This window comes from Dreissena polymorpha, chromosome 1 (assembly GCF_020536995.1).
Source record: "Dreissena polymorpha isolate Duluth1 chromosome 1, UMN_Dpol_1.0, whole genome shotgun sequence".
In the NCBI taxonomy this organism is placed as follows: domain Eukaryota; kingdom Metazoa; phylum Mollusca; class Bivalvia; order Myida; family Dreissenidae; genus Dreissena; species Dreissena polymorpha.
In genome coordinates, this window is record NC_068355.1 from 23523896 (window position 1) to 23587504 (window position 63609).

Below are 63609 nucleotides of genomic sequence, written 5' to 3' on the forward strand. Positions count from 1 at the left end.
GATTTACTTTATGAACAGACTTTCTTGGAACTAGACTTTAAAAACAATGGAAATGTCGACTCGATTCTCCTATGCACAGGCTAATCTGGGACGACAATTAACGCACATGCTTTAAACCCCGTTTTCCCACAACGAGGCTCATTTTTTAAAACGTTATGAACGAAAGTTTACCAGTCTGTGTTTACCAGTCTGTGTTTACCAGTATGTGATTAGCGATAAATTTAAATCATCGTAAATAAAGGTAAGTAAAGTAAGATGAATCAAATAAAAACATATCTATCGATTTAACTAACCTTCGTCCGATCCTCTGCCCAGAAATCTCAACATATAATTACAATCTTATATTATTTCCTTGTTTATTACAATAATGAATTCAATGCTTTACGCATGTTTTTTTTTTGAAATACGGAAGGAAGCTTTCATTTTCGATTTTAATCTATATGATTTTCAGAAAATAGCCGCGCCACACAATTATGAGATTAGGATTTCCGGATAAAAAATAATAATAATATATGCGAAACTCCGCTCGATTGGTCACTACAGTTCAAGTGACTTACTTGAAGGAAATCCCGACGTGCATTCATTATATAAAGTACTAAGTACTTAACAATAGCGATGTAATGGGAAAACCGGTTAACCGGTACAGATGTGATTTTATTTAAATCTTTTGAAATCTACCAACCAGGTCAGATAAAACAAAACTTAACAATTGGAGCACAAAACAAAGAATCCAATACTTACTTGCAAAGCGCATATTCGAGCCTCGTTTTGAGAAAACAGGAAGTAATGCAAAATTCGAGCCTCGTTTTGAGAAAACAGGAAGTAGTGCATTTGCGTTCATTGTCTGACAAGAGTAGCCTGTGCAGGATTATAAGGGACGAGACTTTCCTCCTTAATCTTTATTTTCATTTAAAGAGACTTCTTTTCAATAAAAACATCTTGAAAAGCGGAGAGTGTCGTCCCTGATAAGCCTGTGCGGACTGCACAGGCTTATCTGGAATGACACTTTACGCGCATGCATTAAGCCCGGTTTTCCCAGAAAGAGTCTCATTCAATTCTCACAATATTGGTAACGCCCTGAAAAATACGATCTTTTTTTCGATATTTTAATTTTGATTGATTGATTTTAATCGGATTCCGTTTACATATTTTCAAGTGTATTTCGTTTAGAAACAGTGCATCCCAAAAGATTTTATTCGAAACTCGCGCGCTTGTTGGTTTTTCCGATTTCTGAGCCCGCGCGGGAGGTACAAACATTGTCACTAATACAGTAATGACCTGTAACGTCGATATCCCATTTGCTTCCCATTCAGTAGTTGATAATAAGTATTTGAACGACAGTAGTGTTTCTTTTAGGAAATGTCAAAATTCAACTCTTTTATTGTTGTTATTACTACTATTAATATTAATTATTACACATAACAAATCTAATATTGATATACATGTATGTCAGACGTTTAATACAGGATTAAATTGTAAATACACCGTTCAGATGTACAGCCGCCTATACGAATGGTTCCAGTAGCTAACATCCTTAAAAGACATGAAAAACAGACTTTGTCAGCTGTATGGTAATGAAGGAACCTATACAAACGGCTTAACATATGCAATATTTCTTCTGAAAAACATTATTCATGTTCTTTTTTTTCGGCATGCTTTATAGATATAGCAAATAAAAGTAAGGTATGGTAAAGCTCGTTAGTGATGTGCCTTCTAATCTTAAGGTCTTGTACTTTAGCAAATAATTTTCTTTACTTTTCAGATTAGATTAAAGAAAAGCATCACAATAGAGCTATATCAATAGCCATCTTAATAGCCAACTGGTATGGAACGATATATTAGTTCTAGTACTACGAATGGACTGAGGATAGTAAGGTTTGTGTTGTTTGGTACTTGTCTATATGATTTTAAATATATTTGAATAGTATATTATATATACGGTGGAGTCAATGTCTTTGTAGTTTCGTAGACAAACTTCCATTAAAACTGTATGCCCAGGCCTACGCCCAGAATATGCAATGACATAGTTACGTGACCGAAGCTGTTTACATGTACCTGCAGCATTATATCGTGTTACATAGTATTAAATTAAACACGATCGAGATTAGTTAATCTAAAGAAAAATGATTTAATCATGATATTGTTATCAACGATAACGAACCTTGAGCAGAAAAAGTGATGTTTAATATTCAGCGAAAAGAGAAATTATTGAATCACTCTCATTTAAAATATGCTTGTCGGCCTTTGTTTGTACCTACCGCGCGTGCTAAAATATCGGAAAAACCCAGACTGGAGCGTTCCAAATTACAACTATTAAGCTTCACGCGCTTATCTAGGCAAATTTGAACCAACGAATTCTCTTATTTGAGTCTATAATCATAGGCGGTTCATAAAATCGCCAAAGTAAAGTAAATTTATTTGATGTTTATTACTTAACTAGATCTAAATCACCAATTTAAACTTATTTTTCTTCTTTTTCGTACACAACATTTACCACTTATCACAGACACTAGCTAAATGTTTTAACTTTAGACTCATTGTCGCCCGGTTTATCCGCATTACATATAAACTTTGCACTTTTTTGGCATTATAAGAAGGTACTTTGAAGAAAGTTCATAAGGCATGAAATGCTCGAGAAGTGATTGTCAAAGCCTTCAAAATCACTACAATCATGGAGCTTCCGGGGGGGGGGGGGCGAATTCCGGGGGGCTTCGCCCCCTGGACCCCGTAGCAGGTTTTTGCCCTGAACCCACCAGGGGCCCCATCAAATTGTGCAATATCCCCCCCCCCCCTAAACAGAAATCCTGGAACCGCCTCTGATAATAAAGAATATTGTTTAAAAAGTTTTTGATTTAATACTGCTTGAAAGTTATGTCTACCATCGCAGTTAAAGCCTCAAATGACACTACTGAATTCTTTGTTTAGAACAAGGTGTAAATGACATCAACTCCATTTTTAGCCTGTATTTTTTTAAACTTTAAAGAAATATTTCTTAGGTCTCAGTGTATTGTTTATACTTAAGTTTGTGAACGAGTTTATGAATACCGGTCGGAGCGGAGCCGGATAACGCGCTACGCTCTTTTGTACAGAGACTGTTAAAGAACAGAACAGAACATAATTGTGTTACACATAAACTTATAGAGTAATAGATGTCTTCCAACTAAAGACTCTGAGATAAATGGATAGCGAGAATATTAGACACTCATAATTGTTCACCATAGATACAAAGTTCTGTATTTTCTGTCTATAAACGTTTATTACTAGATATGTAAATAGTTAAGTTAATGCTTTTTAAGTGAAACGGTTTCGTTATGTCTGATTATTTGGCATAACAATGATGTGTTCAGAACTAGTTTAGACAACTTCTGCAACCACAATAGACGTGGACATAACCCTAACGCATGTGTACTTGCACATAAATTAGGATAGGTATTATGCATTGGAAATATGTATTCTATAGTATAACGTTAAAAAATATATTGTGTTTTATGTTATTTGGATTCTTTTGGAGCGGATCATTTAGGCAGACTAAGTTAAGGTAGTGCACCTCTAATGGGCACATATCCAAATATAATCTAATTAATTATTTTCTTAATCAGCATCATTTCACTGAACTACATGCAAATTTGTAGGTAGGCTTTCCATGCTTTTTAAAAAAATATACCGATTTTTTCAAAACCACCCCCACGCTCGGCTTTTGTCCAGTTTATTTTCACCCCTGGGGTATATAAAAGTTCCATAATTCATTCAAATTTCCAAATATGGGCATGCAGTTGGTGTGTACAGATGCTGTAAAGGTGTTTAAAGTTTAAACAAGATGAAATAAGTATTCTTTTACAGACATTTATTTTTTACAAATTTTTATCTATGGAAGAGCACCATGAAATGTAAGTGATTTCAGCCAAGTAAAAATTGGGTCGGTTAAAAACAAAGTGTCATAAAATTCAAAATAGTATCATTTAAGTCATATTTTAAACTTAGTTTTTATAGAAACACTATATACAGCAAAAATACCAAGAACTAGACAGATTTACCGTTTACTTTTTGAAATAAAAATAAAAATGCAACATGCATGGTTCGTATTTTCAACAGTAAATCACCCAATTTCGCCATAACGTTGTTTTAATTTTAATAATTGAAAAATGTGCATAAAAATTGCAACATATTTAAAAATAAATATAGCTTATATGCCATATTAAATCAAATTACGTTAGAAAATAAATAAAACGCGTCGCAAAAAAGTATACGTCGTCGGCAGGATTCGAACCTGCGCGGGAATATCCCAAAAGATTTCTAGTCTATCGCCTTAACCACTAGGCTACGGCACCTAATAGTAGGCTCTTCAACCTTCGAAGAAATCGCGGGAAATCATTAGAGGTGCACTACCTTAAGAAGTTAATGAGGTCCTTCCGCGCCTGAAGCTGCATTAAGTGTGAGCACGGATTATGCTCCAGCACTTTCATTAAACCATTTATGCCTAGCGTCCTGAAAAAAGGACATTGCAAACAGCGTAGACCCAGATGAGACGCCGCATAATGCGGCTTCTCATCTGGGTCTGCGCTGTTTGATTAAATGAATTTCTTTAGGAAATATTCTAAATATAGAAATAAATATACTTGACACCCCTAATTTTGGAAATAAATTGATCCAATTTAGAAGGATGGGAGAGTCCACTGGGCATAAATGGGTTAACTTACTTGACTTTCGAAAGTTGGGACGACTTTACAGTGGTTTGGGTTGTTGGAACAAGCCCGAGTACCTGGAGGACCCAACTGTCCGGTATGGTGACCACCAACCACACTTACGTTCTTTGACCCGGATCGCCTAGGCGAGAAGCGCGTGTACCAACAACTGCGCTTACCTTAAAATATCAAAACAGTCTTAGTTTAGCTTAGCTCGATTGGTCATTGTCGGTTCGGGAACTAATTGCATGTACCCCGGGTACTGAAAAGTATACTTACATGTGCCCCGGGTAAATATACTAACACGTACCCGGGATTTCTAACGCTATATTTTTCGTTGTCGGCTATTTATTTAAAATTAATTAATTATGTTCATATTTATTCTGTTAAATATTATCGAAACTCCGGCTCAAACAAGCATGTTGCGGAAGCTTTTTTGAAATAGAATTTTGTTTCGTATTCCGTAGCGCATTTTAGGACATCGGATTTTGGGCGGGAATACGTCTCGGGTACAGTCTAAATTGGCCGGGTACGTCTAAGTATATTTTCCGTATCCGGGGTACATGTAAGTATACTTAAGAGTACCCGGGGTACATTTAAATTGTACCCGAGCCGACAAAAACCAATGGAGCCTTTGTTTATGTATATATAGTTTAATTCCATGTACTTACATTGATTTATCTATTTAATATAAAAAGACAAAATACGATAAAGTGTATTCACATTTTTGTATTAAGACTTTCATCTTGGTTCAGGCTGTATGCATTTTTTTGTATTAAGACTTTCTTCTTGGTTCTGTAAAGAACCCTGTACGCCATATATGTTGAAAGTGACTATATAGCTGTGATCATAATGCTGTCGTGTCAACATACGGGCAATGAGTCAGTTGTTTGTACTTTGATTGATGGAAGAGAGATAACCATATTGTCAGCTCCACTAGCCTCGGGGCGCGACTGATTTGTGAGAGATAATCAAGGCTATACTTACCTTACAACAAATACAAGGTTGTCTCCCTTGTAATTCCTACTCTCTGACGTTCGCCGCAAGGCGGCGCGTCGATTCAAAGCCTCGATTTCGCTCAGTCTCAGTTTGTGACTACAGCGTCTGCAACTTTGAGTGTGACACGCGTGTGAATTTTGGATTTAAATACAAGTAAAATATCGTTTCCAAAACCGGTCTAAATCGCGGAAAATAATGGAAGGGGCTACAGAAACTACACGTGAGTTACTTTTTAAATTGTTATGTGTTTTTTAGCTTAATAATCACGTATCTATTTGTATAAATATGTGAACGGACTATTTGAGGACACTTTCAGCGGCTCCAAAGTTTGGCTGCGCGCGTCTGCAGTCTGCTGCAACCAGCCACGAGCTGTGCAGAATGACTCTGCAGACTTCTGCAGACGGAGCCATTAAATAAAAAAATAAATATAGGTAAACTTGAAAATAACTCAGAAATTTGAATAACAAAAAAACATCCAGCTAACTAAAAACGCTCTATGGATCTTACGTTTCTGCGTTCACAATTCATTGTTAATGAAATTTAGACCCGCACATTGTTTCACTATTAATTTATTGAATAAACAAAATATCTTTAAAAGCGGTGTTCTGCGTATATCCATATTTTGAAAATAATAGTTTAACCCATTTATGACTAGTGGGCTCTCCCATTCTTCTAAATTTGATCAATTTATTTCAAAATTATGGATGTCTGGTATATTTATTACTACATTTAGAATATTTCTTACAGAAATTCCTTTAAGCAAACAGCAAAGACACTGATGAGACGCCGCATTATGCGGCGTCTCATCTGGGTCTACGCTGTTTGCCAAGGCCTTTTTTCTAGACGCTAGGCATAAATGAGTTAACATTAACTGGTTTGAATAGTTTAATTGAAAACTAAGGTTTAATAATTATTTTGTTTCTAAATTAAGTCGCTTGTCCACAGTACACAATGTTTTTTATGTAGTGTATGGAATATATAAGTATCCATTTTGTATTACTATTTTCAGTTTATAAATCAATTAATAGTGCATATCTCATTTCCTGTGCTTTTTATACATTTATATTGTTATATATGCTGGTATTTGCAAAATGTTACACGTTCCGGAACTATCCGTAACGTACGTACACGTTCATTCAAAATTCACGGTTTTGTACCAAGATAAAAAATGAGATTACATCAGATCACATAAAATGTGTCCTCACATGCATATCATGTAATTAACATTAGTATGTTCTCCACGATTGAAATATCTGGCATGCCGTTATTTTATTACGACGCAGTTTTCTTTCCACACATTACGATCACATATTTACATCTCGTGGCCTATGTCGGTATCATATGTCAGTAGCCTATGTCGGTAGTCAATGTCGGTAGTCAATGTCGGTAGCCTATGTCGGCAGTAAATTTCAGTAGCCTATGTCGGTAGCCTATGTCAGTAGACTATGTCTGTAGTAAATATAAGTAGCCTATGTTTGAAGCCTCTGTCAGTAGCATATGTCAGTAGCCTATGTCGGTAGACTATGTCTGTAGTAAATGTCAGTAGCCTATGTCGGTAGACTATGTCTGTAGTAAATGTCAGTAGCCTATGTCGGTAGCCTATTTCGGTAGCCTACGTCAGTAGCCTATGTCGGTAGCCTATGTCGGTAGACTTTGTCGGTAGCCTATGTCGATAGACTATATCAGTAGCCTATGTCGGTAGTAAATGCCAGTAGCCTATGTCAGTAGCCTATGTCGGTAGCCTATGTCATTAGCATATGTCGGTAGCCAATGTCGGTAGACTATGTCGATGTCGGTAGTAAATGTCAGTAGCCTATGTCGGTAGTAAATGTCAGTAGCCTATGTCGGTAGCCTATGTCGATAGCCTATGTCGGTAGCCTATGTCGGTAGCCTATGTCAGTAGACTATGTCGGCAGATTGTAAGTAGCCTATGTCGGTAGCCATTGTCGATAGTAAATGTCAGTAGCCTATGTAAGTAGCCTATGTCAGTAGCCTATGTCAGTAGCCTCTGTCAGTAGCCTATGTCAGTTGTTGGTAGCCATTGTCGGTAGCCTATGTCAATTGCATATGTCAGTAGTCAATGTCAGTAATTAATGTCGATAGTCGATGTCAAAAGCCAATGACGGTAGTGAATGTCGGTAGCCAATGGCATTAGCAATGGTCGCTATCCCATGTCGTTAGCCAATATCGTTAGCTAATGTCGGTAGCCAATGTCTTAGCCTATGTCGGTAGCCAATGTCGGTTGCCAATGTCGCTACCCAATATCGGTTGCTTCGTCTGTAGCCTTTGTCGATTGCCAATGTCGGCAGCTCGCGATAGCCAATGTCGGTAGCAAATGTCAGTAGCAATAATCCCTAGCCTATGTCGGCAGCCAATTTGGTAGCCTATTCATATTGTGACGTTATTGGGCTAATTTCCAGACAGACTTCCGCACACTAACCTTGGTATACTGTGATGATGAAATGTGTTGCGTTACAACAAAGTGCAATGATTGTGCTGGGACACTTGCTTATTCAAAACCAAAGTAGTTGAATGTTTATTATTTATATGTCAGTATATAAAACTATATACATTTTGTACTGACTGCGATACGATAGCTTTACGCTCAACATCCTTATAACATGGAATGCTGCTTCCCAAACAAATTTAACCCATTTATGCCTAGCGTCCTGAAAAAAGGACATTGCAAACAGCGTAGACCCAGATGAGACGCCGCATAATGCGGCGTCTCATCTGGGTCTGCGCTGTTTGCTTAAATGAATTTCTTTATGGAATATTCTAATAGAAATAAATATACTTGACACCCCTAATTTTGGAAATAAATTGATCCAATTTAGAAGGATGGGAGAGTCCACTGGGCATAAATGGGTTAATTTGACAAATGCAGTAGTAACGTTTTATTCATTCGGGTTAACTTTCGGGAATTTTATTCCAAAATTGTGTACGCTGTTCATATAGGTCAAGGTTAAAATATGGGTATGACAGCTACGCCAAATAAATAATATTTAATTTGATAAATCATTGGTGATCATATGAAAACAAATTACGTAAATCTCTACGCTGTTTTTCCCAGCTGCTGGGTAAGCCATGATTGATTAGAAATTAATTGTTTAACCCATTTATGCCTAGCGTCTAGAAAAAGGCCTTGGCAAACAGCGTAGTCCCAGATTAGACGCCGCATGATGCGGCGTCTCATCAGGGTCTGCGCTGTCTGCGTAAAGGAATTTCTATAAGAAATATTTTAAATGTAGAAATAAGTATACTAGACATCCCTAATTTTGGAAATAAAGTGATCCAATTTAGAAGGATGGGAGAGTCCTCAAGGCATAAATGGGTTAATACACTGATAAACGGTCGTTTTCAGTATAATATTCAGGAGAACTCATTTCAAATTTCCGATGAGTCACGTAACAGACATGCTTCAAACACATGTGGTTTGTTTTCCCCAATGGTTTGATATTTATGCTTATACAACAAATGTTCATGCTTTTGAACCTAGACCTTCGTCTGTTTCTGATCTTCTCTTCATTCGCTCTTAATGTTTATTTAGTATTCTCTTCTAGCCGGCGGGGAATAGGGAAAGGCAAGGGAGCTGTGTTTGTTTAACGTCCAGTCCAATATCACCTGGCTAATCATTTTGACATCGCGTTCAGACAGCAGCATCTTTATTTCACTTGATGTATCATGTCATGGCTGGAGGTAATGACTAGTGAGCTGGTTGTCATTTATTTAAGACACTGAAAAAACGTCATCCTCTTTAGCTCATCGTCATCAACATGTATTAGTGCCACTATCATCATCAGCAGCAGCATCATCATCAGCATCATCATTATCATTATCAAAATTAACAACAACATCATCATCATCAAAAGCCGAAAAAGCATCAGCAACATTTTAATCGGCATCATTATCATACTTAATAATTTCCAGTATTATTATAATATTATTATTCATCATCATTATTATTATCATCCTCACCACAACGAACAAAAACATCACCACCTACATCCAAAAACCACTTACACTACCATCAACAACAATAACAAAATCAACAACACCACAACTTAAATCACGTACATCTCTTACATGACTTCCACCACCAACACTACCACCGCCACCAACACTACCGAGACCATTAACAACAACAAAATCACCACCACCGCCACCATTACCTTAATCCCCGCCAGTAACATCACCACCAACAACTACAACACCATCACCTCCACCACCACCATCATCACCAACGTCATCATCTCCAACGCCATCATCACCAACGCCATTATCACCAACGCCATCATCACCATCACTACCATCACAACCACCAACACTACCACCACCATCGCCACCACCCACATATCTGCCATGATCACCACCTTCATCTCCACCACCACCATCATCACCACTATCAACGCCGCCACCACTACAACCACAATCAACAACAATACAATCACAACACCGCCACCATCACCGTTATATCCGCCTGATACACCACCACCAACAACTAAAAGCAGTTAAGCACCATCATCATCATCACCACCATCATCAACACCACCACCACCAAAACCAACACCACCACAACCAGCAGCATCACAACCATCACCAGCACCTCGATCTGCACCACCACCACCATCATCACCACACCCATCATCACCACCACCATCACCACCACCTCCATCACCAACACCACCATCACCACCAACATCACCACCACCACCACCACCACCATTATCACCACCAACACCACCCTCCCCCACCACCAACAACACCACCACCATCATCATCACCACCATCACCAGCTGATGTCTCTGAACTGAATCATAAATGCAATTGTGCAACATATACAGTATCTCTGACACCACTTGATCACCATACGCAATTACCAACTTTATATACATGTAGTACAATACAAAAGTCCAAAACGTAGATTTACAAAATATACGACAATGATTTCATTATATTGCAAATTGCTGAGCAACTATGGTTACAAAATAGGCATTAGGTATACTACAAAAGTATAACATGCGCCGAGGTCGTCTTAATGCATTTAAAGTGTGATTCAAAAACAGCCGGACTTTAAATATACAAGGACATTTAACAATAATTTTTGTTAAATCAAGTACTAAACAGGAGTAAACGCACGTGATTTGAAAACAAAGATCACCTGTTTTGACGGTAATTGTTTTGGTTGTATATGGAGGCATATAAAGTGCTCAACAGTTCAAATTCCTGTGAGTACAATACACCCATTTACGACGAAAATTCGTGCGAAATTCATAATTTTTATGACTGTAACCTCGTATACATGAAACCTTAAACCGGTCAACGTTTTCATCAATACTTGTGTCGAATACTACACCATGAAAGGCGTAATATTTCTATTGTTACATTTATATTGCTATCTGACATGACAGGTGACATGTCCCTTTCTGCCCCCTCCCATCAATTCTCCAGTCCATTTAACGTCCATTCGAGAACATTAACCTGTCCCAAGGTACATTGTATAATTGATTGCGCGAGGTTGCGGTAAAGTGGGCGTGAAACAAAGCGCGGCCGTTGAGCAAGGGGCATATGACACAGTGTACTTTGAATACCAGTGTACCTATCGCATACCTTGAATACAAATACAAGCGTTATAGTTGATGAAACGTCTTAATATAGAGTTGGTTACGTGGAACCGCACCTGCAACAAAAAATCTTAGTGCGAATATATATGAGCCTTGCTCTGTGAAAATGGGGTTTAATGCATGTGCGTTTAGTGACGTACCAGATTAGCCTGTGCAGTACGCACAGGCTAATCAGGGACGACACTTTTCGCTGTTATGATTTCTCTTTAAAGGCAGACTCTTGTTAGCAAAACGTTTATGCGTAAAGTGTCGTACCAGATTAGCCTGTGCAGTCCGCATTAAACCCCTTTTTCACAGAGCACGGTCCATATGTTAGCCTCGCTCTGGGAAAATGCTTGAGCATTAAGTGTCGTCTGAGAATAGCCTATGCACAGGGACGATACTTTCCGCTTCTAGATCATGTTTCATTTAAAGGAAGGATCTTCTTATGAAAATGCGTCAAGGCGTATGGTTCGGTCACAGAGCGAGGCGCGTATGGTTCGGTCACAGAGCGAGGCGCGTATGGTTCGGTCACAGAGCGAGGCGCGTATGGTTCGGTCACAGAGCGAGGCGCGTATGGTTCGGTCACAGAGCGAGGCGCGTATGGTTCGGTCACAGAGCGAGGCGCGTATGGTTCGGTCACAGAGCGAGGCGCGTATGGTTCGGTCACAGAGCGAGGCGCGTATGGTTCGGTCACAGAGCGAGGCGCGTATGGTTCGGTCACTGAGCGAGGCGCGTATGGTTCGGTCACAGAGCGAGGCGCGTATGGTTCGGTCACAGAGCGAGGCGCGTATGGTTCGGTCACAGAGCGAGGCGCGTATGGTTCGGTCACAGAGCGAGGCGCGTATGGTTCGGTCACAGAGCGAGGCGCGTATACACAATCGCCGATGTGTTCGTCATATCTTCTTATCAAAATGCGTTAAGGCGTATGGTTCGGTCACAGAGCGAGGCGCGTATACACAATCGCCGATGTTCGTCATTAACTGCAAGTACCAACTTCAGCCTGTGACACATCAGATTACTAATGTAACGGTCATGTGAAACTTACAAAGCAACTGTTAACAATGTCGCACAAAACAAGATTGTTAAGTGGCGGACCGCGTTTTCTGTTATGTTCCGAATGAGCGCAACTGCCCCAACGAGCGCGTAGACGTAACCATCCCACTAACAGCATTATTGAGATCTTATCTTTGTATCTATTCATTATGCTGTCATGCACCATTCCTCAGCGATATATCGATCATCTTCAGTCTGATCTATTCTTATCAGTTCAGGCATCGAGGCAGCCACATTAGTGTCACTAGTTATGTTGTTGTAACGCTTTTATGTCCATCAGAGAAGCGATCCACGCCCCAGGCGCCTTATGACGTCACCGCGTGATTTCTCACGCCGTCTACTTACTGAGTTGCACAACACTCATAGGCACTCATAATTGACCGGATGGCACTAAGAAAGTCTACATACATGTAACGATGTACAATGTACACGTTTAAGTCAAAGTATGTACATACTCGCGCATCAATGTTTGATTTGTCCATGACGCCTTGTATATTTGCCAGTTTAACCCATTTATGCCTAGCGTCTAGAAAAAAGGCCTTTGCATGATGCGGCGTCTCATCTGGGTCTACGCTGTTTGCTTTAAGGAATTTCTGTAAGTAATATTCTAAATATAGAAATAAATATACTAGACATCCCTAATTTCGATAATAAATTGAATATAATAAATCCAATTTAGAAGGATGGGGGAGTCCACTAGGCATAAATGGGTTAAGAAAATCGAGTTGGAAAGCTTTCATAAAAATGCCTCTACTTGACTCGTGATTTACGTTTTAATGGAGCCCCATTCTGAGAAAACTGGGTTTAATGCATGTGCGTTAAGTGTCGTCCAACATTAGCCTGCACATGTCGCGTAGAATAATGAGGGACAACATTAAACAGCCTGCACATGTCGCATAGACTAATGAGGGACGACATTAAACAGCCTGCACATGTCGCATAGACTAATGAGGGACGACATTAAACAGCCTGCACATGTCGCATAGACTAATGAGGGACGACATTAAACAGCCTGCACATGTCGCATAGACTAATGAGGGACGACATTAAACAGCCTGCACATGTCGCATAGACTAATGAGGGACGACATTAAACAGCCTGCACATGTCGCATAGACTAATGAGGGACGACATTAAACTCAGCCTGCACATGTCGCATAGACTAATGAGGGACGACATTTTACTCATACATTGGATTTACGTTAATAATATACTTTCTTCAAAACGAAAAGTTCCATATACGCGGAAAGTGTCGTCACTGACCAGCCTGTGTGGACTGCACAGACTTATCTGGAATGACACTTATTTCTCATGCATTAAGCGACGTTTTCCTAGATCGGGGCTGGATGAAAGTAAAGAAGCAGATGTCAGCATCTTATTAATCGCTGAAAATTCTACCGCCCTATCATGTGTTTATGTTCGAGTGTGGTGTTTAATCCGTCAGGAGCTTTGTTTATCTGTTTCATGTTAGTTGATTCACTTACAAACAGATGTACCCTGTAACAATTGGGCACCTGGTTACATTTCGTATAAGATCAGGATCAAACACCGCTTATATCGCATTCTTAACCCATTAATGCCTAGCGTCTAGAAAAAAGGCATTGGCAAACAGCGGCGTCTCATCTGGGTCTGCGCTGTTTGCTTACAGGAATTTCTGTAAGAAATATTATAAATATAGAAATAAATATACTAGACATCCCTAATTTTGGAAATAAATTGATCCAATTTAGAAGGATGGGACACTCCATTAGACATAAATGGGTTAAATAAGTAATGATGAGTAATGCGAGTGACAATCTTTAAAAACAATTCTTCGGCAAATATTGTTTAAAGGACATGACATTTTAAGAATGTAAGTTGCACCAGTGTCAGAGACAACCGCAAATGGTTTATGGGTTGGTTTCAGTTCCGATAAAAATCTACGCATGTTTCTTGTTGATTCGAGCGAGCGCAGTCTAGAAGAGCATGTTTTGTGCCAGTCAGTGTTGATGTATGCATGTTGACAGGCAGCGTGAATCACTCGCTGAATCAGAGATCTAGTCAAGTTGGTTCCCAATTTCTTCTGCTGGAAGAGATCTTATTCTGGTTCCAAGCACTAGTGTGTCACTCTGAGTCACTGGGACGCAGTGAACGCATCTGATCAACGGATATCGATTTCTTGCTCTGTGCCGTTCGGGAAATGTTTACTGGTTCCAATTAAACCTTGATTATGTTACGAATTACTGATAAACGAAAGCATAATGGTGATGTCGCGTCTGTTTTAAAGGGACTCGTGCACAGATAGTCGAAATGACCAAGTACTGGTTCTAGGCCCAGGAAACGGACTCGAGAGCGTTTATATAAGCCTAAGGCTTTCGACGCAATCGAGCTAAAATAAATAGGTTTAAACTAAATGACAATTTCAAACAGATTCAAGAAATAACAGAACAGTGTAGCGAAATAACACAGATTGCGAAGACACACTCTGAATAGAAAATTTCGTTTATGAGTAAGCATCATTTTGAATTATAAACTCTACAAAGCGTTACACATGCGAATCAATGTATCGATTCGAAGTGTTTCCGTTGATTACCTATAATTTTGTGGCAATGCGTGCGTTGCTGATTCAAAGTATAAAATAACAGCTGTAATATAATAGCTACAATGTTAGATGTCCGGTTGTTACCAGTCGTTGGTACACGCGCCTCTTACATTTGCGATTTGAGTATAATTCCCAAACCGGCAGCATGGGAGTTTTTTGTGTGTGTCACAATATCGAATTGATTGGGTTCTTCGGGGTACTCTGGCTCACAGGTATTGGGCGCGTGGCCAAGTCACTTTAACACTATCAATATGTCATAAAACAACTTTTTTGTCATCAAAAAATAAAAAATGATTAAAAAAATATATTATATCAGATTTATATATATATATTTTTAATGAAAAAAGTTGTTTTATGACATATTGATAGTGTTTAAGTGACTTTGCTACGCGCCCAATACCTGTGCTCTGGCTCAGCGTGAATAGACAGGACCATTCCATTTTAGCCTTACTCTGTGAAAAGGGGGTTTAATACAGGTGCGTAAAGTGTCATCCCGGATAAGCCTGTGATATCAGCCTTAACTTGATTTTTTGCTAAGGAGAGCCTTTTTTTAAACGAAAAATATAATAAAAGCGGAAAATGTCGTTGTTGATTAGCCTGCGCGGACTACACAGGCTAATTGGGGACAACTCTTTACTACGCACATGCATCAAATCCTCTTTTCACATAAATCAGACGCTTTTAAGTGTAAGAGCTATAAAAATAAATAAATAAATAAATAAATATATATAAATATATATATATATATATATGCAAATATCATAAAACTAGCATGTACAATGTGCGCGAGCGGGATCACCGGTGTATATAACTTGACATCGAACAATGTTGTTGACGTTTGGTTTAAAATACCGTAACTCGAGCTATTTATTATGTAGAGTGTATACATTACATCATTTACTAAACATTAACATCTAACCTCGAGATTGTCAGTTGCACAATTGTATCTTTTTGATTGTGAAATATGACCATTATTTTATTGACCGAATTTTTATGTTATATTAGTAGCTACATTATAACATTCCGTAAGCCATTTTTCACATTCCAATGAAAGATGAAACCCGAGCAGTGAGTCGTTATTAACTGTAGATGAGTGCTGTATTTTGAGACGAGTCTACATATCATACTCTGGTAATTGAAACTTCACTTTATAAATAAGAAGAATGGATTACAGTGCTCATATATGGCAATTGATGTTGAGCATTTTGCGATGTTGCGTGTGACATGCACGTTCATTCCGAATACTGTAAAGTCATTTATATTGGTTGTCATGCAATTTCGTAGCTTTAATAAGTCGCGTTCTGAGAAAACTGTGCTTAATGCATGTGCGTAAAATGTCGTTCCAGATAAGCCTGTGTAGTCAGGGACGGCACTTTCCGCCTTAACTGAATTTTCGTGTAGAAGAGACTTCCTTTAAACGAAAATACAATAAAAGCGGAAAGTGTCGTCCCTGATTAGCCTGTGCGGACTGCAGAGTCTAATCTGGGATGACACTTTACGCACATGCATTAAGCCCCGTTTTCTCAGATCGCGCCTTAAATTGGCTTTATCGTGGACACGCAAACACGCGGACTTTAATTTTGAAAAAAAAGTGGTTGTTTAAACGTGTTTTTGAAAAATTCGGTCAAACCACAATATCAACGAAAAAAATGTCTCACGAAAAACGATGATTTTCAAAATCTCGTAGTTCACTGATTGCTCCACTTTTGTGTGGCTTCCAAACCATCGCAGCAACAGCGTTGACCGTGGAAGATCTCCAAGTGGAGAACCAGTGACTTCACCGGCCTCTTCATGTTGACACTTGGACACTTAAACTCGCTTAGTGAGTGCCGGAAACGCCTCTTACAGCTAATGATCTCTAAATGGGTATCCGCATTGTTTGTCTGTGGGAGTGAACGATTGAATAATACAAACTTAAATCAGATGTAAGTGTCAGATATAAACAAATATCTTCTAATCACCAGGCCACTCATGCTCGTGTGAATATGAGTAACGCTGTGGAAAACCGGTCTTAATGCACGTGCGTAGTAGCCTGTGAAGTCCGCTCATTTTTCGTTTAACCCTTTGCATGCTGGGAAATTTGTCGTCTGCTAAAATGTCGTCTGCTGAATTTATAAAATTAGCATTTTCTTCGATTTTTTTTTCAAAGAATACTATCAGAATAGCTAACAGTTTGGATCCAGATGAGACGCCACGTTCTGTGGCGTCTCATCTGGATCCAAACTGTTTGCAAAGGCCTTCAAAATTCGGTTCCCGCACTGAAAGAGTTAAAGGATTTAGCGGAAATTCCGTTTAGACGGAAAGTTTCCTCTCTGATAAGCGTGTGGGGACTGCACATGTTAATCTCGGATGTCACTTTACGCACATGCATGAAGCCACGTTTTCACAGAGCGCGGTTCATACTATTATAGATATGACTGGTTCCATGCATATCACTTCCTTTCAAATGCCTGGTACCATTTTGAACCACGAAATAATTGATTCATATATTTCGTTTTTATTATGTTTTCAATTAGTTATTCTCATTTCACATTTTTATCTTTATTTTCAACTCGTCATTTTTTAGAAAACGACCAATTTTGTAGAACATTTTTTTTCACTAAAAATCCTTTCAAATATATGATAATTGTATTGGTGAATATAGTGGCTACCGTCACTACGCAGGGGAGGTCTTTGATTGTTCTGTTGCTCCAGCGTGTCAGTCTCCCGACAGCGGCGTGTCTCCCACAAGGCACGAGATCGCGTGCCGGCCGGCCGTCAATCAGAAAATTGCATTTGTGGAAATATTTCCGAGATACGGTCTACATTACGGGCTTAGTGTAGACAGTGACTGGCCCATCGTGAGGTAGCCATGTCAGTGCATCAACCCATCATGAAGAATATCTAAGAATATCTGTGTCTGAAATCTTTTCTCTCAGCAGAATTTTCAATTTCGTTTGATGGTTCGCTGCACCGTTGCATCTGCATCTCTGTATTGATCAGCACTGATAATGATAAGAGCGGCTAAAGTCAGACACCAGCGTGGTATCATTTGAGCCTTGTTCTGAATGTGCGTAAAGTGTGATCCCAGGCTAATCAGGGACGACACTTTCCGCTTTTATGATATTTTATGTTTAACGAAAGTATCTTCTTAGCAAAAATCTAGTTTAGGCGGAGTGTCGTCCCTGATTAACCTGTGCGGACTGCACAGGCTTATCTGGGACGACACTTTACGCACATGCATTAAACCCCTCACATAGCACGGCTTATTTAACCCATTTATGCCCAGTGGACTTTTCCATCCTTCTTAATTGGATCAATTTATTTCCAAAATTAGGGGTTTCTAGTATATTTATTTCTATATTTAGAATACTACTTACTGGAATTTCTTTAAACAAACAGCGGAGACCCAGATGAGACGCCTTGAAGCCTAAGCACCCATTTTACATTTCTGTTTAGCCCACGTTCGGAATGCGTGCCTTCTGAAATCGGCGAACTGTTAGGTTATTGTTAACAGCGTAAAGTATAGATTTATCAACATATTTAAACGAACGTGCGGATGGTTTCTTCTCGCACAAGCAGTATAATTATGCATGCGTTTAAAAGTTCGGTTAAGAAAGAACGTGCGAACGAAATAGTGGGGAAAATTGCGTTTTATCATGATACTTTCATGAGAAAACTTAATTTGCAAACAATTCACATGAGTAATACTTTACACAATTTTATGCTTATGCTATTTAAGATGAGGTACATGTTTAACAAGATGTGTTTGTGAAACACTATGTTCCCCCACCTCATATATTTGACTTTTGAACTTGAAGGATGACCTTGACCTTTCATCACTCTAAAAGTTATGACCAAGGTTAAAGTTTGACGCAAACAAACCAACAAACAGACAGGGCAAAAACAAGATGTTCCCCTGGGGGACATAAACGTTGTTGGGAATACAAAATCAACGGATTCTGACATTACGCAAACATTCCATGCCGCAATTTGTACTTTCAAGTGGACACTTCGTATTCTAGTGTTCGACGTAAGTGTGTGGTACTTTCTGACAATTTCTAAAAACAGTCTCATGCAAAAGTTAACCCATTTATGCCTAGTGGACTCTTCCATCCTTCTAAATTGGATCAATTTATTTCCAAAATTAGGGATGTCTAGTATATTTATTTCTATATTTTGAATATTTTTTACAGAAATCTCATCTGGGTCTACGCTGTTTGCCAAGGCCCTTTTTCTATACTCTAGGCATAAATGGGTTAACTGAAGTTGCCGTCCTTGCACTTGCACGTGCTAAGTTGAGAAGGCACATGTTTTTCTTATCGGGGTGCTAGGTTTCATGGAGTGCTCTTATCTTCCAAAAAATTTCTCACCGATTATAGCGTCGCCATGTGGGTTTCGTTAATATTGCAAACAGACTGCTCGGAGTACACTGGGGAGTCTAAGCGAAATATGCAAATGCGTTCAGCGATATATGATGTAATAAATATTATTTTATTTTCGTAACATAAATATGAAGCCGTACTAGGTTAACACTGTTTTTTTAAGAAGAGTACAATAAACATCGGGGCATGGTTAAGGGCGTTGGTTGATACAACGTAGCGTCAGTGAGCGCGCTCTGACGGCCGCGTGTTGGCTAATTTATCTCGGGAGCTGTGACCCCCGTGTCATAGACACGTACCGCATAGCTGAAATTCCTGCGCCATCAAACCAGTATGTGTGAAATATGTGGATTGTATGTTTCACGCACACTTATAATGACCTAACACGCAATAAAACGTTGCTAATGTGGGAACTGTACTCTCTTAATATAACCGGTGTTATTCATGACAATAACAAATGTACACGTATTAGGGTAATGAGACCTCAAGCTACGTTGTTAAAATGATAGTGTGCTCTTTTGCCAAAAGGGCTCTTTATCGCGCGCAGTCAAACATGTAATTTTATTACCCCTGTGGCATATTTTCTATATAGAATGTGTTATCTATATATTTTTTATTACATCATGTTATTTTATTTAAACATGGTCATAAAAGCAAAATAAATAAATAAATAGTTTCACTGTGAAAATTTGGTTAATTGATTGAATCTCCATTTACTAATTTCTGAATAATCATGTGGTCAGATAAAAAGGGGAATTGTAGGGGAGGGACTTCATGGCGGCAGGACGGTGCGGCCTTTCGTTTAGGTCTAGTTAAAGCAATGTGTAGGATATAAAGCATTTGTGTTCCTGTGAATTGTTACGTGATTATGGTTGTAAATGAATATTATCAAAAGCTCTGACTGAGTTGAAGAAAATAGGTATTCTTTGATTAAACTACTATATGGCCAGCTTATAGTCCTCCTTTTACCGTGACGCTCAGCACGGGACGTTGTTATTGAACCCTCGTTTTGTGAAACTTGGGCATAATGCATGCGAGTAAAGTGGTGTTCCAGATTAGAATGTGCAGTCCGAACAGGCTTATAAGGGACTACGCACAGGCTTATCAAGGACTACACACAGGTTTATCAGGGACTACACACAGGCTTATCAGGGACTACACACAGGCTTATCAGGGACTACACACAGGTATATCAGGGACTACACACAGGTATATCAGGGACTACACACAGGTTTATCAGGGACTACACACAGGTTTATCAAGGACTACACACAGGTTTATCAGGGACTACACACAGGTTTATCAGGGACTACACACAGGCTTATCAGGGACTACACACAGGCTTATCAGGGACTACACACAGGCTTATCAGGGACTACACAGGCTTATCAGGGACTACACACAGGTTTATAAGGGACTACACACAGGCTTATCAGGGACTACACACAGGCTTATCAGGGACTTCACACAGGCTTATCATGGACTACACAGGCTTATCAGGGACTACACAGGCTTATCAGGGACTACACAGGCTTATCAGGGACTACACACAGGTTTATCAGGGACTTCACACAGACTTATCAGGGACTACACAGGCTTATCAGGGACTACACACAGGCTTATCAGGGACTACACACAGGCTTATCAGGGACTACACACAGGCTTATCAGGGACTACACACAGGTTTATCAGGGACTACACACAGGTTTATCAGGGACTACACACAGGTTTATCAGGGACTACACACAGGCTTATCAGGGACTACACACAGGCTTATCAGGGACTACACACAGGCTTATCAGGGACTACACAGGCTTATCAGGGACTACACACAGGCTTATCAGGGACTACACACAGGCTTATCAGGGACTACACACAGGCTTATCAGGGACTACACACAGGCTTATCAGGGACTACACACAGGCTTATCAGGGACTACACAGGCTTATCAGGGACTACACACAGGCTTATCAGGGACTACACACAGGCTTATCAGGGACTACACAGGCTTATCAGGGACTACACACAGGCTTATCAGGGACTACACTTTCCGCTTTAATGGACTGTTTTCGTTGAAAGGAAGTATCTTTTTAGCGAAAAATCTGTTTTGGTGGAAAGTGTCTTACCTGAATAACCTGTGCGGACTGCACGCAAGTGCATTATGCCGAGTTTACCCAGAATGAGGAAATAAAAGTTGTGTAGCGGACTGCTAAATGTGACTGTCCAACTTTGGAGTGGCTCGCCAGTCATTGATCAAGGCACGTTAACCCTATTGTATTTAGCATGACCTCACATTTTTGCGGTCTAAATAATATTAACAATGTGTGTCAAAATAAGTCACTGGGGTGGAACGGAATTTCAGCTCGCGTTGTGCGATTATTATAAATAAACAACGCGTATAAACGTGTCTGGTGTATCCAGCATTCTGACAAGAGCTATCAATAACTATGGCTCTGTTTCTCAAAACGTTATCGGTCAGTTTAGGTAACAGTCTGTTTTCATAAAACATATGCAAATTATTCGATCAAAATTTATTTGTTTACAACTGACAGATATATTTAAAGGGTTAACAATTATGTCACATTGATAACTTCATCCCAAAATTAAAGTCCGTTAAAATTTTTAGTAACCATGCCCATTATTTTCAACGGATATATCATGATTGTATATTTCTATATTGACTGGCATGTATCTTAACCCATTAATGCCTAGCGTCTAGAAAAAATGCCTTGGCAAACAGCGTAGACCCAGCTGAGACGCCGCATGATACGGCGTCTCATCAGGGTCTGCGCTGTTTGCTTGAAGGAATTTCTGTAAGAAATATTATAAATATAGAAAAACATATACTAGACATCCCTAATTTTGGAAATAAATTGATCCAAATTAGAAGGATGGGAGAGTCCTCTAGGCATAAATGGGTTAAGATTCCTTTGCGGTCCGTGCGAACGTCCTGTCCATGATTTACCCCGCTGAGATCGCTAAATTACCTATATAAATGGTGCCTTCCGGTAATTTGCATCGCCAGAGTTTTATGAATCGTTTTTGATATAAACCATGCACATTTAAGTCCGAAAATTTGCTTCTCCACAATTATTTTCTTTCGATTGATGTAGGTAGTACAGCTATCATATAAGACAGTTATATGACATTTATATGACATTTATATGACATACAAACATGTGTAGTGCTTATTTATTACGACTGTTTAACATAAAATAACATAACGTTCGACAGAAGTAGCCGCTTGATTTAACAAGCTCATGTATTTGTATAAGAGGATCGAACAAATATGTGTCGTTCTTCCATCCCTTTATCTTTAAGTAATTTTATTTTTAACTTTATTTGCTGTTCATTATTATTTGATATCATATTACTGACACATAAATTTGTTTAACAGGTCACATATAAAATGATTATTTTGATTATCTATCGCATAATAAACGTGAGACGATAAAGCGGTTTATGATTTCCTTAATTGATACTTTTTCTTTATTTTTTTTAAAGTCGTAAAATGCTTTCGTGTTTTTCAGCAAAGTTTTTGCAAACATGTCTCGCGGTGGAAAAACAGGGCTGAATCCAGATTATTAAATTGTCAATCGATTTTAGCCTGTGCAATCTGTAGAGGCTAATCTATGACGACACTTCCCGCTAAAACTTGATTTAATTGCATTAAGCCCCATTTTCCCATAACGAAGCTCATTTTCGTTCTATTTATTTGTGGCAGCTATCATGTATGACAATTTATGACAGTCAAACATGGGTAGTATTTATTTATTACAGATGTTTACCATAACATATGAACAGGAATTTTTTTATAAAGAGCATTGACATTTTAACATGGATAACACGCCATGAAGTCGTACACAATTGCGTGTACTTCAGCCAAGTTCATGTATATAAATTGGCCGTGCTCTGTGAAAAGGGTGTTTAATGCATGTGCGTAAAGTGTCGTCCCGGATTAGCCCGTGCAGTTCGACACTTTTCGCTTTCATGATATTTTTTTGTTTTAAGAAAGTCTCTTCTTAGCAAAAATCCACTTACATATAAGCTATAATAATTAGCACATAATTCCTTTCAAACTCCGGGTTGAGTCAGTCTGGAAACTTAAAAAAAAAACTGTTGTAAACACAACGTTGGGAATGATGTCAAAACTTATCTCAAAGAGAAAAAAAAAGTTTAGTCAAAATATTGACTAAAGTATGTTCGTGATACTATGCCCGGACCGCTGACCGATGGGAGGGAGAGGGAGGGGGTCTACTTACACGCGAAATGAGGCGATTAATTTAATGACTGTCTACGCTCGAGTAATTGTAGTGAATGTGTAGGCTGTTTCATACCAATACGTTGTTAAGTTGCGGTTTTACGGTCAGACTCGTTGATTTAAGGCTTTGAGGGCGGCTTGGTGACTTGTTTAGAGCTATTAACAATGTCAGCGAGAGAGATGAATCCCACATCATCGTTGTTTCAATAAATTCTCACTAGTGCACAATAAATTCAACTATCGTGCAAATCTGCTAAATTCGTCAGTGTATGATACTTATAGGCTGTAGACGCCTTGTTTCAGCAGCAAACATCGTGTACCTGTGTTTCAGCCTCCCCGCCCGCAGGAAATGTGTCGTGTACTGAGAAAACTGGGCATAATGCATGTGCGTAAAATGTCGTCCCAGATTAGCCTGTGCAATCCGCACAGGCCAATCAGGGACGACATTTTCCGCTTTAATGACATTTTTCGTTTAATTGAAGTCTCTTCTTAGCAAAAATCCAATTTATGCGGAAAGTGTCGTCCCTGATTAGCCTGTGCGGACTGCACAGGCTAATCTGGGACGACACTTTACGCACATGCATTATGCAGTTTTCTCAGAACGCGACTCAAATACGAGATTCGCGGTGATAACGGTGCTTTGGCGGTAAAGTGTTTTCCCATAATAGCTGGCTAATGTGGGACAACACGTTTCGCTCATGCATTAAACACCTTGGTCCCGGATGCTTACAAGACATAGACGCCATTTTCACGTTTCAGCATCAAACATGGTGTACATGTCTGCCAGCCTCTCCGCCCGCAGGAAATACGAGATCCGCATTAGCGATCCTGAAAGCAGAATTAATGCCGCGTCTCTGATTTGAATTATGTAAATGTACACGGAACGTCTGTTCAACTATTGCAAATCAATAACTGAAGGCGCGCGACATGCGATCACCATCCGTCTCGTGCGGGTAATTGCCCAGGGTAGAGCTCGCAATTGATAACCCGACCGAGCAGCGCACTATGGCTTCTTAGCTTAGAGTTCCGTTGCCCGTGGGTCGGATTTCGCGTATAATATAGGCGGCGTTTTAATTAACTAAATGGCATAAATGGGTTAAGTTCCTTCTGTTATTGGTCAGCGACCTATGACCATTTCGACCTCTTATCATTATTGTACGAAACTATCTAAAACAATTTCGAGACTGAATTCTCCCCGTTTTGACCTTTCAAAATATTTCGGGAAAAAATAATGTGTGAAAATATTACTAAAAATAATAAATCTGTACGTGTTCGCTTTTTAACCAGTTTGATTGTCACGTATATTCAGTGTTTCTGGTAAAAATGCGATTCCGCATGAATTATTGTGGCCGTGTATGTTTGAAGGACCTTTTAGAAAAAAGGAATTGGCAAACGGCGTAGACCCAGATGAGACGCATGATAATGCGGCGTCTCATTAGGGTCTGCGCTGTTTGCTTAAAGGAATTACTGTGAGAAGTATTCTCAATATAAAACTAAGTTTACTAAACATCCCTAATTTTGGAAATAAATTGATCCAACTAAGAAGGATGAGGGAGTCCACTAGGAATAAATGGGTTTAATACCATGTAAATCGTTCCTTTACTTTCTGCTGAGCGTTGCATGTTTGGGCGCCATTTAGGCGGGGAATTAGGCATCATCCAGACAACTTCAATTATAAAATGAATAAACAAATCTATAGCATGCGGCTCAGTTATGCGTTGTCTGAAACCGCGGTATTCAGGAAAGTAACTGTTATTGAAGGAAACCAACTTTTCATCTGACGTATGAACTCGTTACAGCGTATCAGTCTGTCGCTCCAGATACATTCCAGGGAACTGATAGACGGTTATGGACTAAGTCCGCTCGGACAGACGATAAGCAACCGACAAATGTTCCCTTTAGAATTATTGATGTCTGATATCACGTGACAACGGCCACATCAGGACTTTCTTGTTAGGAACACAGCGGTTTGAATAGCAGCTCAGATGAGGTATTGATTTCTTCCCCGGACCTGTTGAGTAACCCAAAGTCATCAGGAATTAATGGTTGCTTTTAGAATTTCAATATCGAGTCCTTAAGGTATGGAGGGGGGGGGGAGGGGTCAGTGAACTCGCTCATGATGTATATGTGCCGCGCTATGGGAAAATTCGCGCTATGGGAAAATCCGCGCTATGGGAAAATCCGCACCTATGGGAAAACTCGCGCTTTGGGAAAACTTGGCTATGGCAAACCCGCGCTATGGGAAAACCCGCGCTATGGGAAAACTCGCGCTATGGGAAAATCCGCACCTATGGGAAAACTCGCGCTATGGGAAAACTCGCGCTATGGGAAACCCGCGCTATGATAAAATCCGCACCTATGGGAAAATCCGCGCTATGGGAAAATCCGCACCTATGGGAAAACTCGCGCTATGGGAAAACTCGCGCAATGGGAAACCCGCGCTATGGAAAAACCCGCGCTATGGGGAAAACCCGCGCTTTGGGAAAACGGGCTTAATGCATGTGCGCAAAATATGGACACAGAACAGCCTGTGCAGTCCGACTAATCAATGACAACCCTTTCTGCTTAAACTGAATTATGTTTAGAAAGGACTCTCTTACATGAGCATTTTTTTAAAGGCGGGAAGTGTCGTCCCTGATTAGCCGGTGCGGGCTCCATGCATTAAGCCCGGTTCTCTCAAAACGCGATTCATATACAAATAAACATAGGAGAAATTCAACTGCAATAAGTCAAACGAAAAACATATTTCAGAACTATAACATTCTAAACATTGATATGTAAACAAACATACAGACCGCGTGTGCACTGATCCGCGAGTTTAACTGCATAGCAACAACACTTTATTAACATCTGGCTTTGGCTTGTTGTTTGAAAAACAGGTCGTAAATGTAGTCTTTTTTAGTTTTGACATTTTTTAATAAATGAATCACAACGCGCTTTCATTAGTTAGCGGTATCGAATATAGGGGAATTATTTAAATATTAATAATATCAGTGAAATCTTATCTCAATCACTAGCAGTGACCAACAAATATGTTTTCTTCGCTATTTTATAGAAAGAAAAGACAATGCCACATGATTGTATAATATCTAAACAAAACTGTAACATGTTTTTGCAATTGCAGTAAATGTATTTTGATACCATTTTGTTTTTGCCTCGTTTTGTATAAATTGAGCTTAATTCATTTGCGTCAAGTGTCGTTTTAGATTAGCATGTGAAGTTTGTTCAGGCAACAGAGGGACGACACTTTCCACTTTTAATGACTTTTTCGTTTAAAGGAAGTATGTTAAAAACAAAAATCCAGTTTAGGCGGAAATCGTCGTCCCGATTCAGCCTGTGGGGACTGCAAAGCTTCTCTGGAACGGCACTTTACGCTTTAAGCCCGGTTTTCCCCGCATGCGTTTCTTTTTAACTATTGCAGAGCATTTACTTAATTGTAGTAATTATATCAATATTAATTGAAGAGTTTCGTTGTCATTACTTTGTTTTATTTCCTAATCGAAACTTTAAAACGTTGTCATTTTTTGTTTGGAATAAAATATTCTGGCGGGTGCCCAGTTGGCAAGAATAGTTTTAAGTAAAACAACACCCTCTGTGTCAGAATGTCTATCATATATGTATTAATATGAAGCATGTACAACCATACTCTGACATCACATTTGTATTAAGCATTCTATTTCTGCAATCTTAATATAACCGCTTGATGGTTTTGAGTACATTCAAGCGCTACTTTTGTGTAAAAAGTCCCTTAAAATGATAATCTAGAGAAAAAAAATAATTTACTATCATCTTAAAACGATTGGTCACATACATCATTCGTTGTGCAATTGTTGGCCATACAACAGTGAAGATTTCACATAAGATACCAGTCGTTTTTATAACCTAATATTCTATTGCGTAAGCAATGTTGAATCTGAATTGTGTTTTTAATTGTAAAGAGGGCATAGCTAAAACGATACTTCAAAGTTCCGCTTCAAACGCAGTTCTTTTTTACAAACACGGAAAAGGGAAATTAAAATGTACAAGTTATTGTTGACAATGTTACAAGGAAGCAGAAGTAAATAAATAATACACAAAACATGCATTATTTAAATGTTATATAAGAACACTGAAGTGGATAGAGTGTATTTTTTTAAAAAATGTTTATAAATCGTGTAGTTTACAAATGCAGTGTATATGATCACATTTCACACACATATATATGTAGTTAACAGTTTCTTTTAAGCATGCGCGTAACGTTGTATGACAGCATTGTTGATTTCAGAGTCGGTAATTTGCTGCATTTTTACAACAATTCTATGTGTATGTGTAATATATACATCAGTCCTTTTGCCTTGTCTACATTTATTAAAAACCTACATATACTTAAACAACATTTGATTAAAGAATGTACATGTAAGAAAAACGATCCCGGTTTGTTAAATGTTCACGAGGGCTGTTGTATTTAAGGTCTAAATACATGTTGTATCATATAAGCTTTAATGTCATAAATGTATTTTCACGATGTGTGTGTGTGTGTGGGGGGGGGGGGGGGGTGAGGGGGTAAAGTGACGGTTTAGTGAACGGGTTAAGCTCGTTTCATGAAGAAAACACGCAACATATAATATATGTGTCGCGTTCTGAGAAAACTGGGCATAATGCATGTGCGTAAAGTGTCATCTCAGATTAGCCTGTGCAGTCCGCACAGGCTAATCAGGGACGATACTTTCCGCCCACATTGGATTTATGCTAAGAATAGACTTCATTTAAACGAAAAATGCCATAAAAGCGGAATCTGGGACGACACTTTACGCACATGCATTAAGCCCAGTTTTCTCAGAACACGACACATATATATCCACGTGCGGTTAGTAGTCTCACGTCGCTCGGGTTTGATTGAATGGCCTGTCTCAGACTTCGACTCATCGATTAATTGCGTCATTTATCAAGATGCAAGTAGAAACTATGAGCTTTGATAGAGCGCTTTCCTGGAGACGTTTTTAGGGATGTCATGTATATTTATTTCTAAATTAGAATATTTCTTACAGAAATTCCTTTAAGCAAACAACACAGACCCTTATGCATCATGCGGCGTCTAATCTGGGTCTACGCTGTTTGCCAAGGCCTTTTTTTCTAGACGCTAGGCATAAATGGGTTAATGATGTAGTTCAGAGAAACGTGAACAAACACACAAGATTCTGATTGCCCGGCATTCAATGACAAACATGCTGAGTGTGTTTCCTTTTGGCATGGTGTTGTTAACTGAACGCAACCTATCATTACTTCGAGAACTAGACACACATGCAATATTGTGTGCGGTGAACCACAACTGAGTGGACAACTGCCCGGAACCAAAGTCAATGCGCTATATATGGTGTTTAAATAACTTAACGGATAACAAACCAGCTGTTGAACAACACAGTTTAAAAACAAATCAGGACAACAATAAACCTATTCAAACCATTCCAATCGACTGTTGCGTGTTTTCGTTTATTTATTTATTTTAAACAAAGCTTCTGAAATCGCCGAAGCGTGAGTTATTCAAAGCAAAGCTACAGCTTCCAGCATTCCACGAAAATATCATGTAGTATTCAGAATACATGATGTCTGCATAATATCGGAAAGCATGCCAGGCTGTAATTTATTGGTGTTTTACGAAGCGGAAATCGATTGTAGCTGAATCAGTCCCAGACATTACGAGATAGGGGCGCATAGGGTTAATATGTCTAGATATGATCGAAGGTCACTAATAGACTGTGCGTTATGTCTAAATATGGATGCACATTGCATTTTAAGGCAGGTTATGTCTAGATATGGTCTCTTAAGGTCATTAACAGACTGTGCGTTATGTCTAGATATGAGCGCAAAGTCATAAAGAGGCAGGTTATATCTAGATATTGTCGCATCAAGTCACTAACAGACAGGCCGCTATGTCTAATTATGTGCGCATATGTTCGCAAATCAACAGTGGTGCCATGTTTCGGTGGTGGTCGCATAGGGTCAGAACCTGACAGTGTGTGCTATATCTAGGTGGTGGTCGCATAGGGTCAGAACCAGACAGTGGTGCTATATCTAGGTGGTGGTCGCATAGGGTCAGAACCAGACAGTGCTATATCTAGGTGGTGGTCGCATAGGGTCAGAACCAGACAGTGGTATATCTAGGTGGTGGTCGCATAGGGTCAGAACCTGACAGTGTGTGCTATATCTAGGTGGTGGTCGCATAGGGTCAGAACCAGACAGTGGTGCTATATCTAGGTGGTGGTCGCATAGGGTCAGAACCAGACAGTGCTATATCTAGGTGGTGGTCGCATAGGGTCAGAACCAGACAGTGGTATATCTAGGTGGTGGTCGCATAGGGTCAGAACCAGACAGTGGTGCTATATCTAGGTGGTGGTCGCATAGGGTCAGAACCAGACAGTGGTATATCTAGGTGGTGGTCGCACAGGGTCAGAACCAGACAGTGGTGCTATGTTTCGGTGGTGGTCGCATAGGGTCAGAACCAGACAGTGGTGCTATATCTAGGTGGTGGTCGTATAGGGTCAGAACCAGACAGTGGTGCTATATCTAGGTGGTGGTCGCATAGGGTCAGAACCAGACAGTGGTGCTATATCTAGGTGGTGGTCGCATAGGGTCAGAACCAGACAGTGGTGCTATATCTAGGTGGTGGTCGCATAGGGTCAGAACCAGACAGTGGTGCTATATCTAGGTGGTGGTCGCATAGGGTCAGAACCAGACAGTGTGTGCTATATCTAGGTGGTGGTCGCATAGGGTCAGAACCAGACAGTGGTGCTATATCTAGGTGGTGGTCGCATAGGGTCAGAACCAGACAGTGGTGCTATATCTAGGTGGTGGTCGCATAGGGTCAGAACCAGACAGTGGTGCTATCTAGGTGGTGGTCGCATAGGGTCAGAACCAGACAGTGGTGCTATATCTAGGTGGTGGTCGCATAGGGTCAGAACCAGACAGTGGTGCTATATCTAGGTGGTGGTCGCATAGGGTCAGAACCAGACAGTGGTGCTATATCTAGGTGGTGGTCGCATAGGGTCAGAACCAGACAGTGGTGCTATATCTAGGTGGTGGTCGCATAGGGTCAGAACCAGACAGTGGTGCTATATCTAGGTGGTGGTCGCATAGGGTCAGAACCAGACAGTGTGTGCTATATCTAGGTGGTGGTCGCATAGGGTCAGAACCAGACAGTGGTGCTATATCTAGGTGGTGGTCGTATAGGGTCAGAACCAGACAGTGGTGCTATATCTAGGTGGTGGTCGCATAGGGTCAGAACCAGACAGTGTGTGCTATATCTAGGTGGTGGTCGCATAGGGTCAGAACCAGACAGTGGTGCTATATCTAGGTGGTGGTCGCATAGGGTCAGAACCAGACAGTGGTGCTATATCTAGGTGGTGGTCGCATAGGGTCAGAACCAGACAGTGGTGCTATATCTAGGTGGTGGTCGCATAGGGTCAGAACCAGACAGTGGTGCTATATCTAGGTGGTGGTCGCATAGGGTCAGAACCAGACAGTGGTGCTATATCTAGGTGGTGGTCGCATAGGGTCAGAACCAGACAGTGGTGCTATATCTAGGTGGTGGTCGCAAAGGGTCAGAACCAGACAGTGGTGCTATATCTAGGTGGTGGTCGCATAGGGTCAGAACCAGACAGTGGTGCTATATCTAGGTGGTGGTCGCATAGGGTCAGAACCAGACAGTGTGTGCTATATCTAGGTGGCGGTCGTATAGGGTCAGAACCAGACAGTGGTGCTATATCTAGGTGGCGGTCGCATAGGGTCAGAACCAGACAGTGTGTGCTATATCTAGGTGGTGGTCGCATAGGGTCAGAACCAGACAGTGGTGCTATATCTAGGTGGTGGTCGTATAGGGTCAGAACCAGACAGTGGTGCTATATCTAGGTGGTGGTCGTATAGGGTCAGAACCAGACAGTGGTGCTATATCTAGGTGGTGGTCGTATAGGGTCAGAACCAGACAGTGGTGCTATATCTAGGTGGTGGTCGCATAGGTTCAGAACCAGACAGTGGTGCTATATCTAGGTGGTGGTCGTATAGGGTCAGAACCAGACAGTGGTGCTATATCTAGGTGGTGGTCGCATAGGGTCAGAACCAGACAGTGGTGTTATATCTAGGTGGTGGTCGCATAGGTTCAGAACCAGACAGTGGTGTTATATCTAGGTGGTGGTCGCATAGGTTCAGAACCAGACAGTGGTGCTATATCTAGGTGGTGGTCGCATAGGGTCAGAACCAGACAGTGGTATATCTAGGTGGTGGTCGCATAGGGTCAGAACCAGACAGTGGTGCTATATCTAGGTGGTGGTCGCATAGGGTCAGAACCAGACAGTGGTATATCTAGGTGGTGGTCGCACAGGGTCAGAACCAGACAGTGGTGCTATGTTTCGGTGGTGGTCGCATAGGGTCAGAACCAGACAGTGGTGCTATATCTAGGTGGTGGTCGTATAGGGTCAGAACCAGACAGTGGTGCTATATCTAGGTGGTGGTCGCATAGGGTCAGAACCAGACAGTGGTGCTATATCTAGGTGGTGGTCGCATAGGGTCAGAACCAGACAGTGGTGCTATATCTAGGTGGTGGTCGCATAGGGTCAGAACCAGACAGTGGTGCTATATCTAGGTGGTGGTCGCATAGGGTCAGAACCAGACAGTGTGTGCTATATCTAGGTGGTGGTCGCATAGGGTCAGAACCAGACAGTGGTGCTATATCTAGGTGGTGGTCGCATAGGGTCAGAACCAGACAGTGGTGCTATATCTAGGTGGTGGTCGCATAGGGTCAGAACCAGACAGTGGTGCTATATCTAGGTGGTGGTCGCATAGGGTCAGAACCAGACAGTGGTGCTATATCTAGGTGGTGGTCGCATAGGGTCAGAACCAGACAGTGGTGCTATATCTAGGTGGTGGTCGCATAGGGTCAGAACCAGACAGTGGTGCTATATCTAGGTGGTGGTCGCATAGGGTCAGAACCAGACAGTGGTGCTATATCTAGGTGGTGGTCGCATAGGGTCAGAACCAGACAGTGGTGCTATATCTAGGTGGTGGTCGCATAGGGTCAGAACCAGACAGTGTGTGCTATATCTAGGTGGTGGTCGCATAGGGTCAGAACCAGACAGTGGTGCTATATCTAGGTGGTGGTCGTATAGGGTCAGAACCAGACAGTGGTGCTATATCTAGGTGGTGGTCGCATAGGGTCAGAACCAGACAGTGTGTGCTATATCTAGGTGGTGGTCGCATAGGGTCAGAACCAGACAGTGGTGCTATATCTAGGTGGTGGTCGCATAGGGTCAGAACCAGACAGTGGTGCTATATCTAGGTGGTGGTCGCATAGGGTCAGAACCAGACAGTGGTGCTATATCTAGGTGGTGGTCGCATAGGGTCAGAACCAGACAGTGGTGCTATATCTAGGTGGTGGTCGCATAGGGTCAGAACCAGACAGTGGTGCTATATCTAGGTGGTGGTCGCATAGGGTCAGAACCAGACAGTGGTGCTATATCTAGGTGGTGGTCGCATAGGGTCAGAACCAGACAGTGGTGCTATATCTAGGTGGTGGTCGCATAGGGTCAGAACCAGACAGTGGTGCTATATCTAGGTGGTGGTCGCATAGGGTCAGAACCAGACAGTGTGTGCTATATCTAGGTGGCGGTCGTATAGGGTCAGAACCAGACAGTGGTGCTATATCTAGGTGGCGGTCGCATAGGGTCAGAACCAGACAGTGTGTGCTATATCTAGGTGGTGGTCGCATAGGGTCAGAACCAGACAGTGGTGCTATATCTAGGTGGTGGTCGTATAGGGTCAGAACCAGACAGTGGTGCTATATCTAGGTGGTGGTCGTATAGGGTCAGAACCAGACAGTGGTGCTATATCTAGGTGGTGGTCGTATAGGGTCAGAACCATACAGTGGTGCTATATCTAGGTGGTGGTCGCATAGGTTCAGAACCAGACAGTGGTGCTATATCTAGGTGGTGGTCGTATAGGGTCAGAACCAGACAGTGGTGCTATATCTAGGTGGTGGTCGCATAGGGTCAGAACCAGACAGTGGTGTTATATCTAGGTGGTGGTCGCATAGGTTCAGAACCAGACAGTGGTTTTATATCTAGGTGGTGGTCGCATAGGGTCAGAACCAGACAGTGTGTGCTATATCTAGGTGGTGGTCGCATAGGGTCAGAACCAGACAGTGGTGCTATATCTAGGTGGTGGTCGCATAGGGTCAGAACCAGACGGTGGTGCTATATCTAGGTGGTGGTCGCATAGGTTCAGAACCAGACGGTGGTGCTATATCTAGGTGGTGGTCGCATAGGGTCAGAACCAGACAGTGGTGCTATATCTAGGTGGTGATCGCATAGGTTCAGAACCAGACGGTGCTATATCTAGGTGGTGGTCGCATAGGGTCAGAACCAGACAGTGGTGCTATATCTAGGTGGTGGTCGCATAGGGTCAGAACCAGACAGTGGTGCTATATCTAGGTGGTGGTCGCATAGGGTCAGAACCAGACAGTGGTGCTATATCTAGGTGGTGGTCGCATAGGTTCAGAACCAGACGGTGGTGCTTTATCTAGGTGGTGGTCGCATAGGGTCAGAACCAGACAGTGGTGCTATATCTAGGTGGTGGTCGCATAGGGTCAGAACCAGACAGTGGTGCTATATCTAGGTGGTGATCGCATAGGTTCAGAACCAGACGGTGCTATATGTAGGTGGTGGTCGCATAGGGTAATTACCAGACAGTGGTGTTAGATTTAGATAGGGTCGCATAGTGTTATTACCAGAAAGGGTATGTCTAGATATATTGATCGCATAAGGTCAGTAACGGACAGGGTAAATATAAATGTCGCTCCAATACCAGGAACATGAATCATGATATTCTCTTCGGCATGAAATGTTGGTATTCTCTAGAAAATGAAACATTTGTTTTCTATAGAGCAAGATATATGAATCATGTACCTTAAATGCAGACGTAGCTTTGGATTGCACACATTTGTATCTTACTTATTGAAAACCTGGTTTCCTGGCGTGGAAATGCCTCTCAATGTATCCCAGTTCATTCGATATAATCTTTAAAGAGTATCTCTTATACTTTTCCTTCATTCCTTCGAATTCTGTATATATTTTATGATTTCAAATGAAGCCGAATTTGCTTAACATATTACCCATAAAACAAATTCTGCAAACATATTTCTGTGGCAGTTTTATTTCATGAGCTTTTGTCATAATTGAGCAAAAAACACTGCACACACAAATATTCGAGTGAACAAAGAATCGCTCTTATAATTGAGAGGTTTGGAGGTTTCCTTGAACACGTGCAAGGTCGCGTGCAAGGTCGCTGCGTCGATGACTTAGTTTTCAGAGCGCAGAGCTTTGTTCTGCCTCCGATCTGCGCACTACACATAAATACTGTAACATAATTCTACCTCATGAAATTTCGGGATTTTTTTTTGGAAAAATGACGTTTTGTGGGAGCATAAAGTCGTGGATTTCTTAAATTGGAGAAAATAGACGAATTTGCAGCGGTGAATTTCTGATAAGTTTACGTGTAATTCGCGGATCTTAAAATCCTCGAAATCAACGAAAATTAATGCCCCGGGATAACAATGATTTTACAGCATCACTTTAATTTTGAGACTGTTAAATCTGTATTTCCCTCCTATGCGAAAATAACAAACAAAACAAACAAAAACACAGAAACGCCAAAACAGCGCAAGTTGCCTAGCTGGTATTTTAACCCATTTATGCCTAGTGGACTCTCCCATCCTTCTTAATTGGATCAATTTATTTCTAGTACATTTATTTCTATATTTAGAATATTTCTTACAAACAGCGCAGACCCAGATGAGACAAGAAAAGCATTTTTGGACATTAACATTTAAAGTATCCTGGACTTCAATGCTCCGTTTTTTTTGGCGTTCATTATTCTATTGCATGGTTTTTGCGGTAGCTGAAACCCCACTTAAGACTTGGCAAGAGGAGACAAGAAAAGCTTTTTTTGGACTTTAACATTTAACTCTTTCATTGCTGGAACCAAATTTTGAAGGCCCTTGCAAACAGTTTGTATCCAGATGAGACGCCACAGAACGTGGCGTCTCATCAGGATCCAAACTGTTTGCTATTCTGATAGTATTCTTTCCAAAAAAAAAATCAACTAAAATGCTAATTTTAGAAATTCAGCAGACGACATTTTAGCAGACGTCACATTCCCGAGCATGCAAAGGGTTAAAGTATCCTGGACTCCAAGGCTCCGTGTTTGGCGTTGATTATCATGTGGCATGTGACCTCTGCTTGGATGCTCTCGTACAGGCGAAATGAGTACAGGCGAAATAGACGAAATAGGCGAAATAGACAGATTTATTAGATTGTTTTCGGTGACCCAAAATGTTCTCACTCTGTTCGTGTTTCGTTCCCTTCAGGTGTTCTGGTGACCGGCGCGAGCGGCTACATCGCGACCCACATCATACAGCAGCTGCAGCAAGCCGGGTACCAGGTTCGCGCCACACTGCGCTCTCTCGAGGACGCAGCTAAGGCGGAGAAGCTGCGGGCGCTCTGCCCGGAAGCGGCGCACGCGCTGGAGCTGGTGGAGGCGGACCTAACTAAGCCAGAGTCATGGGAACCGTGAGTTGATAGAAGTCGTTTTTGAAAGCACGTATTATTACACAAAATAATATAGCTTCTGTCATAATCGGAATAAAATTGTACAGGTTACAATATTGAATGTAAGACATATTTTCACAAAAAGAAATCTTAGTTGGACATATGTTTTTGTTGATTTTCTGTGTTAACCGATCACAAATTTACGTGGATACAAAAACAAGTCTTTTTTTGTGTGTAAAATCCTCGAAATTTCAGGCCGACAAATTAACATGAGTTTACAGTACGATTTACTTTGTTGCATGTAGTGCCGTGAAGGATGTGACGTATGTGATCCACGCCGCCAGCCCCTTTCCCATGACCCCGCCCAAGGACGAGAGTGAAATTGTGACCCCCGCTGTGGACGGCACTCAGGCTATTCTGAAGGCGTGCGTGCAGGCCAAGTCCGTGAAGAAGGTCGTCATGACGAGCTCATCAGTGGCTGTGAGATGTGGGTTTATCCAAGAAATAGTAAAACCTGTCTTCGCAACGAATTGTTTTATTCACTGTGACCTTTGTTTAAACATGAATTCGGACTTTCTTCGCTGTAACACTACTGTTATGATGTTTGACAGCAACGTGTACGGATTTGAGTCTCGCTTTGAGAAAACAGGGCTTAATACATGTCCTTAAAGTTTCGTCCCAGATAAGCCTGTGCAGCCCGCTTAGACTAGATTTTCGTGTAGAAGATACTTTCTTTTAACGAAACATACCATAAAGTAGAAGGTATCGTCCCCGATGAGTATATGCGCACCGCACAGGCAAAGTAATTTTGCGCACAGAAAAAACCGTTTTCACAGAACAAGACTCAAATTTATCAATAGATATGAGAAACGTAACTGAGAAAACTGGGCATAAGGCATGTGCGTAAAGAGTCGTCCCAGATAAGCATGTGCAGTCCGCACAGGCTAATCAGAGACGACACTTTCTGCCTAAATTGGATCTGTGCTAAAAAGAGACTTATTTTAAACGAAAAATGTCATAAACGCGGAAAGTGTCGTCCCTGATTAGCCTGTGCGGACTGCACATGCTAATTTGGGATGACACTTTACGCACATACATTTAACCCAGTTTTCTCAAAACGCGTCTCAATTATGAGAATAGTAGCTGCCGTTATTATTACCAACGTTTCGGAAATGTTTATATTTATCGTATATATATAAATCTTAAACGGCCAATTGGCCAACATATTGTTGCCCATTATATTTGTTTAAAACATAACTCTTCCTTGTTTGTTTTTGCTGAATGAACAACGTTAAACTGTTAGCTTCCGTTTTTATAACACGCGTTTCTAAAAGGTTCCTTTATATTTAAGTGTTAGAATTGGTTAAAATAACGTATGATATGTTAATCTTAGATGGCCCATTAGCCACTATATTTTACCTATGCTATTTGTTAAAACATTACTCTTCCTTGTTTTTGTGTGTGCTGAATGAATAGCGTTAAACTGTTTATTTATTTTGTTCCTAGTACAATTAAATGGTTCTTTCGTCAAGCTTTCTTTGTTCTTCGAGTCTTGTATCTCATCTTATAACATGCATTTTGTAAGTTCTAAAAAAAGAGAAGTAATATTGTATATGAATCAAGCCTAAATTCCCCAAATATTTTATCTTTTTTTTTATTCATTTTTTGATTAGTTTGCTCGTGTTCTTTTTTTTCTTTCCTTATTCCGATGATAACAATATTTTCGTTATGAACTCAGGCTTTTGTAGAAAGGGAGATAAATTAGTGAGATTATTATTTCTGCGTACAGGAATTTTCTCCCTTTATGTAGATTTTTTTCCATCTGTTTGATGCATGCATTAAATAACGGATATAAACAGGAAAATACATTACTGAAGAGAAAAGTACGATGTTACTTAGCCTCACCCCTTCCCCGTTTTGCCTGCAGATGGCAGCTCGGAGCCAAACAAGACGTACACCGAGGAAGACTGGATGGAACCGGAAGGACTGGACGCGCACGGAAAGAGCAAGGTGATGGCGGAGAAGGCCGCCTGGGACTACGTAAAGGAACTTCCGGGTGAGTAACGCAAGTCGCCCGGTTAGCCATGGGAGCACATTGCTTTCTCATTTGCCATATTCATTACACATTCCCGTTGGATTTTATATTGCGTTGATAGCTCGGTATTTCTTTCAGTCAATGTAAATATTTTCTTCCGGTTACTAGTATTTTCAAGTATCATGCACTTTATATTTTTGGTATAGCATACACAATAATCAAATAATCAAATCTTGACTTTCTTGTATCCCCCACACGTGTGTTCCAATTCACACGTCTGTGTACGTATTTTGGCGCCATTTTGTTATGCTTCCTGTTTCTGTTTCCCGGCCTTCAGTTGGGAATAAAGCATAACGTCATTAATGAACTGGTTCCCAACAAGTCGCTAGAACTTTTTTCTTTCTTTTTGCAGACGAGGACAAGGTTGAGTTGGCTGTGGTTAACCCCTCCTACGTCATGGGCCCCGTCCTCAACGGATCCAAGTGCAGCAGCACTGATGTATGTATGCGCCGATCTGAGCCTCGTTTGTAAAAACGGGGCTGAATGCATGTGCGTAAAGTGTCGTCCCAGATAAGCCTGTGCAGTCCGCAAGGCTTATCAGTGATGACACTTTCCACTTTTATGGTATTTTTCGTTTAAAGGGGCCTTTTCACAGATTTTGGCATTTTTTTAACTTATTCATTAAATGCTATATATTGATAAATGTAAACATTGGATCATAAAAGCTCCAGTAAAAAATCAAGAAAAAAATTTAAAAAGGGAAAAGAACATTGCCCGGAGCAGGTTTCGAACCAGTGACCCCTGGAGTCCTGCCAGAGTCCTGAAGTAAAAACGCTTTAGCCTACTGAGCTATTCCGCCGAGTACACATTCGTGACGTATTTTATACCTTATATAAGCAATCTTCGTAGTTTCACAAAATTTAACGACAAAAACAGAACTCTCCAAATTATTCAATCGTTTCGCGTTGCAACGCTTTATAATTTTTAGGTTTTAAAATCGTCAAAAGATGCATATAATGGCTATATTAGAGCATGGTTAATGTTCAGTATTACTGTTTCCTCACAAATATCATAACTAAAACGAAAACTTACGGATCTGAAACAACTTTTTTCAATTTTGTCAATTTACCAAAGCGTGAAAAGATCCCTTTAAAGAAAGTATCATCTTAGCGGAAAGGCGGAAGACGTAAAGTGTTGTGTCTGATTAACCTGTGTTGACTGCACAGGCTAATCTTGGACGATACTTTATGAAATGCATTTAGCCCCCTTTCCCCAGAACTTGTCTCTAATGAAAATCATTATACATGTACTATGATTTCAAACAGACATGTAAATTGTATATATTTCTATTCATATATTTCTATTCAGGTCATGTTGTTATACTGACAGTCAATTATCAAAGTGGTAACATGGTACAAATGTATATGAGATGTTATACGACCTAATGATTTGAAATGTTGTGGTTGCAATCTATATGCATGTATGAGCTGGTGGTTTCTGTTAGCATGTCTGTAGTTGGTCTTTGTGCGTATATTGGATGTTGGTTTCTATTCGCATATCTGCAGTTGGTCTTTGTGCGTATGTTGGCTGGTATTTTCTGTTCGTATGTTTGTAGATGTATCTCTTCGTAAGCATGCATGTGGGGTGTATATGTATGTCTGCGGGTGGTTTCTGTTCGTTCAATATTCATGTGGTATATGTTCGCATGTCTGGATATTTTTTCTGTTCGTATATCTGCAAGTGGTTTGTGGTGCTTTGTCTACATGTGGTTTATGTTCGTTTGTCGGCATGTGGTTTAGTGGTCTTTTCGTGTTCGTATGCCTGCAGGTAGTTTTTGTTCTTCTGTCTGCAGCTGGTTAGGCAGACTGTTTGTGTTCGTACGTATGCAGGTGGCTGAGTTGTTTCTGTTGGTATGCATGCAGGTGGCTGCGTTGTTTCTGTTGGTATGTATGCAGGTGGCTGAGTTGTTTCTGTTAGTATGTATGCAGGTGGCTGAACAATTTCTGTTGGTATGTATGCAGGGGGCTAAGTTGTTTCTGTTGGTATGTATGCAGGTGGCTGAGTTGTTTCTGTTGGTATGACTGCAGGTGGCTAAGTTGTTTCTGTTGGTATGTATGCAGGTGGCTAAGTTGTTTCTGTTGGTATGTATGCAGGTGGCTAAGTTGTTTCTGTTGGTATGTATGCAGGTGGCTAAGTTGTTTCTGTTGGTATGTATGCAGGTGGCTAAGTTGTTTCTGTTGGTATGTATGCAGGTGGCTAAGTTGTTTCTGTTGGTATGTATGCAGCTGGCTAAGTTGTTTCTGTTGGTATGACTGCAGGTGGCTAAGTTGTTTCTGTTGGTATGCATGCAGCTGGCTAAGTTGTTTCTGTTGGTATGCATGCAGCTGGCTAAGTTGTTTCTGTCGGTATGCATGCAGGTGGCTGAGTTTGTTTTTGGATATGTATGCAGCTGGCTAAGTTGTTTCTGTTGGTATGTATGCAGGTGTTTTCTGCTCTGCAGGTTGTCAAGCGGCTCCTGGAGCACTCCTCGCTGTGTGTACCTAAGCTGAACTTCTCCATTGTGGACGTCAGAGACGTAGCAGCCGCCCACATCAAGGCCATGACGTCACAGGAAGCTTCCGGTACTGACAGGCAATTTCGCAGAATAATGACTCATTGTGCCTCGTTCTGTGAGAAGGGGGTTTAATGCATGTGCGTAAAGTGTCATTTCAGATAAGCCTGCGCAGTCCACACAACCTAATCTGGGACGACACTTTCCGCTTAAACAGGATTTTTCGTCTACTTCCTTTAAATAAAAAATAAATCCATGAAAGCGGATATTATCAACCCTGATAAGTATGAGCGGACTGCGCAGACTAATAGGAATGGCACTTAACGCACATGCGTTTAGCCCAGTTTTCTCAGAACCCCAATACTTTATTTTAAATAAACGTTTACATGAATAACCTGGGTTTTTAATTTTTACTTAATGCATTTTCTATTTGACGTTCAAAAATTCCTTTCTCACGTATTATTTTAAGTAACAGTATTTTATTTCAATAATGTTAAGACAAGTTATACTACATTATCACAGCGTAAAGACATTCAACGAATTTTCTTTACGTAAAACCTAATTATTAAACGATACTTCGTAAATGTAAAAACTTAAGCCTGACAGTTTTCTGTAAGGATAATTTAATGTTACGACATACATCGTGTACCCACGTTTGCTGATGACATAATATTGCTATGAATAGTTGTTGTCATGGTAATGATGTATTACAGGAAAGCGCCACCTGGTCACCAATGACAACATGTGGATGAAGGAAATAGCGCAGGTGTTGTCGAAGGAGTTTAAGAGCCAAGGTAAGCAACTCTGTCAAAGAATAGACTATTTTTGTCCCCTTATTCAACCGAAAGCGGGTTCAACAAAAAGTTCGGCTAGTCTGACGTCAACCACTCCCTTGTTGAATGAAACTAAGCAGTTAACAAATATTGTAGCACACTTGTTTTATTACATATTAAATATTAATCATGCGCTTCTTAGCTGGGCATTGTAATAAATGTTTTATATGTATTAAATAATAAACTAGGGTCAAACTATGTACTTATCCCTGACTTTTGTCAAAGATACAAATCAAATGCATGATGGTATAGCATACAACTGTCCAATCTCCACGAAGAGTTGACGTTCCTTGCTCTCACAAACAATCCATATATGCTTGCTCCAGTCAAATCTCTGCGCGGAGGTTGACAACTTCAATACGAAACCATTTTGAGCAATAAGATTCGAACAGAATTTACTTATTTTTACAAATAAAATACAGGTCGGCTGATTTTCAATATATAATATTTTATAGCCAATAGTTGTAAAACAGTGATATATACGTTACATTTATTTGAACGTTGCAAATATCTTATTTATTTTGATATTTTTTCCACCAAAATTGATCGTTACACGTTGATATTATTGATAATTAATTGTGACTCCGCGATACCCGAACCACGGTTTATTCTGTGTGTGAGTTTTTTTTCTGGTTAATTTCCTTCTAACCGAAATCATTTCAAACTATGAGTTTGTTAACTTACTGTAAAGCCAGCAGTATTTGTCGGACACTAATGTCAACTTTCTTCGGGAGTGTACAGCATTTGCGCGTCGGATCTTTTGATGAAACATACTCATGCAACTTTAATCTTGATTAATCTTGATTTTCATTGAACAAAGCAACACGCATTTGTAGCCGTCATACTCCATAATGTTTATGTCAACCTAAAATCTAAGTGTCACTTTGGGGTACAATCATACAAATGTTTCGTTAAACAGTGAACGTAAAACGGTTTCGTCCATAAACCAGCTAAAAAGACGACACTGTACGCTCATGCATTAAACCCCCTTTTCACAGAGAACGACTCAGATGTATTCGTAACACTCAAAAGGTCACATGTCAGTCTCAATCGTGATGAAACTTGATCAGAGTGTTCATTTGAACAATATCTAGCCCAAGTTTGAATACAGGTAACTTGCGTCTAAAAATTAGGTCATCACGTCAAATCTTACGAAAAACGACTTGTTACCACTCTAGAGGCCACATTTATGAATCGAGCTAGATGAAACTTGGTCAGCATGTTTATATTGACAATATCTAGGCAAAGTTTGTATTTTTAGAGACAATCGTAGGTCACTAGGTCAAATCTCATAAACAAGCGCTGATCTCATGGCCAACTTATTACATTGATATCGCTCTGCCCTTAAGGTAGCGCACCTCTAATGATTTCCCGCGATTTATTTTACGATCATTGCCGATCTTCAATGATAGCTTATTTCCGAGAGATGCATTTTATTTTTTTCAAACTTCGAATTTTAATATATGTTTTACTTATTCATTTAGAATACATTATTTTCACTATAAATATTGACTTTGATCCAATTATCAGCTGAAAAATACGATTTCGCGATTTCTTCAAAGATCGAGCGAGCCTTTTTACCTGTTTACTTACTTTAATTTAAAGTCCACTGATGTGAAGTAGGCGTGGCCGAGTGGTTAAGGCGATGGACTAGAAATCTTTTGGGATCTTCCCGCGCAGGTTCGATTCCTGCCGACATCGCATACTTTTTGCGACGCGTTTTATTTCTTTTCTAACGTAATTTGATTTAATATAGCATATAAGCTATGCTTATTGTAAAATATTTTGAAAATTGTATGCACATCCTTCAATTTTAAAATTAAAACAACGTTATGGCTAAATTGATTAATTTACTGCTGAAAATACGAATGATGCATGTTGCATTTTTATTTTATTTCAAAAAGTAAACGGTAAATCTGTCTATTTTTTTAGTATTTTTGCTGTATATAGTGTTTCTATAAAAACTAAGTTTAAAATATAACTTAAATGATACTATTTTGAATTTTATGACACTCTGTTTTTAACCGACCCAATTTTTACTTGGCTGAAATCTCTTACATTTCATGGTGCTATTCCATAGATTAAAATTTGTAAAAAATAAATGTCTGTAAAATAATACTTATTTCATCTTGTTTAAACTTTAAACAACTTTACTGCATCTGTACACACCAACTGCATGCCCATATTTGGAAATTTGAATGAATTATGGAACTTTTATAAACCCCAGGGGTGAAAATAAACTGGACAAAAGCCGAGCGTGAGGGTGGTTTTGAAAAATCGGTATATTTTTTAAAAAAGCATGGAAAGCCTTCCTACAAATTTGCATGTAGTTCAGTAAAATGATGCTGATTAGGAAAATAGTTAATTAAATTATATTTAGATATGTGCCCATTAGAGGTGCGCTACCTTAATAGCGCATCTGTACGTATTGTTGATACCGGGATGATGTTTGTTGATCACGTGATGATGTCGTCACAGGTTACAGCGTGCCCACGGCCAACTACCCGAACGCGGTCCTCAATCTGATCGGCGTGTTCGACAAGTCAGTGAAGATGATCATACCGCAGGTCAACAAGGTCATCAAGTTCGACAACTCCCGGGTAAGCAGCTGTGCATTGTGAATGATGTGGACTGAATTATTGAACAATAAAATAAACTGTCTTACAAATGTATATTAGTCAGATGACATAATAACAACACAAGTGTGAGGTTATATATTAGATAGCATTCTAATGAAGCTTCTCTCTACAACTACTAATAATGATGTTACCCCAAGCAATACATACAGGAGACTGAATGTGCGGGCTGTGTGCATCTATGTTATGAGTAACCCTTGGGTATGTTAATTAGCTATAGCATGTATCTATGTAGCTGGATCATGGAACAGACCTAGAGGTGATGACATGATATACCGTAGTTTTCTATACATTTATTTGTCAGCCCTTTTTCATTTTTGTTTCTAAATTGTTCTTAAGTAAAAACTACGATGTTCATAGACTTCCGAATTTCCCCTGAGAATTTATTCGTGTTTAGTTCACGGTCGACTATGCAGCGTTTTTGATGTGTTGGTTAATAAACTGTTTTAATATTAATTTCAGTTTACAGCTGTCTGGTAGTGTACAATGGCTTTTCCTAGCCAAACATAGCTGATCTTAGCAATTTGCCATAACAACATACACGCAGTAATATACCGTTGCCAGTAACTAACAACATTAACTGACAACGGTGCTGATAACAGTAACTGGCAGCAAGCGTTTTTGTATAAGATGTAGAATAACCATAGCAGTCGGTGTTTGAACCTTCTTGCAATTGTCTTGCTTACAGATGAAGGAGGTGTTGGGAGTGACCCCACGTGACCTCAAGGAGACCATCCTCGATATGGCGTACAGTCTCATAGAGGCAGGCATCGTGAAGAAGTCAAAGAAATACAGAGTACGTGCCTGCTTTGGGATTTAGTACCTCTAGGGTGTCGTACCTCTAAGGTGTCGTACCTCTGGGGTGTCGTACCTCTATGGTTTAATATCTCTGGGGTTTAGTACCTCCGGGGTTTAGTACCAATGGGGTGTCGGACATCTGGGTTGTTTTACCTTCAGGTGTCATAACTTTCAAGGACGGGATATCATTATTGTCCACCAATCTATGGTGGCATTTATTTGTGGAGTGGGTAGTCTCGTTATATCGGTTTTCTTGTTCGTACATATGCAGAGACATAACGTCTTTTGAAATCCAGAAGGAATCGCCAGTTTGATATGCAAAAAACACTGATGGCTACATCTGTTTCGCAATATGCGTTTTCAGTAAAATATATTTCATCAATCTGGGCTTATTCTGGCATTAATTGTCAGGCATTCGCACAAACGCGAAGAGCACATTGTTTATTACTTAACCACTAACTGTAGCCATAGTCCATGGCATTTATTGTCTTTGTGATATTAGTAAAACTTAAACGCTTGTATCTGGCAAAATAAATAGGAACACTTAAAAGAGATTTAGTCACAGCAATTTCATTAATTCATACTCGTTTTTAAAATATATTGTTCTCAGTCCAATCTGTTTTGTCCTCAGGGTCCTGGCGGGATTCAAGCCGATAAGGAGGAAGAGGTAGATAAAAAGGAAGAAGGGGACGACAAACCAAAGGAGAATGGCGATTTAAAGGAGGGAGAGGAAAAGAAAGAAGGTGACGAAACGAAAGAAGATGAAAAGAAAGAAGCTGATGAAAAGAAAGAAGAGAAGGAAGGTGAGGAGAAAAAAGAAGAAAAGGAGGAAAAAGACAATAAAGAAGAAGAAAAGCCCGCAGAAAAAACAGAGGAGTCAAAACCCACCGAGGAGAGTAATCCAGATGATACGAAGGACGGAGAGTAGAGTCTGTCAGTAGCTAGTACTTCATTATTTAACAATCTTTTGTACGTATACTTATAATGTAAATAGGCCGCATTGTGGGAAAACGGGGCCTAATCCATGCGCGCAAAGTGTCGTCACAGATAAGCATGTTTAGGCCTCAGTGGAAATCAGGGACGACGCATTCCGCTTTTAAGGAAGTCTCTTCTTAAAGAAAATGCATTTTAGGCGGAAAGTGTCGACTCTGATAAGCCTTTGCGGATTGCACGGACTAATCTGGTGCGACACTTGACGAACATGCATTAAACCCAGTTTTCCCAGAACGAGGCTAGTTTTAACTGCAACACAGCGGCGCCATCTGCTTGCTATCAACGGAAGAATACTCATGACTGACGGAAGACCGTAGTAAACTTGTACTGACCAAAACTAAGTTTAAGTTCTTGATTTTGAGTTACTTATACTTAAAACGTTTTCGAACACGTCTTGGGACCATACGTGGTTTACATATTGGCCGGATTAAAACTCATAGATGTATGTTATGTCTTGTGTGAGTGTGAATACAGACGCTGTGTGGTATGGTGTATATTATGCGGTCTGTTCATTACAATACTCTACGCTGTAGAGAAATGTTCATAGGGACACACATATGTACGCAGTAACTGCTGTTGAACTGGGACCTTCGTTCATGCATAAGGTGTATTATTATTGTATTACTATTTCCATGTCGTATACTAGTGCGCGCGTTAGATTGGCATCCGTCAAGGGATCATTCACTATACTTTCTCGACAATTAACATAGCATTCCTTGTATGTGCGATCCATCACTGCATTATCATCACCGCGTTCATTGGTCTCGTAGGACGTAAATACAGACAGCACATTGGTTGTTTTCGGCTTCATGACGTTTTTGACTTCATAGAGGTCGACGTTTTTTGCTTTTATTTTGTTTAATGTTTTGGAACATGATACATGTTCATTAATGCTTATTTGAGTTCTTCGTGTAAGGAGACGAAACGCAGTTCAAGGGTCATTGTGCAATTATTTAGGAGCTCAATAGTACATGTCTAACTTGCCGCCTGCAGCTGGGTTCGGAGGGAGGGGTGGTGGGCTTCTGTGAGAAAGAATGGATACCGTTACACTGGAATACTCAAGCCGCTTTGAACTACCGTGAATATGACGATTGGTGTTGTACAATCACGCTTCATTCATTCGCTCATCCCGGACCGTCAGTTATCATGCGCTCATCCGGACCGACAGTTTTCATTTCTGCCTTGGTAGTGCCTCTGCATTGATTTGTCGCAAAACAATAATAAGCATAACAAGTTTGTAAGTGTTAAGTCATTAAAAATGAATGTCGCAGTGATATACATTGTCTGTATTGTGTTAATTCGAATCGGTTAAGAACTACATTGTATTGTATTTTGACCACGTCTTTTGATATAAACGCAATGTATTTGTTCTAGCATGTTTCTGTACTCGGCTGATCTGTCGTGTCTGTCCTAAGATATATTTACATGTATAATGCCGGCCAGGACATTTCATCATGTATTTCGCTGTCAATGTCATTTTATTTCTTGCTCCAAAAATGCCATTTTGTATTTTTGTACAGTCTACATTTAGTGTATATAAATTTGAAGATGTTCATTTATACATGTACTATCTTTTGCTACTCTTTGTATACATTAAGTATTAATATTATTGTTTATAAGTATGCTTTTGTATTAATGTAATTTTTTAATGTCTTTAGTGCGTATAATGGAGTCAGTTTCATGATCAACTTTGCATTTCCTTAGTGTTTTGTGATGATTAGTCATGAGGTAAGCGCTTATAATGATGTATTAAAGGGGCCTTTTCACAGATTCGGCATATTTTGAAGTTTGTCATTAAATGCTTTATATTGATAAATGTAAACATTAGATCTTAAAAGCTCCAGTAAAAAATAAAGAATAACATTAAAAAAAGGAAAAAAAAGTAGCCGGTACCAGGGCTCGAACCAGTGACCCCCGGAGTCCTGGAATTAGTCTGAATTAAAAACGCATAAGCCCTCTCGGCTATTCCGCCGAGTAAACACAGTTTAAGTATTTTATACCTTATATAAGCAATCTTCGTAGTTTCGTAAATTTAAACGAAAACAACAGAACTCTCCCAATTATTCAATCGTTTCGCGTTGCAACGCTTTATAATTTTTAGGTTTTCAAATCGTCAAAAGATACATATAATGGCTATATTAGACTATGGTAAATGTTCAGTTATACTGTTTCCTCACAAATATTATAACTAAAACGAAAATTTGCGAATCTGAAACAACTTTTTTCAATTTTGTCAATTTACCAAACCGTGCAGATCCCTTTAAAAACTTTATTGGTCTAAAGTTAGACAGAAACTTCGTTACAGGAATGCAGTATCTGCACACTCGGCACTCAATAATACACACATGCCGTAAATATTCCAATCAAATGGAGAATACGTTCTAGTGACTGAATTATATCGTATTTTATATACATATTTAATGTGTAGATCTTCAATACATTAATACTAATCTCAAATAAAAATATTTTATTTCAATAACCGATAATATTGTATTTATGTCTTTATATTTTAAAGGCCAGTAACTGATTTTAAGTTTACGTGAGGCACAGATTTGTAAAAATACATTAATATTAGAGTGCACTTTTGCTTTTTATCAGCATCGCTTGCGCCATCATTTATAAACTAGTTCAAACCAATAGAAAAATGTCATGTGAAACAAAAGAGACCAGTTCATTTGTTGGAATCATCCCCTTTCTACACATTTGTATTTTTATACTTATTTTACTGTAGCGCTTGCCGATTTGTTCCTTGTTGCCTTGATCAATGCAATCTCTGTGTCGACTGCCTTTCATAGACTTAGCGACGTATAGTGAGGAAAGTGTGTGAACAAGCGAGGACAATAAGTGAACATGTGAGGACATAATCTAAATAAAGCACACGATAGACATACGCGTTACGGCTTTTTTCTTCATCAGTGATAGTTATATCAAATAAATGGCCCATAGAATTCGGAAAATCTTGTCATCTTTACGTTCAATTGTTCTTGTTGTGAAAACACATGTTTGTGAATGCCAGCTATATCGGCATATAATGTGAACAAAAACACGATAACAGCTTCCTAGTATTATTAATGTAGTTTTGATAAATTAAAGTAAAAGTTAAAGAAAATAAGTTGAAAATTGCGAACTGGCATTGCAACTTCCTTCGAAAATTACTGAGTGAGTTCTCTGCGTCCTGTTGTCGATATTGTTGGCTGCAATCAACTCAAATATAACTATGATTTGTACATGTTGCTTTATTCAGCTTTCATTTGTTATAAATATTGCGTATTAATAAAATTTAAACGTGAGTTATTTGAGTTTTTGTATTTGTTTAATTCATGCGGTTTCTTGAATTAATAATTTATCAAATATTTATGTTTGTTCGTGCCATGATATTTGCGTCAACCCAAATTCGATGACTAAAATCAGAGTGCGCATTATTTTAGGGCAACACCAAAGTGCAGTTGCAGTGGAAGATACAATTGGTGAATCAGATAGCACTTAGTAGCATTACAAACATTGTTATTTGTCAAGTTTGCACGATAAAACATTCTTCACCGTCCCAAACCACATTTGCAATAAATTTACCAACAAGCTCATTTGATTTTATAGATGCATATGTTATTTTTTTAAAATAACAAGGGCTGTTTGTAAAACATGCATGCCCCCCATATGGGCTCTCCGTTGTAGTGACAGCCATTGTGTGAATATGTTTTTATCACTGTGACCTTGACCTTTGACCTAGTGACCTGAAAATCAATAGGGATCATCTGCCAGTCATGATCAATGTACCTTTGAAGTTTCATGATCCTAGCCATAAGCGTTCTTGAGTTATCATCCGGAAACCATTTTACTATTTCGGGTCACCATGACCTTGACCTTCGACCTAGTGACCTCAAAATCAATAGGGGTCATCTGCAAGTCATGATCAATGTACCTATGAAGTTTCATGATCGTAGCCATTAGCGTTCTTGAGTTATCATCCGGAAACCATTTTACTATTTCGGGTCACCGTGACCTTGACCTTTGACCTAGTGACCTGAAAATCAATAGGGGTCATCTGCGAGTCATGATCAATGTACCTATGAAGTTTCATGATCCTAGGCATAAGCGTTCTTGAGTTATCATCCGAAAACCATTTTACTATTTCGGGTCACCGTGACCTTGACCTTTGACCTAGTGCGCTGAAAATCAATAGGGGCCATCTGCCAGCCATTATAAATAAACCTACGAAGTTTCATGATCCTAGGCATAAGCGTTCTTGAGTTATCATCCGGAAACCATTTTACTATTTCGGGTCACCATGACCTTGACCTTCGACCTAGTGACCTCAAAATCAATAGGGGTCATCTGCAAGTCATGATCAATGTACCTATGAAGTTTCATGATCGTAGCCATTAGCGTTCTTGAGTTATCATCCGGAAACCATTTTACTATTTCAGGTCACCGTGACCTTGATCTTTGATATAGTGACGTGAAAATCAATAGGGGTCAACTGCGAGTCATTATCAATCTACCTATCAAGTTTCATGATCCTAGGCATAAGCGTTCTTGAGTTATTATCCGGAAACCATTTACTATTTCGGGTCACCGTGACCTTGACCTTTGACCTAGTGACCTGAAAATCAATAGGGGTCATCTGCGAGTCATGATCAATGTACCTATGAAGTTTCATGATCCTAGGCATAAGCGTTCTTGAGTTATCATCCGAAAACCATTTTACTATTTCGGGTCACCGTGACCTTGACCTTTGACCTAGTGCGCTGAAAATAAATAGGGGCCATCTGCCAGCCATTATAAATATACCTACGAAGTTTCATGATCCTAGGCATAAGCGTTCTTGAGTTATCATCCGGAAACCATTTTACTATTTCGGATCACTGTGACCTTGACCTTTGACCTAGTGACCTGAAAATCAATAGGGGTCATCTGCGAGTCATGATCAATCTACCTATCAAGTTTTATGATCCTAGGCCTAAGCGTTCTTGAGTTATCATCCGGAAACCATTTTACTATTTCGGGTCACCATGACCTTCGACCTAGTGACCTCAAAATCAATAGGGGTCATCTGCAAGTCATGATCAATGTACCTATGAAGTTTCATGATCGTAGCCATTAGCGTTCTTGAGTTATCATCCGGAAACCATTTTACTATTTCAGGTCACCGTGACCTTGATCTTTGATATAGTGACCTGAAAATCAATAGGGGTCAACTGCGAGTCATGATCAATCTACCTATCAAGTTTCATGATCCTAGGCATAACGTTCTTGAGTTATCATCCGGAAACAATTTTACTATTTCGGGTCACCGTGACCTTGACCTTTGACCTAGTGACCTGAAAATCAATAGGGGTCATCTGCGAGTCATGATCAATGTACCTATGAAGTTTCATGATCCTAGGCATAAGCGTTCTTGAGTTATCATCCGAAAACCATTTTACTATTTCGGGTCACCGTGACCTTGACCTTTGACCTAGTGCGCTGAAAATCAATAGGGGCCATCTGCCAGCCATTATAAATAAACCTACGAAGTTTCATGATCCTAGGCATAAGCGTTCTTGAGTTATCATCCGGAAACCATTTTACTATTTCGGGTCACCATGACCTTGACCTTCGACCTAGTGACCTCAAAATCAATAGGGGTCATCTGCAAGTCATGATCAATGTACCTATGAAGTTTCATGATCGTAGCCATTAGCGTTCTTGAGTTATCATCCGGAAACCATTTTACTATTTCAGGTCACCGTGACCTTGATCTTTGATATAGTGACGTGAAAATCAATAGGGGTCAACTGCGAGTCATGATCAATCTACCTATCAAGTTTCATGATCCTAGGCATAAGCGTTCTTGAGTTATTATCCGGAAACCATTTACTATTTCGGGTCACCGTGACCTTGACCTTTGACCTAGTGACCTGAAAATCAATAGGGGTCATCTGCGAGTCATGATCAATGTACCTATGAAGTTTCATGATCCTAGGCATAAGCGTTCTTGAGTTATCATCCGAAAACCATTTTACTATTTCGGGTCACCATGACCTTCGACCTAGTGACCTCAAAATCAATAGGGGTCATCTGCAAGTCATGATCAATGTACCTATGAAGTTTCATGATCGTAGCCATTAGCGTTCTTGAGTTATCATCCGGAAACCATTTTACTATTTCAGGTCACCGTGACCTTGATCTTTGATATAGTGACCTGAAAATCAATAGGGGTCAACTGCGAGTCATGATCAATCTACCTATCAAGTTTCATGATCCTAGGCATAAGCGTTCTTGAGTTATCATCCGGAAACAATTTTACTATTTCGGGTCACCGTGACCTTGACCTTTGACCTAGTGACCTGAAAATCAATAGGGGTCATCTGCGAGTCATGATCAATGTACCTATGAAGTTTCATGATCCTAGGCATAAGCGTTCTTGAGTTATCATCCGAAAACCATTTTACTATTTCGGGTCACCGTGACCTTGACCTTTGACCTAGTGCGCTGAAAATCAATAGGGGTCATCTGCCAGCCATTATAAATATACCTACGAAGTTTCATGATCCTAGGCATAAGCGTTCTTGAGTTATCATCCGGAAACCATTTTACTATTTCGGATCACTGTGACCTTGACCTTTGACCTAGTGACCTGAAAATCAATAGGGGTCATCTTCGAGTCATGATCAATCTACCTATCAAGTTTCATGATCCTAGGCCTAAGCGTTCTTGAGTTATCATCCGGAAACCATTTTACTATTTCGGGTCACTGTGACCTTGACCTTTGACCTAATGACCTGAAAATCAATAGGGATAATCTGCGAGTCATGATAAATCTACATATCAAGTTTCATGAAACTAGGCCTAAGCGTTCTTGAGTTATCATCCGGAAACCATTTTACTATTTCGGGTCACCGTGACCTTGACCTTTGACCTATTGACCTGAAAATCAATAGGGGTCATCTGTGTGTCATGATCAATGTACCTTTGAAGTTTCATAATCCTAGGCCGAAGCGTTCTTGAGTTATCATCCGGAAACCACCTGGTGGACGGACCGACCGACCGACAGACCGACCGACAGACCGACATGTGCAAAGCAATATACCCCTTTGAAGGGGGGCATAAAAACTAAAATGCATTTGCTTGTAAACACGTCTTATAATCCGGCTTATATTCTGTTAAACAATATGCAAAGCAAAAAAACAACAACACAACAACAACCAAATGCAGGCTAGCGAAACAGTTTACGAAACAGACAAAAACGCATGTCTGATGATGAGTTCCAGATATAAAAGGCTACAAAGAAACATTTATAAACTTGGTATGACTTTAGAGCAGTTAAACAGTATGACGAACACATTCCAAACATCATCGTAGAGTCATAACATAAAAAACCTTTAAATATTCATGGTACAATATTAAAAAAAAAAGAAACGTGACACAACGGCTTCCCAAAGTTTATAACAAGGTGATTGAAATTCCGTTCCATAGTTATTTAAACAAAATGTAATAATATGCTCTTCAGAAGTTTCTTAACAAAAATGGCCGAAAGCCCTTTCGTAGATTCTAAGAAGGTCACATAACCCCAAACCGGAACTCCTGCAGTCAATTTGATATATAGCACACATTGTTCAGTGAATGCTGCCTAGGATTTGTAAAATAGAATGCAAATGGAACGTTTTGGTATTTATTTGAAGGTATATTTGTAAGCAATAAGAAAAAGAGCCATTTTTGTGCTCTACTTTTTCTGCTGATGGTTCCCGGCATTGAAAGTAGGTCATACTATTTGAGTAAAAATTGTCGCCTCCACATGTGTCAAAACTGGTGTGCCTATTCTAAGGTAAATATTTTGAGTTACAACACATAGAATTTGATGGAATGCATTTTTTTCAAAAGATTATGCATTTATCTTTCCAATGATGTATGATGATATAGTGGGTCATTGCTTGATCATGGGAAAACTTGATATCGAACATCAACTATTTTGTATGTAATATAGAAGGAAATTAATTGCGCATGCGTAACCAAAGAAAACCACGAGGTCGGTCAAAAACTAAATTTCGCATAGTTCTACTTCAACAAAACACAGAAACGATTTCTAAGGGAGACAAATAATAACGTCTGACAATCTGAACGCTTCGGACAATCTCTTGCACGACGGTTACATTACATTCACCTCTGTGTTGGGCTCAGAACGGACTATTGTTATGAAAGCGTCTCATTCATGTCATGATCATACCAAGCGTTCATCATTGAGGTTACAGTATACTAAACAATCTCTTGCACGACGGTTACATTGCATTCACTGCATTAAAGAAAACCATCTCATACCATGATATCTTAAATCAGTCTTAATTCATTATTATAACATTGATATGGTTTTTTGATGTTAAGAAACCAACATACATAAACACGTCGAAGCGATTCCTAACGTCACTCAATAAACATTATGTTCGATTGTTTACATTTGTAAAGTGCGTGGAATGATTCCATCTGCGTAAATGAGCAATAAAATAGTTCCAAAGAGTTGCATTAAAACTTGCAAGTTTTTGCAAGATTTATCATACATTTAAAAGTCATATTTTTTAATTTAATGCATGCGATCTTAAATATCCAATCAAATCTACATTGAATGCGTTTGTTCGGTTTTAGCTATTTGGTAGACAAAATGGAGGGCTGAGCCTTTCACAGAGTTGTATGTGAGAGCAAGGAACGACAACTCTGCGTGGAGATTGCGCTTCGGACAGTGGGCTACACCACACCGTCGATCGCCGTTATGGCGGAATTGTCCGAGGGTTACCGATTGAACGTCTGAGTTAGACTAAACACCGCGATGTACCTTAGTTACAGAAAGGATTGACACGGCTTATAATAAGGCTGGTTATTAACTGTTAATTAATTTGCAAAGCATAATCCTAACAAGAACATTTCTTTGTTTAATTCATATCTTAAAGAGAGGCCGTTTCGAGCGAAAAAATGTTACCCAAAGAGCCAACATAAATTCACTGTAAAAGATGCAGATTTACCAAGGGTGCATCTTTAATACAGAAACGACTCAAAAATTAAAGCAGCATCACACTTTGTTTGGTTGATATGTATACGCATTAATCTTAGTGATCGCGAGTTCACTTAAAATCTCAGTATCACGAGTTTTGGGTATTCTTTTAACGAAATATCCAGTTTTTACATCGACGTTAAATTTTTGAATGTGCATGTGCGTACCTACTATGTGCACACATTAAGGTATGGAATCCATATCGCTGCTTAATAGATTCGTATAATGAAGAGTATCGTTTAGTCGACTGTTATTTAAATTACTAAATTTATTTCAGATCGACTGAATTACAATTTAGAAAAAAAGTGCAATATATATATATAAAAAAATGCATAAATATGTAATATTCAAGCAAGCGAATTAAAGAATCACGACTTCTTTGAGAAAATAATAATTGTTTATGGATATTATTTTATTACAATTGATATAATGATTGGCCTGGCGTTATTGATAAGATGTCCGCCTAGTGAGGGAGGTCACGGGTACGATCCCCCTTCGGGGGGCGTTCTCTAGTCCTAGATCTTCCCCAAAGACACCAAGCACTGGTTATAGTCCTCGAGAGCGTTTCTATAAGACAGAGGCCTTCGATGCAATCGAGCTAAAATTAATAGGTTAAATTGATGAAGCGTGTGTAAAACTACCCCACACCGGCATGTGTTCTTACGTGAGAACGTATGAAAACGGCGTTCAAACGCCAAAAACGCCAACAGTGGAAACCTTTCAGCGACTGCTTAACGAGAGACCGTGACATATCCTGAATAGACTCGTATAAGGCCCATGGTAAATAGTATTGAGCCCTGAGTTTATTCGAGTTACGGTGTGAGAAACGGCATGGACGTAAGCGTCGTTCAGGGGAAACTGGGCCTTATGAATATGCGTAAAGTTCCATCCAAGATTAGCCTGTGCAGTCCGCATAGACGAATCAAGGATGACGCAATTTGCCTAAACTTGATTCTTGCTTTGACGAGACTTTCTTTAAACGAAAAATACCATAAAAGCGGAAAGAGTCCTCCCTAATTATCATGTGAGGATTTAACAGGCTATTTTGGGATGAAACGCATGTATTCGACCCAGTTTTCCCAGAACGAGGCTCACTTGCTCACGTTATGGGAGGGGTTGCATGGCAGCCTGCTTAATTACACCAGTCGGTGGAGCTCACGCAGAAGAATCGGACTGTCCGCATAATTTTCTCGCCCTATGACATTTATTTTTGAGGTTTTATTAAAATCATTTGAATATAAAACACCCATGAAATCAAAACATTTACGTACAAATTTGACATGTATTTGTCGAAAAAGTAAACTCAGCAATCAGATCGAACAATTATGGGACAACATGACAATTTATATTGCCCATTTTTAAATGAGCCTCGCATGTGCATAAAATTTCGTCACATATTAGCATCTGCAATCCGCATAGACCAAAAATGGGTTACACTTTTCCTTAAACGGGGCTAAGCTAATAAGGAGAATTCCGTTAAACCAAAATAGAAACAAAATACCCATTAAATAGCTAATCTGTGACGATATTTGACCCACTAGTTGCAATAATTCAACTATCAGCTTTATAACCCAATGGGTTGCTTATAGTTGCAATGCTCTCTCTCTTGGTCATGGGTGCAAAATGTTATCAACAATGCAAGGGTTAAGGAACACTGAAACTGCAAGAACTTATACAAGTTTACCTATCTAAACCACAAACTCATCCAAATGAAACCATTAAAGCAAGAAATAATTGATTTTATTGACTTAGGTTTTGTTTTGTTCGCTGTATCCGCCATATTGGAAAATTGACCGAATATTGGTTAGGTCGCAGTACACCAATATTTTGCATGTCGGGTATGTGCTCCAGCCTATAAAGTCGATAACGATGTGGTATTCGATACAGAAGACACTGTTTCAAATTTAAACATAAACATGTCAGCGAGAAAAGTGTGTTGAAACATCGTCGTGTTTTTATAGGGTGCATGCAAAGGATGACATCCGTAGGTTGCCATTCAGGTAAATTTAACATGTTTATGAAGTTTATTCATTATTTTCCTCAATTTGTCTCGAACGACGTCTGTTTAGTGAAGCGCACGGATTCGCTGCGCTGAACTGCACCCATGTTTATGAAGGGGTGCATATGGACTGCCAGGGCCGCCATAGCAAAAATTATCAAAGGCTCTGGGAGTCCGTTTATATGGACTATTTGACCCACATGCATTAGGCAGCGTTTTTAAAGACATCTACATCTACATGGTATCATCAAACTGTCATGGATTGACATTTCTTTGAAGGTGCACAAGGAAAGAACATATTAACGTAAAGAGTAAAGCTACAATAGTAAAGGTAGAAAAAAGCTAGATAAAAGTAAGAAAGTATAGTAGTGACCCCAGTTACTTTTCACATCCATCAGGGCAAGACCTGTTTAGCTTCCGTGACGGTACCAGGGCACAAGGCCCCGCCAACATAGCTCTAGTCCGTCATTTGAATGCTTATTTCGTAACTGGGAGAGTGTCCCCTTAGAAGGTTAGGCTGGAAAGACCACTCTTGAAGGATGTCAGAGAGGGGGCCTCAGCAACTGATGCTGGTAGATCGTTCCAAAGTGGTATACTACGTGGGAAAAAGCTGTATTTGAAGGTGTCAGATGTAGGAGTGACTGGTAAGAAGCCGGAACCGTGCGGGTGTCTAGGCATATTCCTTCGTGGTGTCAGGTACTTGTTGGCATCAATGTCAACCAGCTTGTTGACTATGCGGTAGAGCATTGTAAGTTGATGTTTTGTGCGGCGTGTTTCGAGGGTTTCCCAGTTTAGCTCTTCCAGCATACTATCAACACTGCTTGTATTGTGGAATCTGTTTGTAATAAAGCGCGCTGCACGACGTTGTACCATCTCTAGCTGATACTTGTGAGTTCCATAGTGTGGACTCCATACTGCGCAGCAGTGCTCTACGCTGAAGCGAACTAGTGCGATGTAGGCGTTTGTCTTGGTTTGTTGAGGGGTGTTTCTTAGATTCCGCCGCAGGAAACCGAGCATGTTATTTGCTTTCTTGGTAACTCGGTCATAGTGATGCCTCCAAGACAATTCTGAGTCAAGATCCACACCTAGGTATTTAGTTGTTTTGTCGATCGATAGTTTGATGCCTTTCAGTATGTATTCAGATGGTATAAGGTTGGATGTAGCCCTTGTTACTCGAAGCACACTGCACTTCTGTGGGTGGAAGTCCATACCCTAGGTGGCTTCCCATCTGGCTAGTGCATCCAGGTACGCTTGGAGAAGCTGACGATCAAGGTCAGTTTTGATCTGGCGGTAAAGAATGCAGTCATCGGCGAAAAGGCGAACTCTTGACAGCAGCCCCTCAGGTAGGTCATTGATGAAGATTAGGAATGTTATGTCTCGGGTTAATTAATTAAAAACTAGCAGTGTAATTATAAGCTTTAATCAGTCACCAGAAGTATACAAAATAATAATAATAAATATAACGTCGTCGACGTCGCCAAGTAACAACGTCATGTACAATTAAGGATTCTAATTATAGAACAATATCACATATCTCCCAAAATTTAAAACAAAGATGGAATGTCTTATATAAGAAACAATGATTATTTAACGGTTACTATGCATAAATGTCCTATTATTTTCGTTTGGATGTTAAAACGTAATCTTTAAATTTCCATGAAGGAAATCGTCTTCTACGTTTTAATTCTCGCTGGTTTGTCTGCTGTGTGTTTGTTTCATTGTCCTTGTCAATATTATCATTATCTGCATTCTGCTCTCGGGTTGGATTCATCTGCGTAGTCTCTGGTCTTGTCTGATTTGGAATTGGTGCACGCAGTAATCTTTCTCTCCATTCATCATTTTTTTGCTCCAGGAATAGTTTGTACTTTGATGCATCTCTCACACGAATACGTCCATCGGAAGGTCGTCTAACGGTAATGCTGGATCCATTTATGTCAGTAATAACATTTGGTTCTTTTTCATAACCTGATGACCATTTGTTTGTTGTCTGATTCCTGATCAACACTTTATCGCCTATCTCGAATTTGTTTCTTTACTATCGGATGTCTTTGCTGTTTATCCCATATCTTCTTATATTCTCTGTCTTGCCTTGTTATTTCTTTCTCCATTGTATCTATGTGTGGTCTGTTGTTTGGAAGTCGATCAAGTAATGTTCTTACATTTCTTTTCATCATAGCTTCATACGGAGAATAACCTGTTGCTGGGTGTGGTGTAGATCTGTAACCCATCAGCATCTGTTGAATTGCTGTGCGCGCTATCTTCTCTGTTTTGTTGAGAACTTTCATGAATCTCTCCGCTTCTCCATTTGCTCTTGGGTGTTCAGGTGTTACCCTATGGTGGTGGAATCCCATTTCCTTGGAAAATTCTTTAAATTCCATAGAATTAAATGGTGGTCCATTATCTGACTCCATTCTTTCTGGAACTCCATATGTTGCAAATATCCCTCGCAATTTCTCACAGGTTTTCATACTGGACGTTGATCGCGTCTGCTCAACCACTGGATATCGTGTCCTTTTATCCACCAAAACTAAGTTGTAATGACCGTCTGGGTATGGACCTCCAAAATCTACGGATACTGTATGCCATTCTGTTTCTGGTATTTCAGATGGTTTGACAGGTTCTTGTTTCGGTTCTACTGTTGCTATCTGACAGTGATAACATCTGGAAATGGTGTTTTCAACTAAGCTGTTTAGGTTTGGAAACCAGTATTTCGCTCTCAACATCTGCTTTGTCCGTGTTATCCCAAAATGACCCATACTATGAGCTGCTTTGACAACGGTATTGTGTAGCCTTTCAGGAATAACTATTTGCCTATTCCGCAATATCATTCCTTTTGAACGGTAGAGATCGTGTCTTACCAGATAGTATGGTAATATTTCTGGTCGCTTTTTGTTCATCTCCCAGTCGTTTCTTCTCATTCGGTTTAAAACATCTTGCAGTACGGTGTCTTTTGCCGTAGCAGCTTTTACTCGTTCAAGCATCGGACCATGTTCATTTTCACCTATCATCTTGATTGTATGATCTGTATCATCGTCATCTGTTTCATTGAGCGGATGTCTTGATAAGTAGTCCATTGGATCTGCCTCATCCTTCCCGGGTTGGTATATCAGTTCAAAGTCAACATCTTGCATCTCTATTATCCATTTCTCGATTCGTGGAGGTAGCTTTGCACACGCTTTGTTGAACATTGGTATCAATGGCTTATGAGATGTAATTATCTTGAATTTCGGTGCTCCAAGAAGATATATGCTAAATCTGGTTTTCGCCCATTTTACTGCCAATGCATCCTTTTCAGTTTGGCTGTATCGTTTCTCAGCTTGAGTCATTGACCTACTGATGTAATGCACAGGTTGCAATCCCTTGCTTGTGTTTTGGAAAAGTCGTGCTGACAATCCTTCATGAAAACTAGCCTCTGTGCGCACTATTATTGGTTTCCTTGGATTAAAGAATGCCATCGTGTCATCATTTGTTATGCTGTCTTTCAGTACCTTGAATGCCTTTTCTTCTTCAGGACCCCATGAAAATGGAACTTCTTTTCCTGTTAATCTCCTCAATGGTGCTGTTAGAATGGCGTATCTAGGAATGAATTTGGACAGGTAGCCAATCATACCTAGAAAACTTCTGACTTCTTCCCTTGATTCTGGTGCTTTACATTCTTTAACTGCCTTCACTTTATCATATGTCGGTTTGAGACCACTATTCGTGAATCTATAGCCGTAGAATTCCAACTCTTCTACTCCAAATTGGCACTTCTGCTTGTTGAATGTTATTCCAAAATCCAAAGCTCTTTGTAAAACTGTCTCTAAAGTTTTGTTGTGCTCTTCGATATTTACCCCGCCAATCAGAATATCGTCTCTCTGGTTCAGACAGTATGGGATATCTCCAAATATTCGATACATAGCTTCGTCGAACAGATCTTGTGAGGATTTGGCCCCAAATATCAGTCTCTTGGGTCGCATGTTTCCCCACGGCGTACTAAATGTAGCTATGGATCTCGAATCCGGATGTAGCATGAGCTGATGATAGCCTTGTTTCAGATCCATTTTTGAGAATATATTGCACTCATGAAACTTGTATGTAAAATCTTCAACGACGGCTGCTTGCAGTATTCTGTTTCGTTCCATGTATTTGTAAGGGACTCGGAGATCAATATAAAGAAGTGAAACTCCAGCTGCTGGAGCAGTATTGAATTTTCATTAAAAACAATTAGTTGGTCCTTTATTTAAGGCAAGTGACCGATTGCCCAAACAGTACAAAACAGCACAATACAGCACAATACAAACCAACATAAACACAAAAGATCAACACTTGCACGTATCATGTGTGGTTCGAGTTTTCCTTGATCGATCCCTAAAAATTTTGGCTTAGGTTGCACGACAAGTGGAGAACACCAGGTAACCGGATCCCCAGGATCCACTTTTTCAAAGATATCCTCCTCAATGCACATATCTAACCATTGCTTCAGTGGTTCTTGAAGATAGTAAGGAACTGGTCGCGGTTTCTGTGCAATAGGTGCAGCATCTGGTTTCATGGAAAATTTCACCAGAAAGTCTGCCTTGTTCTTCTTGTCCTCAATTTTACCAATTCCATTGAAAACAGCTTCATCATGCTTCTTGAGAATTTCATCTATTTCCGCCATCTGTTTTACGCTTAAAATGGACCCGTATTCGTGATCATTTTTAAAGCGCAGATCATTTACGTCTTTTAAAGAACCATCAGCTCTGATTTCTAACATTCCCAAATCATATAGAGATGCTTTACTCAACAACGGATTAGAGTTAATCTTTCCCTTGATGATAATAAACTTCGTTTCTATTCCTCTCGTTGTATTGCTTATAGTAGCCTTAAATTCGCCTAATACAGAAAGTTTGTTCTGTAAAGTGCTAAGTTTTGTCTTGCAATTTTCAAGTTGAATGTCAAGTTTAGACTTACGTTTCAAGCTGCGAAATTGATGTTCATCCATAACGTTCGCATCCGCACCACTGTCTGGTTCGATTTGCAGAATAACATCGTTGACTGCTACTGGAATTGTCTTTTCCATATCCTTTATCTTGCTTATCTGAATCTTGCCAATAGAAAGATGGTGTAATGTATCCTCTAGCGATTCGTTATCGGCATCACTATCTGGCTCACTATCTGTGTTAGTGCTTGTATATCTAACATCTCTCGATCCCCTGTCAGGTCTAGGTCTGTCTCTGTTCCCATGATCTTTTGATCTACAAACCTTCGCAAAATGGTTCAATTTACCGCAAGCATCACACTTTTTTCCATAAGCTGGGCATTTTTCTTTCTGAAACGGGTGTTTCCTATCGCAGTATCTACAATTTACACCGCTGTCGTTTCGCGAGTCACTAGCAGCTGTAAATGGTTTCTTCTTTTTGCTCACTCTGGCAATGTCCCGATCTTGGTGACCCATCGCCCCAATCTGGACAGATGTATCCTCGTGGATTTGAGCATCGCTTAATGCTTCTTGGAGTGTCCATTGTTTATGTAATACTTTTCTTACAAACTCAGAATTGCTAGTAGTTTGTACTAGATGTTCAAGTATTCTATCATCTATGTCCACAAAATCGCATGAAAGCGCCTTTTCCCGTAGCCTAGCAGCATATTCAATTGTGCTTTCCCCGCTATTCGGACGCATCTTGAAGAATAAATATCTAGAGTAATGTTTGTTCTTTTTAGGCGAAAAATAATCCGATAACTTACTTGTCAGCTTCTCATATTTCGTACTTTTCTCCGGATCCTCTAAACTTCTACTTAGCCTTTTTACCTCTGGCCCGCCGTAGATTAGTAAAGCGTCCGTTTTATCATCATCTTCAGTGATTTTGAAGTATCGGAGTTGCCTTTCAAAGTCCTCTAGCCATTCACACCATGCCTCACCCGTTGCTATGTGGTCGCTGCAGTCCACCCGAAACGGTTGCAAATCAAGCCTTCTATTGCCGTCCGCCATATCTCAATTCCGTATTATGCGCGCAATAATAGCTGCATCATTCCTCCATTTTTTCTCTCGTCGCCAATGTTATATCTCGGGTTAATTAATTAAAAACTAGCAGTGTAATTATAAGCTTTAATCAGTCAACAGAAGTATACATAATAATAATAATAATAAATATAACGTCGTCGACGTCGCCAAGTAACAACGTCATGTACAATTAAGGATTCTAATTATAGAACAATATCACAAGGAACAATAGAGGTCCTAATACCGAACCCTGAGGGACACCACTGACTACTGGGACCTCTTCTGAATGTTGCCCGTTGACCACAACTCTTTGTGTCCTGTCGTGTAAGAAGGACGATAACCAAGCTAAGGTGTTTCCTCTTATACCGTAATGGTTTACTTTCTTGAGAAGACGCTGGTGTGGCACGCGGTCAAACGCCTTGGTAAAGTCAAGTATGATTAGGTCTGTTTGAATCCGCTTGTCAAGTGATTCTGCAAGCTCGTGGGTGAGGGTTAGAAGTTGTGTCTCGCAACTTCTCCTCGCTCGAAAACCGTGCTGGCAGTCGTGAAGGATGGCATGCTTGTCTAGGTGCTTGAGTGTCAGGCTGACGTTAACGTGCTCAAGCAACTTACAACATAAGCTGGTTAGGGACACCGGATGGTAATTGGCAGGATCTTGCCTAGCTCCTT

General features: G+C 39.9%; 2 protein-coding genes across 3 annotated transcripts in view; one reads left to right on the forward strand and one right to left on the reverse strand.

Moving 5' to 3' along the window:
- Window positions 1-440, reverse strand: part of LOC127874421 (uncharacterized) — a 3713-nt gene extending 3273 nt beyond the window's left edge. For both annotated transcript variants that reach the window (XM_052418743.1, XM_052418736.1), the window contains exon 1: window positions 294-440. The gene's annotated coding sequence lies outside the window, so the exon portion shown is untranslated. The remainder of the gene's footprint in view (window positions 1-293) is intronic.
- A 5296-nt stretch (window positions 441-5736) lies between these two features.
- On the forward strand, window positions 5737-49250 carry LOC127874433 (uncharacterized). Its single transcript, XM_052418756.1, has 10 exons — window positions 5737-5901; window positions 35934-36135; window positions 36420-36601; window positions 38042-38170; window positions 38562-38647; window positions 40650-40770; window positions 41414-41494; window positions 44012-44133; window positions 44858-44965; window positions 45599-49250. Exons 1-10 carry the CDS (start codon window positions 5877-5879, stop codon window positions 45893-45895), a joined length of 1353 nt encoding a protein of 450 aa, XP_052274716.1. The 5' UTR covers window positions 5737-5876; the 3' UTR covers window positions 45896-49250.
- Window positions 49251-63609: the final 14359 nt, after the last annotated feature.

Excerpts from the sequence above, each read along its gene's own strand:
- LOC127874433 (XM_052418756.1), top strand. The coding sequence starts at position 5,877 with ATGGAAGGGGCTACAGAAACTACAC. Across the intron at positions 36,602-38,041 it reads CTCATCAGTGGCTGTGAGAT|ATGGCAGCTCGGAGCCAAAC; the intron begins GTGGGTTTATCC and ends TTTTGCCTGCAG. Across the intron at positions 40,771-41,413 it reads GACGTCACAGGAAGCTTCCG|GAAAGCGCCACCTGGTCACC; the intron begins GTACTGACAGGC and ends GATGTATTACAG.